Source organism: Dendrobates tinctorius, unplaced genomic scaffold (genome assembly GCF_039654945.1).
Source record: "Dendrobates tinctorius isolate UK_male_01 unplaced genomic scaffold, ASM3965494v1 ptg000046l, whole genome shotgun sequence".
Lineage (NCBI taxonomy): Eukaryota > Metazoa > Chordata > Amphibia > Anura > Dendrobatidae > Dendrobates > Dendrobates tinctorius.
Window position 1 is genome coordinate 72,898,600 of NW_027361714.1, and position 58,997 is coordinate 72,957,596.

General features: G+C 42.9%; 1 protein-coding gene across 4 annotated transcripts; it reads left to right on the plus strand.

The window, feature by feature from the left end:
- The first annotated feature begins 637 nt into the window (after nucleotides 1-637).
- On the plus strand, nucleotides 638-30,484 carry TUBE1 (tubulin epsilon 1). Of its 4 annotated transcripts, none has more exons than XM_073575990.1 (13): nucleotides 647-780; nucleotides 3,589-3,724; nucleotides 4,748-4,821; nucleotides 5,631-5,683; nucleotides 10,539-10,596; nucleotides 12,357-12,472; nucleotides 16,881-17,002; nucleotides 17,530-17,717; nucleotides 18,588-18,757; nucleotides 22,016-22,156; nucleotides 23,556-23,696; nucleotides 29,055-29,229; nucleotides 30,077-30,483. In XM_073575990.1, exons 6-13 carry the CDS (start codon nucleotides 12,372-12,374, stop codon nucleotides 30,233-30,235), a joined length of 1,197 nt encoding a protein of 398 aa, XP_073432091.1. In that variant the 5' UTR covers nucleotides 647-780; nucleotides 3,589-3,724; nucleotides 4,748-4,821; nucleotides 5,631-5,683; nucleotides 10,539-10,596; nucleotides 12,357-12,371; the 3' UTR covers nucleotides 30,236-30,483. The 4 variants fall into 4 exon arrangements, 3 of the variants coding, with proteins under 3 accessions (XP_073432089.1, XP_073432091.1, XP_073432090.1); XM_073575989.1 differs by having other exon boundaries at nucleotides 3,589-3,713; XR_012232315.1 differs by lacking the exon at nucleotides 3,589-3,724 and having other exon boundaries at nucleotides 638-780; nucleotides 29,092-29,229; nucleotides 30,077-30,213.
- The last annotated feature ends 28,513 nt before the right edge of the window (nucleotides 30,485-58,997 follow it).

Here is a 58,997-nt window from a genome sequence, read left to right on the forward strand (position 1 = left end):
CACGCACAGCCCTGCACTACAGACGCTACAGGAACAGCCCTGCGCCACTCATGCCACACGCACAGCCCTGCGCCACAGGAGAAATCCCTGCGCCACTCATGCCACACGCACAGCCCTGCACTACAGACGCTACAGGAGCAGCCCTGCGCCACTCATGCCACACGCACATCCCTGCGCCACTCATGCCACACGCACAGCCCTGCGCCACAGGAGCATCCCTGCGCCACACGCACAGCCCTGCACTACAGACGCTACAGGAACAGCCCTGCGCCACTCATGCTACACACACAGCCCTGCGCCACTCATGCTACACACACAGCCCTGCGCCACTCATGCTACACACACAGCCCTGCACTACAGACGCTACAGGAGCAGCCCTGCGCCACTCACGCCACACGCACAGCCCTGCACTACAGACGCTACAGGAGCAGCCCTGCACCACACGTCACACAAACTGCTCCATACACGCACGGTGCCCCCTGACGCTCTCGTTTACACAAGAAACTGAACGAATAAGAAACCAACTTCAGCTTCATCGTTTACACACATGCTATACAGCGCGTTAACAGGACTGGACTACACCACACAGCTCTGCCACACAGCGTTTCCCACCATGCACCACTGCCCGCACACTTCAGCCAATCACACCGCTTGGCTCCTCCCACACACGTGACTGATCACATGGTGATGACGTCGATGAGGTGTAAATGCGGTACAGCTGTGAGTAACGGCCGTTGTCAGGACGAGGACGCAGCATGACACAATCTATAGTGGTACAAGGTGAGTGTCCTTACCATGTTAACCCTCTAGAGACTACTTTATACTGTGCAGCGCTTAGAAGGGACACTGAGGCACATGGTACTGTGGAGACTGTTTCCATTCTGACTGGCAACATACAGTGGAGAAGAAATAGCAAAACTGTCCAGAAGTAAAACTGGTGTTCATAGCAACCAATTAAAACTGAGCTTTCATAAACTGCTGTGGGAAAATCAGTGCTGTGTTCTCTTGGCTTCCCGCTACTAATGTACCTATACCCGACATTGCCATTTCCTTGTGTGGTTCCACTATTACTCCCCAGCAACATGCCCGCTGTCTTGGGGTCATACTTGACTCCGAGCTTTCCTTTGTCCCCCACATTCGATCACTGGCTCGCTCTTGTCATCTGCACCTCAAAAACATTTCTAGAATTCGACCTTTTCTTACTTTTGACTCTGCAAAAACTCTTACTGTTTCTCTTATTCATTCTCGTCTCGACTATTGTAACTCTCTTCTAATCGGTCTCCCTCTTACCAAACTCTCCCCTCTCCAATCTGTCTTGAATGCTGCAGCCAGGATCATATTCCTCACCACTCGTTACACCGATGCCTCTACCTTGTGCCAGTCATTACACTGGCTACCCATCCACTCCAGAATTCAGTATAAACTTATTACCCTCACCCACAAAGCCCTCCATGGCTCAGCACCACCCTACATCTCCTCCCTTGTTTCAGTATACCACCCTACCTGCGCCCTCCGTTCTGCTGATGACCTGAGGTTAGTATCCTCAATAGTCAGAACCTCCCACTCCCGTCTCCAAGACTTTACACGTGCCGCGCCAATTCTTTGGAATGCACTTCCCAGGTCAATACGATTAGTCCCCAATCCCCACAATTTTAAGCGTGTCCTGAAAACGCATTTATTCAGACTGGCCTACCGCCTCAACACATTAACCTAATCTATCCCTGTGTGGCAGAGCCAAAAGTTTTACCATAACCAGGTTCCCCGCATCATGTTCCCACATGCTTTATGCATCCATTAGCCCTCTATGTCTGTACTGTTACACACTTAACATTATGGCTGGTCCATACAATCAGGGCAACTGTTGCCACCCACCTTTCGTGTCTACCTCTTTCCTCATAGACTGTAAGCTTGCGAGCAGGGCCCTCTTTCCTCTTGGTATTTGTTATAATCTATGTGATTATTGTTATGCTGTAATGTCTATTGTCTGTACAAATCCCCTCTGAAATGTAAAGTGCTGCGGAATATGTCGGCGCTATAAAAATAAAATTTATTATTTATTATGGTAACCAGGCCAGTTGTAATGTTATGCATGTACTTGGCTGCCCTCTGCTGGTGGCAGGAGGAGTCAGTCTCTCTGGCCCCCCTGGACACAGGCACTATGCTCAGTGTATTATGTGACTATGAATAAACCTCATTTACTGTAAGCCTATAGTACTGCTTTCCTGACAGAGAGGTGTGATCTGTCACTAGTCTGCTACCTGGATAGGAAAAAGGAGAAACCTGATTGTGTTATCGTAAATCAATGGAATCGGTACAGGTGATGCAAATGATATACTTTACCATGTTTCAGGAAAGCCCTGTCTCTCAGAAGCAGTTTGTTTTTAAATAAAAAATAAACCATATTATCCTTTACTCACCCTCCCCGGGTCCAGCACTGAGTATCCTCTGCTGCTCCCAATGTCGGTGGCTCTGCTGGAGCTGACGGCATGAGCCACCACTGATTAGCTGCGGACAATAAAAGGCACCAGGAGCAGCAGAGGAAACTCAGTGCTGGACCTGGGGAGGGTGAGTAAAGGATAGTATGGTTTATTTTATTTTTTTTAAACAGATTGCAGCCAAGGGGAAAGTATAACAGAATTCTGCCTGCGAATCGAGCAGCATGTATCCACTGTCAAATTCCCTTTAATCTATCCGTTGCTGGGTGTGAAGGGGCAGTCTAGCTAGTTTATTCTGTAGCTAACCCAGTGTGCGTATAGAGCTCGTTATTTTAAGCTTGTGTGTATATGGATTATACACCACCTTTTTTCTAATTAGGCCGGGGTCACACTTGTGAGAAACTCACACGAGTCTCGCATCTCAATACCCGGCACTGTCACCGGCACTCTGACCGGAGCGCTCAGCTGAATGTAATTCTATGCAGCCGCACACTCCGGTCCCAAGTGCCGGCTGCAGTGCCGGGTATTGAGATGAGAGTTTCTCACAAGTGTGACCCCGGCCTAAGAAACAGCCTAATATGGGCTGATAATGAGAAATAATCAATACTCTACAGCCACTCCCTCCTCGCTCCTCCGTAACACTGATTTAGACCGGGGTCACACTTGCGAGAAACTTGCACGAGTCTCACATCTCAATACTCGGGACCGGAGCACTCAGCTGCATAGAAATACATGCAGTCGCACACTCCGGTCCCGATTGCCGGCGGCAGTGCCAGGTATTGACGCGAGACTCGTGCGAGTTTATTGCAAGTGTGACCCCGGTCTAAGTCTTCCAGTATCTGAGCTTCCTCCTCAAGTATGGACAGTCATGTAAAGACGGGCAGCTTTTTAGGTTAAACAACATTTCTCTTATTGCTTTTAGGCTATATTCTCATTTTTCCTGTGCTCAACGCTGAGCTCTTAGGTTGGGGGTTTCTGTTTAAATCTGTAAAAAGCAGGATTGAAATAGAGCCCACAATAAATAGGCAGATGGACTCACGTTGGGCAAATGACAGCGTCTCAAACACTGGCTTTTCTGGCTCCCCCATTCAAGTGAGTTGGGTCCGGGTACTGTTCTGGTACCCAAACCCGAACTTTTTTTTTTTTTTAACAGTTTGGCAGAACACGCTAGACCCGAACATCCAGCGGTCCGTCCATCTCTGCTTGTGATGTAGGTTTTGAGTTCTGGCCAGTCACAAGATGTTGCTGCTGGAGTGGACCAGACCAGCAGCGAATAAGGTAAAGATATGGTAGGTTGAGCATATTACCGGCATCAGGGGACTTGCGTTTAAAGCACCACTCCCAGCTCTGAAAAAAACGCTGGAGTGGTGCTTTAATGAAGTATTCAAATGAATGTTTTTCTGCATTACGTGTGTGTGTTAATATACTCACCTATTGCTGCTCTCTCCAGGATCCAGCGCCGCTCTGCTCCTCTTCTCAGTGACATCATTGTTCTGCGTGACCCAGGAGTGGCTTTTACAGTGTAAGTCTAAGGCCTGTTTCACACATCCGTTTTTCAGCTCAGGCGAAATCCGCTAAAATGGCGGAAAACGGATCCGTAGGCGGATTGAAAGAAACGGGTGGCACTGGACCGTTGTGTTGACGGATCCGTGTAAGGTTGAATTTTAAAGGAACCCGTGCCGAGAGAGAGAGAATTTCTCAGCCGCCAGAACGGCTTAAATTTCTGGCAAAGGCAATTCTTCTGGGCAAATGCGGATCCAGCCAGCAAAAGAACATTTCAGTGTCCGTCCAGTCATGTCAACGGACGCCAAAATTTTGGCGGATCCGTGAAAAAACATCCTACGGATGACCATCCGTCAAGATCCGCCGATAATGCAAGTCAATGGGGAGAAAAACGGATCCGCCAAAGAAAAATGGCGGATCCGTTTTTCTTGCAAAACGGCGGATTTTGACTGATGGTGACAGACGGATGTGTGAAAAAGGCCTAAGAAGCGTCAGAAAAGTCTACATGCCTACATTGTAAAAGAGACTTCTGACTCCCGCATGGAGTGACCTGGATTATCTGAAGAGCGGTGGACGTAACTAAAAGGAGGAGCAGAACAGGGTTGGACAATGGAGAAAGTGATGGTAGGTGAGTATAGTAGTGCTTCTTTAATATACGCCATGTTAAGGTATAAGATGGTAATAGATTGGAGGGAATTGTTATGTTATTTCTCTAACATTGACACTTCAGCTCATTTTTCTCTGTAGTTGTTTATTTTTGCAGTATATTTCATTGCTTTTTCTTACTCTTGCCATTATTATATTTCCAGTTGGACAGTGTGGCAATCAGATTGGCTGTAGGTTCTGGGACCTTGCCTTGAGAGAACATGCAGCTGTTAATAAGGTAAAAAATATATAATAGAACTGGAGCATTATATCTTACTGCAAAATGTTAGGTCATCCACTCCTAATAACCAAAATGGCATAACAAATATATTGAAGAGATTGCCTTGTAGGAGTGATTAAGAAATACATCTAGATAAGTAGTTTTTCAGTGTATTCTGAAGGGGACCGTTCCCTACCCTTGGTGTTCAGTGAGCTATTGTTTGTTAGTCCCATGGGGTGCGTACCCCCAATGTGAAGCAAATATCAAGTTAATGCTGTTCAAATGAATGTAGCAATAGTTGTTAAAATACTCGAGGTTTTTGGCTTACACACTATGGCCCCAGGGCATGGTGGAGTTTGAGGCTTTGATTCATGAAGAGGAACACGCCTCGTAATAAATTGGGCAAGGTGCGGATTGTTGTGCACTTTGCCACAAATCATGCTTGAGTAAGGAACGCCGCCACCCCACATGACTTTGGCGATTTGCATTCACCATGCCCCCCGTACCTCCCAGCTCCGTCCTGTTTCTTGTAGCCAAAAGTCGTCGAATTTTTGCACAGCCTCTTGTTGAGAAAAACATTACAATTTAGCACTTTTCTGGCATACAAGCTTTTTCGAATCGTGGCCAAGTTTTTTTTTTTTTTTTTTTTAATAAAAAATGTATTGACACAGATGAAGCAACATGGGTTGATTTCAATAATTTTCCATAAACTCGTTTTTTTTTTTTAAATATTGAAAAGCATAAAATGTGTGTGTGTGTGGTTGTTGTACTTGATGATTTTACCTGTACACGTAACAACTAAGTAAAAAACTAACCTTCTCTTCCAGAAAGGAATATATGACGAAGCACTGTGCAGCTTTTTTAGAAATATTGATACTAGGTATGTTTCAGAAACTGTAATGACCAGTATAGGATTGTGTATATTACAATGACTGTTGTAGAATACAAGCATTAAAGGAGAAACCTCACCTCCACTATCCCATCCCAATATATAGTAGGTTTAATAATATTAATATTTGCAAATACCTCCAATTAGAAATGTAGTACAATTATTTACTATGTCGCTTACCCCTTGTGCAGGGCATTGTAGTAGCTTAGATATTCATGGTTATGACCAATAAAAGCTAACTGTCACTATATCAGTTGTCGTAACCATGGATACCTAAGCTACTGCAATGCCCTAAATGGGAAAAGCAACAGAGCGAATCACAAGAACTATACTACATTTCTAATTGGAATTATTTGGTCATTTTACCTTTCGCCGCGACAGCACCCACTGGAGGTACCGGATCCGCCCCAATTGGAACAGGAAACCCTACAGAAAGATAAAAGGGGGCGGTCCGCCTTTCCTCCTCAGTTTTGGTTTCCTGTTCCCAGGGAACCTCAGTATAATCCTTCAGGAAGACATACCTGAATTTGCACGCCGCCTGCGCGGTGTCCATGAGAACGGCAGGGGCTGCGATCCCGAGGCAGTAAGGGGGGAGACTCTGTTAGACGGCTCCCCCCTCGTCTGATGGCTAAGAGGTGATGACCGGTTCCGGGAGGGGCCGCCCGGTCTCACCTAGGAGCGCGCCAGGGGACACCAAGAGCGCAGGAGCCGCCGCTGCAGAGAGCAGTAAGTGCGCCAGTGGCGTGAAGAAGAGAACAAAAAAAAAAAAAGGGAGGCGGCGGTGGCGGCAGAGTGGGGAGAAGCGCGGGCCGCAAACAGGAGCGGTAGCCGGCCGGCGCAGAGGCTCCTGAGCCCCGGAAGTAATGAGTGAACTTCCGGGGCAGGATGGCTGAGGAGCGTGATGGCGCATATGCGGTGAACCCGGGGGAGGAGCGACTTCCGGGGAGGAAAAAAAAAAAAAGAGGAAATCTATTTAAACAAGCGCCGCAGCTTAGCGGCAGGAAGCCATGTCGTCCCCAACGGATGTGCACGCTCCAGCAGGAGACTCTGCGGGGGGCAGCTCCTCCAGGGACCGCACTACTAGGACAGACACCACCCGCAGGAGCGAGGTGGGGGGAATCAAGACCTAGGACAGGATCCCAGCCATCTGACCCGGTAATAAAAGATTCACTGGGTGAGTGTGCAATGTATATACTCTGCCTGTTAAGCTGACCTCTCCTCCTCCTCCTTTCACCATGTCTCCCCTCTCCAGGCGAAGAAAAAACAAAAGTCCAAGCATAAAGAATGCGCTTTATGCGCTGAACCTCTTCCTGACTCCTACCCCAAAAAGCTCTGTAAACAGTGCACCAGAGAGACTAGACAAGGGTCGGCAGTATCATCAAAGGACATTCGGGCCATAATTAGGGAGGAAATACAGGCTATCACCCATGCCAGTACTCCCTCAGAGGCTAGGAGCAAAAAACAGGTGACCCTCAGAGTCAGAGGAAGAACAGGGGTTAATCTCCGACTCTTCACTCACATCCTCATCATCAGATATTGAGGGACGGTCATGTTTTCCCCTGGATAGTGTGGATAACCTGGTAAAATCCGTGAGGAAAAACTATGGGGTGTGAGGAGACAAGGGGCGCCCAAACCGCACAAGAAACAATGTTTGTGGGTTTGGCGGAAAAGAAAAGGAGAGCGTTTCCAGTAATACCGGCATTTAAGGCCCTAATAAAGAGAGAGTGGGAAAAACACGATCAAAGAAGTTTTCTCCCATCGGCCTCAAAGAGGAAATACCCATTTAGCGATGACGAGCTGTTAAAATGGACCAAAGGTCGATGCTGTTGTAGCCTCTACCTCAAAACAATCTACTATTCCAGTAGAGGATGCAGACTTGTTGGCGGACCCGCTAGACCGTAAGGCGGAGTCATCATTAAAAAGGTCTTGGGAGTCTACCACAGGGATTTTTAAGCCAGCAGTAGCCAGCACATGCACTGCCAGGTCTATGCTCGTATGGTTGGACCAATTGGATCAACAAATCGAGCAGAAGGTGTCGAGAGAAAAACTACGGGCCGCTATTCCATTAATTAGAGGAGCGGCAGCCTTCATGGCCGATGCATCGGCAGACACTCTGCGGCTGGCAGCAAGGTCGGCGGCTCTTGTAAACAACGCCAGGCGGGCACTGTGGATGAAGAGCTGGAAGGGGGACGCGCAGTCAAAATCTAAAATTTGCGCAACCCCGTGCAAGGGTGAGTTTCTCTTTGGGAAAGCCCTAGATGACATACTCACCAAAGCAAAAGAAAGGAAGAAGGCCTTCCATGATTCTTCTATCCCTTTCTACAGGAGAACCTTTAAAAGGCGACCGTTTGGAAGAAGGAGACAAGCAGATAGGTCAAATAGATGGCCCTCGAAGGAGGAAAAGCAAAAGGGTAGCATGTTTAGGGGTTCAACATTCCGGAAGGAAAATAAATATTAAAAAATCAGACCCACCAGTAAGGGGGTAGGTTAAAAAATTTTTTTATTCAAAATGGGAACAAATAACTTCAAGCCCATGGATCCTAAGTATAATTAAAGAGGGAATGAAAATAGAATTCCTTCAAATCCCTTATGATTTCTTTATCATAACCCGCCTTAACTCTATAGTTCAACAAAAGGCCCTCGAAGAAGAAATTTGGAGCCTACTATCCAAGGGGGTTTTAGTAGAGGTCCCAGAAGGACAGGAAGGCAGAGGATTCTCTTCTCCTCCTTTATTTTTACTTTCCAAACCAGATGGTACGTTTAGGACAATTATAAATTTAAGGAAGCTTAATACGTTTAGAAAAAATTATAAGTTTAAGATTGAATCAATCAGATCCACCATAAAGCTTCTCTTTCCAAACTGTGTAATGGCGGGGATTGACTTGAAGGATGCTTACTATCATCTTCCTATTCATGATAGATACCAAAGGTACCTAAGGGTCGCGGTGGTATTCGAAGGCAAGATCTGTCATTTTCAGTATACGGCCATGCCTTTCGGCCTCTCTACGGTGCCAAGAATCTTCACCAAGGTGATGACAGAGGTGATGGCCTATCTTCGTCAGAAGGACACTCTAATCGTGCCTTACCTATGACTTCCTGATTATCGGGAACTCTGTCACCCAGTGTACCAGACGTGTGGCTGAAGCGATCTCATCATTGCAGGATCTAGGCTGGATCATCAACGTCCAGACTTGTTCCACTTTCCCTGCAGATGTTCTTAGGGTTCCAATTAGACTCCACAACCAGAGATGTCTACTCCCTCAGGTAAAAATTACACTCACAAAAGAGAAAGTGGAGGCAGCCATAAGTAGACCACGCATGTCTCTGAGAGGGGCAATGTCACTATTGGGGTCGCTCAATTCTTTTGTCCCGGCAGTCCGGTGGGCCCATTATCATATCCGCACGCTACAGCATCAGATCCTCCAAGAGGACAGGCGACATGGTGGTCACCTCGAGAGCAAGATAACCTTATCACAGGAGGTCTTGACTTCTCTAGAATGGTGGCTAGATGATAACCATCTATCCTCAGGAGTCCCATGGGTTATAGTACCATCTTGTATCCTAACCACCGACGCTAGCCCCCATGGCTGGGGAGCCCATATGGGGAATAGCTTTTGTCAAGGAAGGTGGAATAGAGATGAAGGGGGCTACTCGTCTAATTTAAAAGAGCTGATGGCGGTATATTATGCTCTACACCATTTTCTTCCACAGCTCCAACAGAAACATGTCAGGATCTTGTCGGACAACACCACTACAGTGGCCTACATAAACAGACAGGGAGGTACTCTATCAGACTCTGATGTCTTCTGCGGCAAGAATCTTATACTTAGCCGAAAGTTATTTGTTGTCCCTCTCGGCCCTTCATATCAGGGGAGAGAACAACCAAGAGGCAGATTCTTAAGCCGACACACACTTCGGCAGGGGGAGTGGTGCCTCAATCGCCGAGTCTTCAAGGACATAGTAGCTTTATGGGGGCAACCTCATGTGGACCTCTTTTGCCACGAAAGAAAACAGACAGATAAAAGTATTTGCTTCCCTGTCTCCGTCAGAGCACCCAGACATACTGGATGCCCTCCAGGCCTCATGGAAATTCAACCTGGCATACGCCTTCCCTCCGATAGTTCTCCTGCCACAGGTCATCTTTTACCAACCCTGATGCAACAACGAGGCTGTCATAGAGATGTATTGAAAAATGATCTCCACGTATCTCTAAGAACTGGAGCTACCGGCAGGTCACTTTTCGACAGAGACCGACGGTAGCAATGCTGGAAAAGGATAAAGGTGGCAGCAGGTGAATGTGAAGCTGGGCAGATGAATTGCATTTAAAGTGCCACTCTAGTGGTGCAATAAATAAAAAAATGCTGGAGTAGTGCTTTCAAATGGCAATTCGCCTTTCTGAAGGGGAACGTTGCCAAGTTTAGGACATTTAGGATTGCTTAATGTCTTATAGAAGCCCGATGCAGAAACATACACACAGGTGCATACAGTATATACACACAGACTAGTGGAGTTTTTTTGGTTGTTGTATTATTTATATTTTTGCAAGCTGTACTATGCCGCTTGGGCTGGAGCACTACTGAGTGGGGTATGGAGGTGCAACAAAATCAGCAATTTCTAATTTCACTTTCTAGTGGTGAACCAGTAGACATCATCCACCCTAGGTCAACTCCATGAAATCGAATGTATATTTTTTTAGTCTACTTTAAACTTCAAGTTCTTCCGTTGCGATCTCGGCAATACATTTGAAGCTATAAGATGCTTATTGCTGAATGACAGGCAAAAGAAAATTGTGTTGTTCTGCATGAAAAGGCATTTTTTAACTTGAAATATTGCTTTTATCTTTCAGAGCTGACGCTGGTGGAGCAGATGTTCAGAGAGGAAAGATTTGTTCACTTAAAGCACGTGTAAGACAAGTGATGCTGATTACATCCCGAACCGCTAGTCCTGAAAGTATTTCACTCGTACATGGAATATAATGTCACTGTTTAAACACAAAGCACAATCACATGCTACAGAAATGAGCACTTCTTAGTTTCTACACCTTAGTTTTCCTGCTGTAAACATTGTATGGTTTTAAGTCATTATTACTTTATTTAAAATGGAACTTTCAACAAACTTTGCATACCGGTAAATCAATAATACAGGCAAATATAAGGAACTTTTATAATTATCTTATAAATCAGCTGCTAGTGATGAGCGTTCGTGTTCGCCACTCGATCGTGCATTGGGGTTACTCGGGTATGCATGGAGTATCGCGGTTACCCGAGTGCCTTGTGGAGTCCCCGCACCACATGTTCCGTGGCTTAGAGAGCCAATAAACATACGGGTGATTGCCTGCCATACACGTTAATGCTGTAGCCAAGCTCACTCTTCACTATCAGCTATCTTTCCTACTTATCAGTCACGTCTTCCTCTCGCCCTACCTCCTGAACTTGTCAGCCACTCTGAAAAAAAAACCTGAATATAATCAGGCTTGCTTTAGATAAGACAACTGCTAATTCCATGCAGTGTTATGTGACACAGCCCATTACACCCTATAGAGAGGAGCAGGGAGAGGAAACAAGCAGAGAAATGGAAAGATCAAGGTGAGCTTTCTAATAAGTCATTTACCTCACCTCAGAGCTGATTCACATCCAGGCAGCTCAGGACTCATCTATAATTTCCTCTGTTTCAGAAGCTTGTCACTATATTCTAAAAAAATGAATGAGGAGCAGGAATCCATCCCTGCCATATGCTTTGTATGTGAAAAAAATCATTACAACTAGTTTTGCCCCCTCAGCTTCCTGCCGATTGCAAATTTTAGTTAGATCATGCTGAGGGAAAAATTCAGGGTACAAGTCATGTAATGGCCAGAAATGGTGTTATTCCTAATGTACACATTCAGAACAGGCTTATTTTGAAAAGATACTTGAAAGTACCGTTACCCTTAATGGGGTTCAGGCATGTATCCATGTTGCCGCAAATCTTTTCTGTAGCCTGTATTAAAATAATATCAGTTTGTTTGGCAATGGCTTCTAGCACAATTCCCTAATTCAATCACCCATAAAGTGTGTCTCACGTTTCAGAGGAAAAACTGGCATGTCTTAGTGGTATGTGAGCGGTTTTGACTTTATAGGGTCAGTCTCTGATTGCTGAGACAAAGAAGCAGAACTGTACACAAGCTGATAGTCCTTACCCCATTAACCTCTCCTCCAACTGATTACAACCAAAGGGGCACCGCGTTGAACGTTGTTCAGCAATCTTTGAGAACCTTAGCATACGTGACATTGATAGTTAAAATTTCTGACATGACTTTTGTTGGGGTTAGCAATTTATCATAAATGTGATTTAACTCTTTTTAAATGTTCCTCTTTGAACTGGATATTACATTCAAATACTTTCCCAGTGCTGAGGTGTCCAGAGATCGGGATCCAGTCCTTTGTCTGCTCTTATTCGCACTGAGTTCAATTCTGACACATGGTAAGGTTTTAATATTAGACAGTGTAGGACCGTCCTGAATAAGGGTCACCTTGTCGCTGGTGGGATGGCTTTCATGCTTTGTTTTTGATTAAAAAATTTACTAAGAAACCTATGTTATTTAAATGCACTTTTTCCAGTGTGAACATGCGTTTGTGTTTTTTTTTTTCTTTACATAAAGTGCAAAACTGATCTTCTTTGTCTTTAGGCGGTGTTAATAGATATGGAAGAAGGAGTGGTTAATGAAATATTGCAAGGGCCACTTCGGGACTTGTTTGATAGCACACAGCTCATTACTGATGTGTCAGGATCAGGAAATAATTGGTACGTATACTTTTAGTTTTCATATGACTCTTTTATTGGCTGCTCAGACAGAGCGTTTGGTTCCGAATTCTGCTGGTTTCCTGCACATTAACACTGAAGCTGTCTGTGATCAGGAGCTAACGATGATCTCAAGCAATCCACACCGCTTCAGTGCAATGCATGCAGGAGCTCAGATGACTTTTAGGCTCTGTTCACACTTCACTTGAGCTATAGTTCTCAGTGTATATAATGTACATAATTATTAAGCTTTATTTACCTGGTAGGAGTGTAACTTATTACTGGATAGAAAACAGTAGTTGACTGCTGTTCTATACAGTGGCATCCCACAAGAACCTTTCTTTAACCCCTTACCAACCATATTGTTAGGAGTCAGGTTCCTGCGTCTGCTCTGCAGGAATCCAGACCCTTACATTCTGCGGTTTCTTGCTCTTTATCTACCGCAGAGGAGATTGCCTTGCAGCAAATCTCTCCAGGGGCTAAGTCTCTCTGTCCACCTACTGAGCATGCTCATGAGACGGTTTCCCATTGGAGATCAGGAGTCATGTGCTCAGGTCCTGCTCCAGACCTCATTGGTCCATCTCGGAGATCTGGAAGCTTCCGGAAGGTCCTGGCTGCTATAGAAAGCGCGCATGGCCGTTCCGCCATGCGCTAGTATAGACTATACTGCTATGTGTGAATGGTGACGGATGTATGATTCTGGTGACTGACTTATTATGAAACCCCTTCCCTCTGATATTACGCATGTGGTTAGGGAATTAGTTCAGTAGTCTGCGCCAGTCTGTGGCAAGACTTAGGCCACTGTATACACCACACTTCTGCGCTAGCGTCAGACATAGCGCCTGCTTTGTAGCTGTGTCGTCCAGCGGCAGTGTCCTGCGCCGCGCTGCAGTTGCAGCCCTTCTTGGGCCGCACACACGGTAGGTCTAGGCGGACGCAGCCCCTATGTCTTAGTTCCTGCTCATGTGATCTTATGCCGTGTGTGCATTTACTTGAAGCCTGTGACTCGGGTGAAGTTGAACCCGTGCACATTATATCGCCATATTGCTCGTCTGCCATTACTCAGCAGCGGTTGTAACACCTACTGCACGGTGGACCCCGAACGGCGAACGCACTTTATTATTTTTATTTAGTGCGTTCCGCCGTTCCTAACACATATGTGATGATATGGCCTGTGCTGACTACCTTACTTTGATGCGGGCTCGGCTTATGGGCTTTCATGGCAGATGATGGCTTAATTATTCAGCCATCTGCCTCTAACAGATGTTAGACTGTGAACCTGTTGGCTGTTGACCTGTTAAATTCCTTTGTCAGTCTCTGACAGTCATTTGACACGCACAGGCAGGGGACTGCGACATGGGTTGCTATAACAGGAGATCACCTCACAATCCCAATGGGTTGCCATCAATCTGCTGAAGACCCCCATGCCTGTCATTACCATTCTACTGTAAAAGACTGTATTTAGCTGACGTTCATAGGAGCTTGTGATTTTTTTTTTTTTTTTTTTTTTTTTTTTTTACACTATACATGACAATGCTGTGTATAGTACAAATGATCAGATCAACGCCGCTTCAAGTCCTCTAAAAGGACTGGTAAATAATTTTTAAAAATATGAAAAAAAAAAAATACAGAAGTTCAAATCTCCTCTCTTTTGCCGCATTAAAAATAAAACAATTAAAATACACATATAAGGCACCGCTGTGTTCGTTAAAGTCTGATCTATTAAAAAAAATTAATCCGACCAGTAAATGGCATAACAGAAAAAAAAAAAAATCAAACTGCCAAATTTCAATTTTTTGGTCAGTTGCAACATTCCAATAAAATGCAATGAGGCGATCAAAACATCATATCGACCCCAAAATGGTATCAGTAAAAACCATCAGGTCATGGCGCTAAAAATAGGCCCTCACCCAGCCCCATATCCCAAAGTTGAAAATGTTACAGGTCTAAGAAAATGGCGACACAAGCAAAAATTGTTAATTTTTTTTTTTTTTTTTTTTCACCACTTCAGTTAAAAACAAAGGAAAAACTCCATTTTTGGCATCTTCATAATTGTATTGACCTGTATAATCTTATTGTCAGGCCAGCTTTACCGCATAGTGAATATGGTAGAAAAAAAATAATTGTGGCCTTGCCTTTTTTTTTTTTTTTCAACATCTGTGGAATTTATTTCCCTCTTTCCAGTGCACCACTTGATAAAATAAGTAAGCATTGTCACTCAAAATACAACCTGTCCCACAAAAAACGGTCTCTCATATGGCTGGCTATATAGACGAAAAAATAAAAAAAGGTATGGCTCTTGGAAGAAGAGAAGAAAAAAAAAAAAAATAGTCCCGACCGGAAGGGGATAAGCTGAAATCAATAGGTGACTGTGTGAACAGGGCTTTACCTTTTTAGAAACTGTCATTTTTTCCAAAATACAGATGTGCAATCCCCACATCTCTGTAATATTACACAAACCCATTTCTTCCCCTAGACCCTAATGCTGTAGATGGGTCATTTTGACAACTGTATTTAGTTTTTTTTTGTTTTGTTTTTTTTTATACTTAAGATGCAATGTTGAAGATAATTACTGTTCTGCTCACCTCATAATAGTATAATAATCACCAGTATAATGTATGCAGTGAATTTCCACCCTAGTAATGGAATAAAGACAACTGCTTAAAAGGCAGTTCCATACATTGAAGACAACTGCGTGAAGGCAGGCATCCAAATAAATTGCAAACAATAACTAAAAGTTAAGACGTACCTCAGGAAAACCATCGCTTTATCTCAGAAGGAATAATAATTAGAATACGGTTGCTGAATAGATCAATATATAAATTACCTACTATGGTGAAAAATAGGAAGTAAATTGGCCTCCCCATATGCATTCTAAGAGCTCGGCATGTTCCTTTCTACAAATTCTCTACCCCAATTAGATTTGATCAGGTCAAATTGTAAGGTTCAGCTTGTTAGGGCTCATTCACACTGTCATATAACATGGCCGAGTGCTATATTTTATCAGATGGCACTCGGACCAATGTTGTCACGTGGACCCGTCCTGTGTGACACGACCCACAGGTCGGTAACTGAAACAACAAGACAAGGCACGTGTAACTGTCCTGTTTGACACGACCCGCAGGCCTGTAACTGAAACAGCAAGACATGGGGAAAGGGGCAACAGTTACAACGGTGGGCCCTGCAATAGGGAACGGGGATGTGGAGACCTCCTGCACTCCCCTGAGTCAGTGTCCCTCCACTCCTAACGATCCCTAGGCCGGTTCCGCACCAGGTGCCGATCAGGATACCGGTCACCCTAGCACACCCTACACCTATCCCTTGCTAGGGAGCTGGGTGGTGCAGGCACTGGCCCCGCCGCTGTATTAATACACACCAGGGGAAACACCAAAAAGACTTATCTTGCTCTGCTGCCGCACCAGTCAGCAGAGTGCATCACCGGATTAACTTTTCGCAGTGGCTCGACACCTCAGAGCCAGCTGCCACCTTCACCATCTCACTCTGCTGCGGACACCGGGCAGCCAGAGTTCAACACCAGTTTCAGCAGTGGCTCCAACCTTCAAGCCAGCTGCTAACTTCACCAGGTTTCTGCAGTGGCTTCACACCTCAGCCAGCTGCTCCCTTCACCATGGTTGGAATCCCAAAAAGACGCTATCACCAACACCTGCTCATAGACCATGTGACCCTATATAGGAAAATGGAATGGTCAAATGATCAGGGGCCAAAAACTGCTATAACCCCAGTGACCACCGGGGGCAAAAGGCAAAGAAAGCATCAAGGGCAATGACCCTAACGGCCACCGGGGGCAAAACTAGAACTGAAACCACACAGTGAGGTAAAAAAAGGTTACTAGTGCTTTTATCTGGCATGATCCAGTGCAGGTCTGCTTTTTTTTTTTTTTTTTTTTTTGTCATTCCAATTCGGCACAAGAAAAAATTCACAGCATGCTGCTGGTAGCTCTGGAATTCGGATCACGCGCATCCATGCAAGACTGTGTGTGTGTGTCTGTAAAACCGTTAGACTGCACTTGGCTGTGATCCGAGTGCAGTCTGACATCCTCAAGCTCGGACAATGGAGAAGGCTGGCATTCATAGGAGACCATGATTTTTGCTATATACAGCATCACTGTGGTATTGCTGTACATATGAGAAGCAATCAGATGATCGAAGTCCAAATATAATAAAAAGTAAAAAGGCATTTTAACTAAAATGTAAAATGAGTTCAAATCACTCCCCTTTTCTCCCATTGAAAATTAGCAAATAAAAACACAAAAAATACACGTTGGCTATCTCTGTGTTCATAAAAGTCCGATCTATCAAAATATACAATGAATTAACCTGATCAGTAAATAGTATCAATAAAATGTTGGCTTGCACACCCAGGATGCAAGATGTGATGTATATTTCTGCAGGGCTGTTGGCCATAACATGTATGGTTGCCAATATCGAGAGCAAATTGTGGAGAATCTAAGGAGGGCAGCCGAGCAGTGTGATTGTCTGCAGTGTTTCTTCGTGATTCACTCTATGGGAGGAGGTGAGAACTGGACTTTTAAACATTTATGAGAATGGTCTGTAATGTTAGCACTAACGATTTCCAAGACATAATAATAATAGAAACGACTGACAATGCTGTGAAAGTGTAAGACAACATGACTGTGACTGCAGGGTTATGAATCCCCCCCCCCCCCCCCAGCACATGCACTATGTGCTGCGAGGATGCATTAGTTCCTGAGCCGAGACCGGCGGGTGCGTATCTGTTATGCACACTCCCAGGAAGAGCCAGTCTAGTGGGTCTGTACTTGCCCTATGCAAGTGTAAGGGGCGAGGCCGTGCCCAGTAACAGGCTCTGCCTGGGAGTATGCATAACGGATACGTACCCGCCGGTCTCGGCTCAGAAACCAGCAAATCCTCACCGCACACAGTGCAGACGTTTCTTTTTAAACTGGACAGTCCCTTTAATGCAGCATGCTGTGGATTTCACTGTGTGTTTTCCCCTTTGCAATGCGTGTCATGTAGGGCATGGCTTTTATTCTATCCTGATATATTACTCTTTGGCTGCAGGCACAGGTTCAGGCTTGGGTACATTTGTACTGAACGTGCTAAAGGATGAATTCCCTGAAGTATATAGATTTGTCACATCAGTCTATCCATCAGCCGAGGACGACGTGATCACATCTCCCTACAACAGTGTCTTGGCTATGAGGGAACTTACAGAACATGCCGACTGCGTGCTGCCCATAGAAAATCAAGTAAGATTTTTTTTGTCATTTGTTTTGTCTTAAAATGTTAAGACCACTATTCATCAAAGGTATTACACTGTCATAAAATATGTGAAAAGTTGAAAAATGTTTGCGCAAGATGGAGTTGCACCAATTTAGCGACTGGGGAGGAACAGCGGCATGACAAACCATGGCATTTCTCACACCAGAAATCTCCCTCCAGTTACTGACTGGAGTAATATTTGTGGCGAGGTGCACAGGGGCATATACCACTTGGCAGATGCTCCTGATGGATGCAGAGGCATGCACCTCCTAATGAATCAAGCGTTTCTGACCCCATCACGCCTCCTCAGAAGAGAACATCACAGGTCTTGATGACTCGTGGCCAAAATATACATACTATGCAACAGCCTAGACTATCAAATTATCTTATTTGTTGTCTGAGATGTAAAAAAAAAAAGATGGTTTTCCATTCAGAATCCCAATTCATTGTTTACAAAAATATGAAGAATTTCAGTGTAGCCAATTTTTTTCTTTTGATTTTATTTTTTATTTGGGTTTAAAAGAGGGACTATGTTAGAAGTCAAGTTGTCTCTTGTACCCCAGTGTATGAGTGCTCTCACATAGACGGAAAGGACACTGGAGTGTGACTTTGGCAGCATCAATCTACAGGATTCACCAAAAGAAAACGGGAGAGTGATATTTGTACATGCCACAATCCTTGGCTTACTCTGGTTCTAGTGTTCTGTCCCAATTACTATGGAAAAACCTAGTGCAGGGTATAATATGTGTGTTTCATGTGTTTTAATTTTGGTTTGTTATGTGTTTTATACTTGTTATGACTTTGTGTTTTATACTTTTTAGCTTTTTTTTTTTTTCTTTTTTTTTTTTCTCGTTTAGTCGTTAGTTGACATTGTGAATAAAATTACCCAGATGGCAAATTCTGGAAAGCTTGGAGCTGTGAAACCAAATAGTCTTGTGACTTCCAATAAAGGTGGTGTTAAGAAAAGCGAGAAACCATTTGATGCCATGAACAACATAGTGGCTAACTTACTCCTCAATCTGACCAGGTAACACATTCAAGAAAACCTTCTTTCCTCATATTCTCCTCAGCTTCAGTCCCATTGCCCAAAGAAATACCTTGAATGAATGTGTAAAATGTGCTATTTTGGATATTTCACCAGGTGATATTGGGGAACCCTGGAGCAAACGTTAAAATGCTAGGGAGAAAGTAGAGCACATAGGGTCTTATCCGATTTCTTATTACGGTATTAGTTATTTATATAGCACAATTGATTCTATGGTGCTGCACATCCGATAAACAATAAAGATATTTAGATCAGATTATGCTCACCTGATTCATGATATTATGTGCTTCATGTTGCCATTCAGCTGCTCTGGATCCGCGGGTTTATCAAAATCCAAGGCAATGAAGATTTGTTGATTCCCCCCGCATTGACCATTTATTGAAAACATCAATTCACAGGATATTATTGAATTTGCCATTTTTATTCAATGCAGGGGCTATCCACAAGTCTTTTATAATCAGGGGATTTAAATACCTGTATATTATGTCCACTAGTAAGGTAACAGAGCTTTACGAGTGGAAACATTTTCTAGTTGTCTATAAAGACAACTATCCAACTAGCACAGTACCTAGTCAGACAGAGCTCTGCTGTACACACAGTATATATACAATTGCGGACCTCTTGCACACGCGCACACACACACAACTTGGCTACAGGCATCCTACACGCTGACTCTAATAATGACAATCCCCACACACATTATAAAGACCGTTCCTTTTTGTCGACCAAGTGACTGATCACAGGATCATCACATCATGGCAAGGCCTCTATTTAACTAGGAACTTTTCTCTCCTCATCTGCTGCATGAGTTTGACATATTCGGTTTGAAGACTTGCATCATAGGGAAATGTGTTTCTCACAAAATTCTTTGCATGTGATGAACACATTATAATTACCTTTTTTCCCTTGTCATATATAGTGTTGGAGAGAGAGAACTGCAGAGTTGCACAGTTTAGGTACGGTATCTTCTCAAGTAGCTTTTTTTTTTTTTTTTTTTTTTTTTTTTTTGTCTGCATGAAAAACCCAAGCTATGGCCAGAAAACTACTTGTGATTTGGTGCTTTTTTTTGCTGCTAGTTAGTGACAAGCGATGGTGCTCCGATAACATCTTATCCGAGCATCTGCAAGTGATATTATGTTTGAATCCCTGCGGCTGCATGATTTTTGGCTGTTTGACAGCCTGAACACATGTGGGGATTGCCTGTTTGTTAGGGAATCTGCACGTGTGTTCAGGCTGTCGGACAGCGGCAATCATGCAGCTGCAGGGACTCGAACATAATATACGAGCACTCCCAGATTCTCTGATAACACCTGAGCATGCTCGGATAAGACGTTATCTGAGCTTTTTGGCGCATCACTACTGCTAATCCATTTTGATCTCCATGGGGATAAATACAGTTAGAAAGCTGAAAGAATTGACATGCTGCTTTTTTTTTTTTTTTTTTTTTTTATAAATACACTACAGGTCACAAACACTGGGAGAACAAAAATGCACTATGTGAACGAGATTTTAGAAATGAAATCCTTAAGAAAAAAACATCAAAACCACATGGTGTGAACAGTACTTTCTCTTAATGATAATGCAGAGCACTATATCAGCAGAAGCTCTTTATTAGTTAGAAATCAGGATGGGACATCTGGCACTGCTGGGGCTCCCTGACTGAAGAATATAAAGATTTATTTGTTCTAAAAAATATGCTGCTATACACCAGGGGTGCACATACTGAACCCAAGGGCTGCAACTTTTAAAAAAAAAAAAGACTACTTACATGAATACATCACATGCACCACATTCTGTACATTAATACATCACCAGAACCAATTTTTCAGTATTTGAGAAGGATTTCGAGCGTTTCCCCCCCATAAAAAGTCAGTATGAACACACGTTAACTTAAACTAAGCTTTTTAGAGCAGAAACTCACCAAATCCTCCTCAATCTCAAATCTCTTAAGTTTTTCCACCTTTTAAGTTTTAACATAGCCATTAAACACATTTTGGATTGCTACGTGTACAAGATCAGAACCACTGTTGGCACATGAGTGCAGAACCGCCATGAGTACGTGAATGCAATGCCAGAACCACCGTCTACATAAATGCAGCAAAATAAACACTGTCCGTATGCAAATGCAGCTCAAGAAATACCTTCACTACATGAACGCTGCACCAGAAATACCATCAGTACATGAATGCAGTGAAGGAACCTCCATCAGTACATGAATGCAGCCCCAATCTTAGTACAGCAATCTATTGTATTGTCAGGTCAGACCCATTACATATACATTTGTATGGCATGAACCTACAATTCCCATTATGTCCTTAACAATGGTAAGGAGATGCTGGGAGTTGTTGTTACCAGCCATCATCAGACTGCAGAAATACTCCACCAACCTGCCCATCTATAAAATACCCTCACATACACTGCCCTTCTCCAAGTTATCCCCCCTCACTGCTTCTCTGTATAATATCTCCCCCCCACATAATATTCCCCACACAACTGCTCTCCATAATGCCCCTTTCCATATCTCCTCTAAACTGCCCCTTTCCAAGTACCAACCATCCCTCGCTATACTATGCCCCCTTTCACAATCCCCCCTGATTGCCCCCCAATGTCCCATATTGGCCCATAATGTTCTAAATTGCCACATTATGTACCCTTGTGGCAACACTACCTTTTTCTCCCCTAGTCCTTTATCAAAAACAATATGACTCTTAAGTTTTGTCTCCTTCATGGAGTGCTTACCAGGTCCAGACATCTCCTTTCCCTCTGCAGTCCCGGCGTTGGCAGCAGTGTGATGACATCAGCGGCGCACTGCCCTCGACACTCTGCTGCACTTCAGGGCTGGAACAGGCGAGCGGTTTTTCTGCCCCTGTCCCAGCACTACAGCGTTCAAATGTATTCACATCTGAATATGGGAAAAGGGAGAGGCATCTTCCGGGCAGCTCCGCGGACCACACAACATTGTTCGGCGAGCCGTATGCTTATGTTGTGCAGGCCTGCTATACATGCTGCATTGAATGTACATATCCGTATGCTGCTTGCTTTAGTTGAACCCTTCATCACTGCACAGGATGTTACTATGTTAAATGGAGATAAAATAGAAATGGTCACCTGCTTCCTATGTGCAAATATTACTATACTTAGTTAAAAAGAAATACAAATATTTACAATATAATGATAAAGGAAGCTTTTATCAGTTCGACATTCTAAATACCGGTACACCTGTGCTTTGTGATCACTCAGCTCTGCGAGGTTTGAAGGACCACTTAATATGGATCTGAATGAAATCACCATGAACCTGGTCCCATTTCCTCATCTCCATTACTTGACCTCAAGTTTGACACCTCTCTATACGCTGGCTGATGTCAATGTGCCAACCAGAAGGTAAGATCTGTGGTCAACTATAGATAGGCCTCATACTGTGCTAGTTCTTCACAAGTGACCGTGAAAAGAGCAGTGAGTGGTGGGTGTAGCTGCCCTGTTATTTACAGGAGAGGCGCTAAGGTAGTATATAGGTAGCTGGCATTATTTATTTTCAACACTGAAATTGCAGCACCAAGAAGTAAAAATTGTGGACTTATGGATAAACTTATTAAATAAATTCAAATTATGAAAAAAATGGATACATTTTCTAAAATATCTTTTTTTTTTTTTTTCTTTTATTCAGTAGTGCGTATTAGCGTGATGTGACTATATACCCGCACTTACACACCTTGGCATGTTATTAAAAGAAATCTGTTAGCAGGTTTTTGCTATGTAATCTGATGACCGCATGTATTTGTATTGTATTGTCGGGTGACATGAAGCCCAGGGGTTAGTAATGGACAGTCGTCTATAAGACGCCCCCATTACTAACCTCATAGTAAGTTTGTAAATAAGGGATTTATTCTTACTGTGTGTTTATCTGTCTCCGACTTGAAGATAATCCTCCGTTGCCCATGCCCCCTGTAAAAAAAAAAAAAAAAAAATATCCCTCACCTGTCTGACGTGAAAATTAGCGATACTGTCCCATGCTGTAATCCATATCTGTAATATCTAGTTTTCAACCTGAACGGTGCCAAGATGCGACTGTCCAGGCTGAAAAGCCTGAGACAATGAGGTTCTGCGAGCACAGGTTAAGCGATGTGCGGTGACGTTATAGAAGTCACCACCGATCACTGAAGCTGTGTTCCCATCAGAACTGTGGAGATGGTAAGCCAAACCTCTGACTCCATCTCCGACGCCTCAATTTACATGACACCGACCTCTCCTCCACCAAAATGGGCTCCGACTCCACAGCTCTGGTTCACATACTTCATTGTGAGCGGCCCGATGAACTGCAGTGACCTTAATGAAATCACGGCGAGCACCGTGAGAATTTTCATGGTCCAGTTATGTTTTTTGCCATCTAAATGGCTGTAAGCTGAAGAAATTTCTTTTTTACTGGGCTTATATACCAGTCCTTAATATGACTATTAAGCTGTTAGGATGTTCTTTATGGCATAGATGTGAAATATCAAACTGTATTCATCTGCAGACTATTTCTCTTCATTCAATCATTAGTTCCTAAATGCAGACCATGTTAGGTTGTCATCCTTGAGAAAGTGCTTTGTGTTTGTTGACATTTTGTGATGAGATGACCGAGGAATTTTTAGGTAATGACCAAATGTCTGGGACACAGTTTCTGATTAGGAATGCAACTCAGAATCTAAAGGCCTTTCAAATCCTGCATGATATAAAAGTGGTTGAATAATAGTACAGAGTTTATTAAAATCACTGTTACTTCCATATCCTCCATGTTTAGGTTGGATCAGATGTTTTCAGATGCCTTTAACAAAGATCATCAGTTAATTCGAGCAGACCCTAAACACAATCTCTACCTGGCTTGTGCTTTGATGGTGAGGGGAAATGTCCATATATCAGACCTGCGCAGAAATATTGAACGGTTAGTATAGGAATATACTTGTATAACACTTCAGTCCATTGTGAAAATGGTAAGGTAGGATTATATGTAATTTGATTAACCCCTTTCCTACATTGGACGTAATATTCCGTCCATGTGACCTGGGACCTAAGTCCCAAGGACGGAATATTACGTCACACGCGATCAGCGGCGCTCACGGGGTGGGGGGGGGGGCACAGCTGATCGCTGCCGGGTGTCAGCTGATTATCACAGCTGGCACCCGGCACTATGTGTCAGGGGCGGTCACGGACCGCCCGCGGTACATTAACCCCTGGCACACTGCGATCAAACATGATCGTAGTGCATCGGGGGCATAGGAGAGAAGCGCGCAGGGAGGGGGCTCCCTCAGTGCTTCCCTGTGACCCCCGGAGCGACGCGATGTGCTGCGTCGCTCCGAGAGTCCCCCTCCCTGCAGGCCCCCGGATCCAATATGGCCACGGGGGCCTTCGGAGTCCTGCAGCGGCGCCTGTCATATCGCCGATCGCCTGTCAGATCTGATGCCCCCCCCCCCCCCCCGGGACAATACAATAAAGTGTAAAAAAAAAAAAAAAAAAAAGTGTAAAAATTAAAAAAAAAATAACATTCCTTAATAAATTCTTTTTTTCTAAATAAAAAAAAACCAAACAAAAGTACACATATTTAGTATGGACGCGTCCGTAACGAAATGCCCTTTAAAACTATCCAACTAGTGAGCCCCTTAAAAAAAAAAAAAAAAAAAAAAAAAAAAAAAAAAGCAATGCTTTATTATCATACCGCCGAACAAAAAGTGCAATAACACGCGATAAAAAACACGGATATGAATAAACATGGTACCACTCAAAACGTCATCTTGTCCCGCAAAAAACTAGCCGCCATACAGCGTCATCAGCGAAAAAATAAAGTTATAGCTCGCAGAATAAAGCGATGCAAAAATAATTTTTTGATATAAAATTGTTTTTATTGCATAAAAGCGACAAAACGTAAAAAAAAACAACAAATGAGGTATCGCTGTAATCGTACTGACCCGAAGAATAAGACCCCTTTATCAATTTTACCACAGGTGGAACGGTGTAAACGCCCCTCAAAATAAATTCTCGAAATGCTGGTTTTTGTTCATTCTGTGGGTCAAAATATGGAAAAATTATAGCTCTCAAAATGTAGTGATGCAAAAACTATTTTTACAATAAAAAGCGTCTTTTAGCGTGTGGCAGCTGCCAAACTTAAAAACCCGTTATAAATAGTAAATCAAACTCCCCGTTATCACCCCCTTAGTTAGGGAAAAATAATACAATTAAAAAAAAATGTATTTATTTCCATTTTCCCGTTAGGGTTAGGGCTGAGATTAGGGCTAGGGGTGTGTTGGGGTTAGGGTTGGAGTTAGAATTGGGGGTTTCCACTGTTTGGGCACATCAGGGGCTCTCCAAATGCAACATGGCGTCTGATCTCGATTCCAGACAAAAAAAAGTCAAATGGCGCTGCTTCCCTTCCGAGCTTTGCCATGCACCCAAATAGTGGTTTACCCCCACATATGGGGTATCGGTGTACTCAGGACAAATTACACAATAACTTTTGGGGTCCTGTTTCCCTTAGGAAAATAAAAATTAGGGGTGAAAAGATCATTTTTGTGGAAAAAATATGATTTTTTAATTGTACGGCTGTACTTTATAAGCTTCTGTAAAGCCCCTGGGGGTTCAAAGTTCTCACCTAACATCTAGATAAGTTCCTTGGGGGGGTCTAGTTTCCAAAATGGGGTCACTTGTGGGGGGTTTCCACTTTTTAGGCACATCAGGGGCTCTCCAAACGTGACATGGCGCCTGATCTCAGTTCCAGCCAATTTTGCGTTGGAAAAAGCCAAACGGCGCTCGTTCCCTTCCGAGCTCTGCCAGTGGTTTACCCCCACATATCAGGTATCAGCGTACTCAGGACAAATTGCACAATAACTTTTGCAGTCCAGTGTCTCTTGTTACCCTTGGTAAAATAAAAAAAAATTGGACCTGAATTAATTTTTTTTGTGGAAAAAAGGTTAAATGTTAATTTTTTTTTTTTTTTAAACATTCAAAAAATTCCTGTGAAGCACCTGAAGGATTAATAAACTTCTTGAATGTGGTTTTGAGTGCAGTTTTTAGAATGGTGTCACTTTTGGGTATTTTCTAATATATATATATATATATATATATATATATATATATATATATATATATATATATATATATATATATATATATATATATATATATATATATATATAGACTCCTCAAAGTGACTTCAAATGTGATGTGGTCCTAAAAATGAAATGGTGTTGTAAAAATGAGAAATCGCTGGTCAACTTTTAACCCTTATAACTTCCTAACAAAAAAAATTGTGGTGCCAAAATTGAATGATGTAAAGTAAACATATGGGAAATGTTATTTATTAAGTTTTTTGTGTGCCGTATCTCTGTGATTTAAGGGCATAAAAATTCAAAGTTGGAAAATTGCGAAATTTTCAAAATTTTTGCCAAATTTCCGTTTGTGTTTTTTTTAAAAAATAAACGCAAGTTATATCAATGAAACTTTACCACTAACATGAAGTACAATATGTCACGAGAAAACAGTGTCAGAATCACCAGGATCCATGGAAGCGTTTCAGAGTTATTACCTCATAAAGGGACAGTGGTCAGAATTGTAAAAATTGGCCCGGGCATTAACGTGCAAACCACCCTTGGGAGTAAAAGGGTTAATAAACCAGGCCAATGCATTATTGCACATTTTCTTTTGACTGTATAGTATCACATGGTTCCTATTCAGATGAATGGCTGCTCCTATGATACATAGAGAGTGTGAGGCCACCAGAACAAGAACTGCATTTTGTCATTGTCTTTCCACTTTGGCATCTACAAATTTGTTCCAAACAGGAGATGTCCTCAATAATGTCCGTGTATACCGTGGTGTTGCACTGACAGAGATTGGCAGGAGAGGTCAACTTTTTTTTTTTTTTTTTTTTTTTTTTTTTTTTTTTTTATCTATTCTTCATTTCTTTATGTATCTCTGCAGCTTCGATTAGAACCAGTTGATTTAATAGCATTAGAATGAATTTACATGTATGTAATCTGGCTGCATCTCCATTTAACCCCTTCACACCCAGGCCATTTTCAACTTCTACGTTTCTTCCTCCCCTTCTTCCAAGAGCCATAAATTTATTTTTCTGTCAATATAGCCATATGAGGGCTTGTTTTCTGCAGGATGAGGTGGTTTTTTTCTGACTAACAACTTTGATTTTACCATATAGGGTACTGAAAAACGGTAAAAAAAATTGCAAAAAAAAAATAGTGCAATCCCACAGTTGTTTTTATTTTTTATTTTAATTTTTATTTACCCTGTTCACTATATGGTAAAACAGACCTAGCAATGTTATTCCTCAGGTCAGTACGAGTCTACAGATCTCAAACATGTGTAGGTACTTTTTTTATTTAAGTGGTGGAAAAAAATTTCTGAAATTTTTATGAAAAAAGTTTTTGCATTTGTCTCCATTATCCGAGACTCGTAGCGTTTCCAGTTTTTGGAATATGGGGCTCGGTGAGGTCTCATTTATTGAGCTCTGTGCTGACTTTTTTATTGGAACAATTTTGGGGCAGATCCGATGTTTTGATCGCCTCTTATTGCAAAAAAAACGTAATTCTGGCTTTTTTTTTTTTTCTCGTTACGCTGTTTACTGATCAGATTTTTTTTTGCTTTATATTTTGATCTGACACTTCTGAACACGGCGATACCAAATATGTGTAATATTTTTATTTGATGTTTGATTTTTTTAATGGGGCAAAAGGCTTTTTTTTTTTTTATAATTATTATTATTTCTTACTCTGTTTAATAGTCCCCTTAGGAGACTTGAAGCACTGCTATGTATAGCAAAAATCACAGCATTCACAGGTGTAGCCTGATGACCGGCACAGGGGTCTTCAGCAGACCCCTGGCTGTCATGACTACCCATCGGTGCCGATGGGCGAGATTTGTGACAAGCTTCCAGCCAGTGTGTATTAAATGTTAGTGTCAGTGATTGACACAGAGGAATTTAACTGGTTAACAGCCGCGGGTGGAACGCGGATCCACCCGCAGCTGTTAGAGGCACTTGATGGCTGATTAAATCAGCCATCAAGTGCGGGAAAAGATACAGGCTCAGCTTGTGAGCCCACATCAAAAGCAGGGATACGGCATCGGTTATAAAAGGGGCTAAACACTAATGGACTTGAACCTGCCATCATCTAATCACTTGTTCTATATACTATAATATCACAGAATATATTAAAAATCATTTTCTTTTATGAAGCCCAGGTACATGCTGGTCTTTTCATAAGTACTGTAATGGAAAGCATGGGGTCTATAGCCGGCTGCCACAGTAACCCATTGGCATCATACAATCGCTATGCGAGGGGGCCAGTGGGTGTGCGATGTCCAACATCTGCTGTTAGAGGCAGATGTTGGCTGAATAGCACAGTCCATGTCTGTCGGCAGTAATGCAAGCTCAAGTTTCTGAGCTTTCGTAGAAGGTGACCCAACGTATGACACAAATGTACTCGATATTTTGGAAAGGGATCAAAGAGGTTGTTTCATGTTCGATCTTCTAGACCACAACGCTAACTACCCTCACGTCTTCCTAATTGGCAGTTCGGACCAGTTCAGCCGCTGGCCAGAAATGTACATTCTCTGATATGGCAAGCAGAGGCTACGTTGTCTTTGCAGCTTTGAAGGCACATGGAGGTATTGAAGTTCATCCAGCAATCAGGCCTGTTTCAGAACAGTGTTTTCCAGTTGTATACCAAAGAGCTTTTAAGCACTGCACTCTTTGCCAAGGAGACTGGCGTCACTTATAGACTGCAGAGGTAGCTGGTAAGATGGGCAACAAGCGCAAGACTAGAACATTAAAAATCCATTTATTTGTGACAGTGGAGAGGATTTTTTTTTTTTTTATAATGAGGAAATTAAGTAACATTGTTCATAGGAGATCATGATTTCTGCTAAATAGATCAGTGCTGAAGCCCTGTATAGCACAAGTGATCAGACGATCGCAGCTTCAAATCTCCTAAGGGAACAAATAAGTAAAAAAAAAAAAAAAAATAGTTTTAAACATTTTGCAAAAGATTAAATATAAACATTAAAATGATCTTCCTTTTCTCCCATCCAAAATATAAAAAAATACTAAAGACTTTACTTTCAGAGATAATTTCTATAGTTTGTAACTTGAGAAATATGCTCAAAAAAAAAAAAAAAAATGGTAAAACTAAAAAAATTAGCATATGGGGAATGGCTGCGTCCATATAAGATGTCTTGCATCACTACTAATTTTGCATATTCAAGAAGAATAAATTGTATATGTGTGTTATTTTAGACTTAAGCCTTCACTGCACTTTGTCTCCTGGAACCAGGAAGGATGGAAGACAAGTCTGTGTTCTGTCCCTCCTGTTGGGCATACCCATTCCCTACTGGCACTAGCAAACAACACATGTGTGAAACCCACATTTATAGACCTCCGAGACCGATTTACTAGACTGTACAGAAAAAAGGTATGTATGTCAAGGCTGGCAGTAATTTCACCTACATATCCCAGGATATCAAGACATGTTTGCTTCATAATGGATGTTCATGTTTTAGATCTGATGCCATTAATTGTAAATTAAGAAAGGGTAGCTGTTTGTAACTGAGCACCTTCCACTAGCCGGACGGCAGACATTTGTAATAGTAGCATTCATGAAAGGCAATTAAGTTTCAATATTATATTTTACACACTGCATATTGTTAAGAAAAAGCAAGTTTTAGAGAAGTGTACCCAGGCTCTTAAAGCACCACTCCAGTGTTTGGTGTATTTTATGACCAGAGTGGTGTCATTAATGTCCCCTCCCCCTAGTAAAAATATTTACCAGCCGCTGTCTTCTGCTGTTCCCAAGCGCTGCTTCAATCCCGTTAGGCCATCTTGTGACCATGAGCTTTGACTTCCAATATAAGTCTATGGGGTGCCTCATTCTTGCTCTCATAGACGAACATTGAAAAGTGACTTCTGGCCCTCCCAGGAAAAACTGGAGCGGTCTGGCAGGTCACAACCTGTAGACGAGGACCGGAGTGGTGCCAGGAACAGCGGATGAATTATACCACTTCGGTAGTAAAATAAAAAAAAAACAAAACCTCCAGATTTGTGCTTTTACTAGAGTAACACAAAAATATTCGCACGACCTTGGCCCAGCAGCCATGGACTACAACCAAGGTCATATCTTTTTGTTGAATTCTGAAAGTGAAAATTAGAATTACCCACCTTCTAGGTTTCAGTACAGTATTGATATAATTATATGCAGGATTGTTTAAATGTAATTGGTCACCCATATGAGTGATATAATGAGACCTTTTCCATCACTGTAGGCTCATCTGCACCATTATCTCCAAGTGGATGGCATGGAACAAAGCTTCTTCACGGATGCGCTCTCATCTTTATCCTCCCTAATTGACGAGTACAGCCAACTTGATCTATCTAAAGGGACAGCTGTTCCTGGCCCTTCTAGAATTAACGTAGCTGTCTAAAAGTGCTGTTCAGTATATTTTTGTTTGTAAAGTATAAATATGTTTTCTGTAAAGTGATTGGGTTAGATATGCTTTAAAAGTCATATCTTGCATTAATGTATATTTGGGCATTTTTTTTTTAACTGCTGCATATATACGTTATATACGTATATATAATGAGGCTTCTTTTTTAAGATTATCTGACAGAATTTATATTTTTTAAATCATATTTATTATATAGATTACTTTTTTTACTGGAATAAAAAATAATTATTTCAAAATTAACAAGATTTGTTGTGTATTATTATTTTAAGCATTCTTTCTATTATATATGAACTAAGATGTGATTATTAACCACAGTCTCCAATTAACATTCAACAACTATTCACTACAGTGTACATATTTCCCTCTTGAAAAAAGCTGGTATATAAGAATAAATGCATTCTCTGCACTTCAATTCAAAGTATAATCCGACTCTCTTGGACTGGAAGGGCACAGACGTCCAAAGAACCTCAAACATTGAAGGATCATTTGTGACCTGCAAGATCAGATCAGTGTTTAAAAAAAAAAAAAAAAATGTATGATTGGAGTTGATAGTCTATGGCCCCCAGACCTGAGATCTAGTAACCTCCTTCTACTTTTGTGCATCCACAGTGCCTCCTCTGATTAGTAGACCCAGCAAGATGTCGCTTCACCATAACGAAAACCCATGAAATTTTATTTATTTTTTTTAAATTCTACTACCTTAATAGACTGAATGTATATATAACCAAATATTTAACTAACACCACCTAAGAGAGGTCGAAAAAGCAATATATACTAACCCAACAGGAAAGTTTAGCACAATGTACCCTCTCCATTACATAAAAACAGTAATTTTATTTCATCATATAAAAATCCTGTGCCCCAGCAAGATGTCACCGTAGCCCTGGATTACACATCCTGCAAATGTTTTACTCAACTTTAGTATGAATAGTTACTTTAGGACAGCATATTGACAGGAAATAATGTCTTCTTCATTTAGAAATGCATACATCAAATAGAAAGGGAGTGGGATGCAGCTTCAGATTTATTCTGTGAGAGGGGAAGGATTTTTGATTGGTCAGAGCACACAGCACAGCTCTTACATTATAGCCTGAAGAGCCCATCAACTCTGATAGCATGCAGATAAAGAGTGGTAAGGGTGCTTTCACATTGTGCTTTTCTGCACATTTGTGGGTCCCGTCGGGGCTTGCATCCAAGACCGCCGCAAAATGTGATTCAGATGTATGCACCGACTGGACCATAGACTATGATGGTGCCGATACAGCATACCTCTAGTAGCCGTATGCCCATCTAGTAGGCGTATACGCCCAAGAATGGTGCACATCGGAGCGCACATTCATTTTTCCGGCACCCTTGTAGTCATTGACCCTTTTGGCACATACGCCTGAATCCTGTTTTGGGGTAGAGGGGGTTAACACACAAACCCCAATGGGACCCACAGATATTCAGCAAAGCGCAATATGCTAAGGTATATGCCCACATTTTGTATTTGCAGCAGGTTTTTCTGCTGCAAAAAAAAATTGTTGGCAGGGAAAAGGCAATGTGTAAAATACACACTTTTTTTTTTCGTGCATTTGTTGTTTTTTTTTCCTTGTCTTTTTTTTTTTTCTTCTATTCATTTGAATGGGTGAAAAACTGCCAAAACACTGAAATAACTAATATGCTGCAGATTTAATAAACACATATTGAAGGTTCAAATCTGTCAGGAAAAAAAAAATATATATATATATATATTGTGGTGCAGTGACCGCTGTGACAGGGGGCGCTGCATGGGTCATGCACACAGGCATATACATTGTGGTAATGGAGATAGGATGGTAAATGACCGTTATGTATCCCAGGATGGGTGGCCATGGGAAGCTTGAACGTGTTGATCAGCAGAGGTACTGCTGAGCTTTTTGTGTATATATGTGTGTGTGTGTATATAAATATATATGAGCGAGAGAGAATACAGCAGCACATGTACATGGGGAAAAAAAAATTCTATATAAAAATTTCTATATTGTGCAGTTTTTGCAGCTTGCACGTGTTCACACTAGGCGGTGCAGTTCGTTTTTTGTTTTTTTTTGTTTGTGTATATATATATATTTTATTTTTTTATTTACTTTCTAATTTTTATGGTTCATTTTTTTTATTGATTATCTTCTGCCAAAATATTCAATCAGAAATAGGCTGGTATCCTTGTATATATGAATGCACCTCAGTATGATGGTGTCCTCTGTTTGATATGTCTGGTATGTACCGCCTGGGTAGTGGTCGGGTGTTTTTCTCATCCCTACAGACATCGACATGTGAAATTTCCCTGCTTTTTTCATGCATGGGCACTTTATTAGGAAATTCTCTTGTTTTCCCGATATATGGGCGTTTCATGAGACTGCTCTATCCTTCCCTTTGTGCGGCTGCACATCGCACATGCGCTTATTAGTGTTTATTTGTTTCTTTTACATGCCCTGTATTTGGTTTGACTGTCCCGTATTATGTGAATCCAACATGATGTGGATAATCACCTCTGGGCATGTGCCAACTTACACCGTCTGCCTTTAGATTCACTGCTCTGCGCTTGCGCAGACCAGGCATGACATCGGCTGCTGCAACTGAGCATGCGCCGAGTTCATAGATTCATTAGTGTGCCTGGGTGGCACGCTGCTTCCGGGAGATGACGCCGGTTTCAGTGCTAGAATCCACACACCGGTACGCGACATTTGGTCTGGTTAACCCATTATTTAAGTATCACGTATTCAACACACCCACACTACCCCTGATGAAGCTGCATTGTGGCAGCGGGAGGCTCTCCTGTGCCCTGTTCCAAAGCCTCCCGCTTCCGTATGATCGGTGTTCCCTCTATGGCATCTCCTTTTGGAGTTTCAGTTCTGGGTACTTCATTATTTTGAAATGATCATTTCTGTGTTTTATGGAGTACGGTTTGGGCTGACTGATAATATTCTGTTCTATTCATATTGTCCCTGTGTGGACCTAGGACCTACAAATGCATGCAACAAATATTATCATAGTACCCCCCCCCCTTTTTTCTGTACCGTCTCTTCATTGTGCAGTAGAGGGTCAGAGAGGTGGACAACGCTGTGCATTCAATATACATGTTTTTCCTTCTAAATTTGTTGATTGCTGTAAATGGGGACGCCCTTGACAGCTATATTTTAGATTAAGAGGTGTGTGTGTGTGTGTGTATATGTGTGTGTGTGTGTGTGTGTGTGTGTGTATATATATATATATATATATATATATATATATCTCTATATCTCTATCTCTATAGGTTTGGGACTGTAATTCTTTGATATTAACCCCTTGATGGTTTCTTCCCCCAGTATTGGGGTTGATCATGCTTCAGATATTATTCCACATGAGGTTGGTGATACAGATCGGGATATATCACTGTGACTACCCTAGAAAAATATTCAGAATTGAGAGTCCTCAGTGGTTGATACCTTTTAATGGCTAACTGAAAAGATGGCAACACATTGCAAGCTTTCGAGACTACTCGGGTCTCTTCATCAGGCATAGACTAATACAAAATCTGAAGGGTCACATATTCACAATACAGCTGTGCCTACCCTATGTTTGTATAACTTCTTATGCACATAAGCAGGTTGAGGTTGTCCCCATTGGGACGTGGGTACGGATGGTTGGTTTTAATTGTTTTTAATCTCTTGTGTGTGTTTTTGTGACGTTAATAAAGCATTATTATTGTGGATACACAAGTGTGCATTAGTCATATGTCATGGTCTTTTTTCTGCATGAGATTTGTAGCTCTTTTCTAGACATGTAGTAGCACCTTTATAATACAAGTGATTTGTATAATCTTCATTTTAGTGCACCCTGCACTTTTGTTTCTCTGGAAAAAATAAACAGCATGAGAAATCAAAAATTTCATTCACTTTGTGGGTACACTAAAATACTGTTTTGTTTTGTTTTTTGGCAGCAAAAACGCAAGTTGCGAACAAGCCCTTATAGTCTTGGCAAATAGCAGCATGTCGGTAGAATATTCAACAACTTGCTGTTCAGTTGGGGTTTTGAATGCAGAAAGTCCCATTCCAATGATTTTAAGTAGGATTATAGTACATGCACTACTATAGAAATGGACATTGCACTGTGCAGGTAAAAGGGAATTCTAGCAAAGAGTGTAAAAAGCTCTGAGCTATATGATAAGGGTAGGATATTTTCTCTCCGTAACAGATTAAACATTTAAAACTAAACCCATGTCATTAAACCCCAAGTAAAACTGTTTAAATTTTTAAAGTTAAGAAAATAAGTAGAAGAAATGTCAGCAAATCTATTCCTCATTTATGGAGTTGGCATTATAAGTGATCATTACAATATAACACATAACGTCATATGCAGCAAGGGACATAGATTTAATATGATGAACTTTTGATTTACTACATGTTAAAATCTGGTCACAGACTAAATGGGGAGGTCTACTGATGTAGGGGGAAAAGCTGTATTTGGCCGTACATACAGCTTGTATGTATTCTATACACACTGTTGTCCAGATAGTTCTAAGTACATAAACCCATATTGATCAGTGGACCTCCAAGATCCATACTTTTGGAGAAAATATCAACTATTATACATGTTTGCCACTTATTGATTACCGTACTCTATTTTTAGAGCTTTATTAGCAAAAAACCTTTGACATAAACAATAAATTAACATGCAAAACTTCAGAATACTGTAATCTACGTACACTCCTCAAGATTGAAATTGCAAAACCAAGAAGGGAAAGTTGCAGTTATTGAAATCACCTTGTCCATATTAATGAAATGCAGATGATGAAAAAATAGAAACAAAATTTTGTAAACATCTTAATTTATTCATTATCTATTGTAATCGCCACATGCAGAAATACGGAGGCGACTTGTGCTATCAATAAGGTTATTAATGGTCTGAGGAATGTTCTGCATCACTGAATGCTTTTTGGTATGCCAAGCAGGAAGATCCGCTGCTTGTAGTCCCTGTGCATCTGCGGAACAATGGTATCCCAGATGTGCTCAAGGTGAGACAAGTCTGGAGACGTGGCAGGCATTGGTTGCACAATTAGGCCACAAAGGCTGGTCCCAGCATAAGCAACACGTGGCCTTGCATTGTGTTGAAAATGGCTCTTCAGACACTCTTCAGAAATGGCTGTACCAATTGTTCTGTGATTGATCTTGTCTGTTCTGCATACCAAGTCCAAGGAATTAACAGTGTCTAAATAATCAGAAGGCGTTTGCACGACATTGTGCTACGAGCCAGACGTCCAGCTATAGATAGACTTCACGCTCTGCACCATGATATCCTTCGAGAGTGGTGACAAGATGGAAATGATTTCTGGAATGGAGGTCAATCATCTTCAATGATGCATCCCATTTTTGTCTTATAACCCATGATTGCTGAAGATTGATCTGGAGACCAAGTGGGCTACACCATGAAGAGGCCATCATGAGGGAACATTACACCATCCTACATTCGGGATTATAGTGTGGGGTGACATAATATACTGTAGCCAGACCCCTCTACACTTCATTCCTGGTGCACTAATGGCTCAGCGTTACATTGATTTGGTCATGGAACCAGTGGTGCCAGGAGCCACTTTTCAACATAACACCTGCAACATGTTGCTCATGCTACTGTGAGCAGCCCGAGTGTCTTAAACGTGCTGCCATGGCCTGCTGCATCTCCACACTTGTCTCCCATCAAGCACATCTTGGACATCATTGATCAGCAATTACAAAGGGAGCTGCAAGTGCATTCAGCATAGCAGAGCAGTCTTCGGACAAACATTAACCCCTTTCTAATGTGGTCTGTAATAATATAACCCTGCGCACTGGTACATATTGATGCGGGACGAATTATTACGTCCACGCGATCGACGACGGGTGTCAGCTGATTCTGACAGCGGACACCTGGTACTAAGTGCCAGGAGCGGTCCTGTACCGCTCCAGCACTTTAACCCTCTAAATGCTGCAATCTAATTCGATTGGAATCCACAAAAAACTGAGTTCAAAAACACGCCCAACCAATACAAACTAAATATTCAGCATGAGGACAAAAGAGTTTTGTTTTAAACATGCAAAAATTCTTTTTATTCAATTTTAGTAAATACATGTATATTAAAAGGCGAATTATGCAAATTGTCTCTTCAGAGAGGAAGAGGGCCACCTATTGGAGGTAGCAATCCTAAAAGTCAATGTTGACCCTTTAACGAGCCTAGTTACATGACTTAGGATAAAAGCCAAACCAGAATCTCCATTTGCAGACACTGTGTTTCGGGGTACTGCCCCTCATCAGTGCAAAGTGGGAGATCTGGTTTGGCTGTGAGAGAGGCGTCTGACCGATATACTTATTGGATATTAAAAGGCGAACATACAAATGAGTATATGTAAGGTGCTAGAACCACGGCATGGAACACCCAACACATTAGTTGATCACATTGAGAAAAGTCTCCATTCAAATAAGGTGAACAGTGACAAAGGGGGGTGCATATGAAGTCAGTGCAACCCAAATATCAATAAATTAGTAATAAATTTCATATCATATCAATTCACCTTAATAAACGAGAGGGTACATATAATGGTTATGCCTCAATGCCTGCTATCTACTTCACGCACCCTCCCTCAAATCCATGGATAACTATCAATGAGACAACATAAACATCATCTTACCCATGTGGGTGGTCGGATGGTCCTGCCTTATTTGAATGGAGACTTTTCTCAATGTGATCAACTAATGTGTTGGGTGTTCCATGCTGTGGTTCTAGCACCTTACATATACTCATTTGTATGTTCGCCTTTTAATATACATGTATTTACTAAAATTGAATAAAAAGAATTTTGCATGTTTAAAACAAAACTCTTTTGTCCTCATGCTGAATATTTGGTTTGTATTGGTTGGGCGTGTTTTTGAACTCAGTTTTTTGTGGATTCCAATAATGTTTTGAGTTGCCCATTTTACATATCTTGACACTAATGATCAACTTTAGGTTTGATAACTTTAGTTAAAATCTAATTCGATTGCGGCATTCCGGGAGCAGACAGAGGGAAGACGGTTCCTCTGTCCTTGGATCGGAGAACCCGCGGCGTCATCATCGTTGCTATGGTGATCCGATGTCGTAACGACATCCGGGTCATCAGAGCTAGTAAAGTTGCTAGATCATGCTCAGAGCATGATCAGCAACTTTATCTGTCAGTGCAGAACTGACAGTTTGCATAGCATAGCGATGCTGCTGCTTTCACATGCTATATAAGGGATCAGCCAACAAAAAATGATAGTCCCATAGTGGGAAAAAGTTAACAAAATGTCTTTAAATAATTGTGCAAATATTTAAAAAAATATAAGATATTGTACCCATAAATTTATATGAAAAAAAAATTACAATAAAAGTACACATATAATATAAAATAATTATTTTTTCTGTAAAGTAGTTTTTATTGTGCAAAAGTGCCAAAACATAAACTATATAAATGAAGTATCACTGTAATAGTACTGACCCGAATAACAAAGCTGCCTTATCAATTTTACCACACTCGAAATTACATAAAAAAATACCTGAATTGCTGTTTTTTATTCTTTATACCTCACAAAAATCAGAACAGAGAGCGATCAAAAAATGTCATGTGTCTGAAAATGGTGGCAATAAAAACATCAGCTCGTCCCGCAAAAAACAAGCCTTCACATGACTCTGTGGGCCAAAATCTGGAAAACTTTTAGCCTTCAAAATATGATGGTACAAAAAACTAGTTTTTGCAACAAAAATCATCTTTTAGTGTGTGACAGCAGCCAAACCTAAAAACCCAATATAAATCTGGTATCGCTGTAACCGCACCGACCTGAAGAATAAAGTTGCCTAATCACTTTTACCGCACATGGAACGGCGTAAAAAAATTAAACCAATTCTTCACTTGCTGTTGATTTCTTTTCAAACAACAAGCCTTCACATGACTCTGTGGGCCAAAATCTGGAAAACTTATAGCTCTCAAAATATGATGGTACAAAAAACTAGTTTTTGCAACAAAAATCATCTTTTAATGTGTGACGGCAGCCAAACCTAAAAACCCAATATAAATCTGGTATCGCTGTAATCGCACCGACCTGAAGAATAAAGTTGCCTAATCACTTTTACCGCACATGGAACGGCGTAAAAAAAACGAAACCAATTCTTCACTTGCTGTTGACTTCTTTTCATTCTGCCTCCCAAAGATCGTAGTAAGGTTCGGTGTACATTTATTCTACACTGAGCGCTTACACCGGGGTTTCCGTGTAAATCTCTGAAATACATGATTCAGACTGAAACCTCGACAGAAGATTCCCTATAATAAGGCAGATGGAGGCACTGTGGACGTCGTCTGACTTGTGATCTGGCGGTGTCCGTCTTTTTAGGATTGCATAAAAGTGCAGTCGGCCACAGTTTTGTGCGCTTCTGAAAAGAAGGACACCACTGAACAGAGGCCAGACGGAGTCCAGAGTAACTCTGCTGCCTCAGTATAGTGAATGGATCCCTCGGGGGGGGGGGGGGGGGGTTCATCTGAATCACTCAGAAAATTAGATGGAAATCCCAAAGTAAGTTCTCAGCGTAGAGAGCTGGATAAATGTGATCCCAAACGTTATTGTTCTGCCTATTCTGAGCAGCAAGATATTTTTAAGTGCTGTTACAGCTATCGCCAGTAGGTGTCATAAGTTGCCCTTCTCTTTCTTGTTTATGTGTTTGGAATCTTCTGTTTTCCTAAATGGTTAACTGTTCAGAACCGCCCCTTCTTCCTGCCCTGGTCAGCAACATGTAACCATTTTCAGCCAGTCTTCTGAGTAGCTCACATCTGCTCAGCTGCCTGCAAAACCATTGCTTATAACAAGTGGATTCCGTTAAGGTTTAATGCATTTATGTAAACTATGCTATGCATCTGTGTTAGCAGCCATAATGTAACCCCCCATGATGTTTGCAATGCATGTTCAGCTTCTGTAATGTTATTTCACTGCATGTTTGTTATATGCATCCTCTGGATATGTATCCTCTGTTCAGTCAGTGCAAAGCTTGCAGCCATTATTTTTTTTAGACATCTTTCTCTTTTACTGCTGTGTATGTTGTATTGCTCAGCTTCTATTAAATGCATGCTGACAATATAACAGCATCCTGTATTAATTCTACTGTAGTGATAGTACCTTGTATTGCTATGATTACCTACCAGTATTTGTGTATTATATATTATCTACCAGTACTGACATGCTGCATTATCTGTCTCTTATAGTTTTTACCTGAATCATCCATAACTGTGTTCAACAGTCTCTGAATCATCCATAACTGTGTTCAACAATCTCTGAATCATCCACATTTTGTTCAACAACCCCTGATCTCATCTACTACTGTGTTCTACTATACCATCTGTTATCATCTCCCATTGTTGTCCATATCATACCAATAAATATAGACTTAAGCATCCATACAGTCTTGTTTCTGGGAGTGGATGAAAGGCTAAGCCGTATGCTGGAATCCACACAAGCTTCTCTTTGCGCCAACAATCCATAGACCAGCCGCCCGCAGATTCCTTTCAGTGAACAAACAGCTTTGGTGTCACACTAAGTCATGATGATGTTGAATGAGCAGGGTTGTGACGTGATGACGTCCAGGAATTATTACCGGGTGTTTCTCTGAAACTTCTACCTCGGCTTCTTGAAGACGGCCACCTACTCTCAGCAGCCCGTCTTGGTCAACAATTGGATCAATCTTCTTTAGCACACTGTCTCCAGGAATAGGTTGTCCCTTGTTGAGGTTGTCTCTTTCTCTGTGGTAGGTTTCCTTTTGTATAACACGAAGTATTGTAACCTTGGCTCTCTCCAGGTTGAGGGCGGTAAACGCATGCTTGAAGTGATGCCATCCTTTACAAGATCCCTTGCTTGCAGATGATGCTGACTTGTAGGACTGGGCCACATGAAGTAGACAGGCTATGACTTGAACAAGTGACTTCCAGGTTGAGAACCTGCTGAACCGATGATATTCTAGATGATGGCTTGAAATCCCTGTATGCAGAGCATTATTCAGAATTGAGAGTCCTCAGTGGTTGATACCTTTTAATGGCTAACTGAAAAGATGGTAACACATTGCAAGCTTTCAAGACTACTCAGGTCTCTTCTTCAGGCTAGACTAATACAAAATCTGAAGAGTCACATATTTATGCACAATACAACACAGAAAAAATGCAATGGATAAGACAATGTATGCAGAGCAGACACCTGAGGATGGAGCTCTTATTTGGCATTTGGATCCACTAGTTCGAACATATAGGGCCTGTCGATGTGGGGCACCGAACGGTACAAGGAAGCAGGGCCTGTGAACCATGTAGTGTCCTTAAGATGACTTGGAGCAACGGATCTAGTCGCATGGTCTGCAGGATTGAGGTGAGTAAGCACATAGTGCCACTAATTAGGGCAGGTGGATCTTCTTATCCTCAGTACCCAGTTGCTGACGTAGACAAAAGTGTCGAGTTTCGTTGCAGATGTATCCTAGTACCACCTTGCTGTCGGTGTAGAACTCTGCGTCTTTGATCTCCAGATTCATAGCATCGGCCAACTCGACTGCGAGGACAGCACCACAGAGTTCCAGTCTGGGTATTGTGAAGTCCTCCGAGTATTTTGGCGTGCTTGGAGATTTAGTTTTCGTGGTCTCATCTGCATGATTTGAGACTTGTAGACAGGGTGAATACATGTGGGAATTTCCTAACAAACAGGCATTCCACACATGTATTCAGCCTGTCTAGCAGTCGCAAATCATGCATGTGAGACAGACGACGAAAACTAAATCTCCGAGCACACCAAAATACTTGGAGGACACTTGAGCATGCTCGGAAAAACCTGAGCAACGAGTATACTCGCTCATCACTAGTCATGCACTCAGCGCATGTAAATTCAACCGAAATGCTTCTGTGTGATGTGCAATATGTTAGCATTTGGGGCCCCATTTTAAACTTTGCCTAGGGCCCCACTTTACCTAAAATCGGTCTTGCCAAAATGGGGGCACTTGTGGGAGTTTCCACTGTTTAGGCACATCAGCGGCTCTCGAAATGGGACATGAGGTCTGCTAATGATTCCAGGAAATTTTACATTCAAATGACGCTCCTTCCCTTCTGAGCCCTGCCATGCGCCCAAACAGTAGTGTTCTCCCTCATATTGGGTATCAGCGTACTCAGGTGAAATTGCACAACAAATTGTATGGTGCAGTTTCTCCTGTTACCCTTATGAAAATGCAACATTTGGGGCTAAAAACATTTGTGGGGTAAGGCTGGGTTCACATAGCGTTATGGCAGTAAGTTAAACACATGCGTTAAACGGACTGCGCTAACGCTACTCTTTGTTGTGATTGCGTTATGCGATCGCGCTAGCTCAGCTGCTACATCTGCGCTAGCCGTGACGGACCCTCGAATGCTGCAGACCGCATCCGAGGGTCCAACACAGCATGACAGCACATCGCTAACGCATGCCGATTATGACATGCGTTAGCGTTGCGCTACGTTATGGCAGTCTATGGGTGCGTTAATGGATGCGTTACATCGCATTAATGCCGCTTTGTAACGCAATCCGTTAAATGGACTACCATAACGTAATGTGAATCTAGCCTAAATGTGATTTTTTTTTTTTATTTTCACGGCTCAACGTTATAAACTTTTGTGAAGCACCTGAGGGTTCAATGTGCTCACCACACATCGAGATGATTTCCCTGAGGGGTCTTGTTTCCACAATGGTGTCACTTGTGGGGAATTTTCACTGTTTAAGCACATCAGAGGCTCTCCAAATGCAACATGGCGTCCGCCAATTCTTCCAGCAAATTTTGCATTCAAAAAGTAAAAAAGCGCTCCTTCCATTCCGAGCTCTGCCGTGCACCCAAACAGTGGTTTTCTCCCTCATTTGGGGTATTGTCATGCTCAGGAGAAATTACTCAACAAATTTTGAGGTTCATTTTTCCCTGTTAGCTTTTTGATGACAAATCATTTGAAAATCCCAGTCTATGCTGAGATACTCAAATGAAGTGTTATCAGGGGGCAGAGGCTGCTGTCACTGCCCTCTCCCTGAAGCAAGTAAGATTTTTTTAGCGTGCACTCTTGTCTAAAAGGCGAGGTGCAGGTGCAATGGACCAATCGGTCCCAATTCTAGAGCAATCTAATTCACCGCACACTCAAATGGATTACATGCAAGAAAGTGTCCATTTTATTATAAACAAAATATGGGAGCCAAACAAGAATATATAGTGAAGCGATATAAACAGACATTTCGGCTCTGCCAGAGCCTTTTTCACTTTATCGCTGTGAATAAAAGAAAAATAAATAAACAACAGATCAAAAATAAGATAATAGAAAGACCAGCATAAAAAAATTATGACAACTGTCCCGGTGTATAACAGTGATAAAAACATACATATATACATATATACACAAATGCTCTATTTTTATACAATAACAGCCTAGTGAGCAAGCACCATTTTGAAAATGAGAAAAAAGGGATTACCTTAATTCAGAGTCGGATAAGATGCAGAAGGAAGAGTAGAACTCCCCAAGAGAATGCCCAAAAAGGGTGGCTGAAAGGAATGGTCAGAATTATAGTTTAGCTTATATGTGCTATATGTACCATGGTTATATATCTCTATCCCATATGGATTATTATAAGATTGCAGCGCTATGTTGGGCTATATATTATACTATTGTTGTTGTCCAAAAATAGACATATAATAGAGTTGCCATAGTCATGTGTGTACATGTAGTCAAAATAGCACTGATAGGTGAAGCAAATGCAGTGCAAAGGAGCACTGCTTCCATTCAGTTTAGTGTTGCCTAATAAGATAACTGCCCAAAGTCTACCCAGTAGGGCGCTGTTGTGTATATCATGCATATGTGGAGCAGTCCTCTCCACTTTACCAGTCTAGCGCTGCCTAACAAGGTATCCGCCCACAGAATGCAAAGTACCTGATGCTTTATAGTGTAAAGTGGCGCTCTCGTGCCTGGCTGCAATGGCTGTATACATCTGTTCCTAGCGTTGGGCGATTTTTATATGTGCGTCAGTAGCAGTATCTGGCCGGAAGTGAGGTGTCCGGGCCGGAAGTGACGTCGCGCCAGTGTTATGTGCAGGCTAGCGCTGTGTCTCCACTGCGCAGACTCAGGGACTTAGTTGTTAAACTGTGTGAGTGTGTATAAACAGGGCAGCGTCTCCCTGGATTGAATAAGTACGTATGTTGTAAAAAACGAAGGTAGCGGCATGGTTATTGGACTGTCATGGCTCATGTGGGACAGTATGTATACAGATAATTGGGTTTAATAAAAGTAAGTTAGGCTAAACATATAGAAGAGTCCAGGGGGCGGAGCAACAACAATGGTTGTTGGAATGTCATGGCTCATATTGGACAGATAGATATACCGGGCAACCTATAAATAAGAGTATGTGTATGAACAGAATAGTTATTGGCACATATATAATTGGGTTTAATAAGGGTATGTTAGGCTTAACATATAGAAGAGTCCAGGGGGCGGAGCAAACTCACCTAAGGTGGTTGAGTGTTAACGAGTCTGTAAAGCAACAGAAGACAGGTTATTAATATTAACCAATCTATCTCTCTATTAAGCCCTTTAGGGGCTAGGGTGTCAAGTTTATATATCCAAAATGTTTCCCTTTCCCTCAGGAGTTTCACATGATCACCACCCCTTCTTGGACGGGGTACACGTTCAATTACTTGGTACTTCAGCTGTGCAACCGAGTGTCGGAATTTAGTAAAGTGTTCTGGTAAGGGTAGCCAGTTCTTCTTACATCGTATTGTAGACTTGTGGCTACCAATGCGATCCCTAATGTGTTGGGTTGTTTCCCCTACATAGAGGAGACCGCAAGGGCATTTAACTAAGTATACTACAAAATTGGAGTCACATGTATAGTAGCCACGTATTGAGAAAAATTTGCCTGTTCTAGGATGAGTAGCATTATCTGATCTAATTACATTTGAGCAAGCCGCACAATTTAAGCAGGGGAATGTACCCTGATGTCGGGTAGCGAGTAACCTTTGAGTGGTGGTAGGTAGCTTACTACCTATGTCGGCTCTCACTATTTTGTCTTGAATATTATTAGGTCGTTTCGTGCATATCAGTACAGGATAGTGTTGAGCTTTCCGATACCGCAAGTATCGGGTATCGGCCGATATTTGCCGTATCGGAATTCTGATACCGAGTACCGATACTTTTTTCGTATCAGATACCGGAATCGGAAGTCCAAAATGCAATGAGCCACTTTTGTGGCTCTGATTGGCTGCCGAAATGACGTCATCATGATGCGCTGTCTGTGCGCATCATGATGCGCCGTCAGTTCGGGCCTTTGGGGGGGCTGTGCCGACTGTCCGGGGGTCTGTACCGGCCTGCCGGTGGTCTGTGCAGGCTCCGGTGGTCTGTGCAGGCTCCGGTGGTCTGTGCCGGCCTGCCGGGGGGCTGTGCCGGCCTGCCGGTGGTCTGTGCAGGCTCCGGTGGTTGTGCCGGCCTGCCGGTGGTCTGTGCCGGCCTGCCGGTGGTCTGTGCAGGCTTCGGGGGTCTGTGCAGGCATCGTCCGATGGGACTACAAGTCCCATCCGGCGATGCCTGCTACCATGACAGTGATTGACACATTAGCCAATGATGGGACAGTAGTAGTCCCATCATCCGGCTAATGTGTTGAATGTAAAAAAAAATAAAAAATTACATGCTACATACAACATGCATACTACATATATACTACATGTAACATACATACTACATACATGCTACATACATACTACATACATAATACATATATACTACATGCATGCAACATACATACAACATATATACTACATGCATGCAACATGCATACTACATATATACTATATATACTACATGTAACATACATACTACATATATACTACATGCTACATACATGCAACATACACACTACATGCTACATACAGGCAACATGCTACATCATACTACATACATACATGCTACATACATACTACATACATGCTACATCCATACTACATACATGCTACATACATACTACATACATACACTACATGCATGCAACATACATACTACATATATACCACATGCATGCAACATGCATACTACATATATACTGCATATTGTGGTGTAATGACCACTGTGTCCACTAGGGGGCGCTGTGTGGATGTCCCAAGAGAGAGGATGAGTGGCCGTGGTGTGTCTCAAAGTGGGTGGCTTTGAGATGAAGGCTTGGTTATGTGCTGATCAGCAGAGCTGATCTGTCGTGCCTATGTGTTAGGGAGAAGCCTTCAGGCAGCTGGAGAGATGGGTGGGTTCTAGCTGCCCACAAACCCACCCAGGGGTGTGTCTGATAACACCTATAGTAAAAGGCTATGTGAGTAGGTGAAGGACCTGTGATGAGGTCATAGCCATGTGACCCAGTGGGCGTGGCTACGGACCATATAACGTAGCCAGGATAGGTCACAAGGGGTGAATGCTGGGACCAGGTTGGTCCAGTTTGGAAGGTCCCGTGAGGAGAAGGATCTCCTCACTATCAGCCTGTGGAGCGGCTGGGCGTGTGCAAGGGCGATGTGTGCCTGAGAGCTCCCTGGAGGGAACTAACATAAAACATCCTGATAAGCCGCATAAGGAACCCTGACGGGTGAGCTAACACTGGGGGCTGAACAGCCTGTTTAATGGACACTATGCTGGTGATATGAAGCTGTTGTACATTTCTGCTGTGGTTTATGAGGGTGAATAAACCGCATGGACTGCTATGTTTTTAAGGAAAACCTGCGGTGGGCGTGGCCTGGAAGCTCATGGTGCAGGCTGCATAGTCAGGGAGCTCCTGCAGACACGAGCTACCACTCGGCTTCAAGCGGCTCAAACAGCCTGATTTTGTCACCTTTGTCTACTAGAGGACCCAGGGAGCACATAGCATGCCGCGAGGACCCCCGAAACTGCGCAGTAACCCGGCAAAGCTTACAGATTTCTACAGCAGGGAAGGGCTGCAGCAATCCAAGATGGCACCGGCATCTCACTCGGGCTCTGCATCCTCCCATCCCTCCTCTAGGGACGGACATTAGAGAGACAGTGGCGATGGAAACAGAAGATATTCCTCTTACCCAGGCCACAATGCAGCGCCTCTTGTCCTCCCTCAGGAAGGCTCTCCATGACGATATGAAAGGTATGATTGGGGAGCTTAGGCAAGACATTGTTTCCCTGGGTGACCGCACAGACCATATTGAGCAGAAAATGGTGGAATATGCGACTGCTCGTAATGTCCTGGCTGATGATTACTCTGCCCTAGAGGAACGTTTTTCGACCCAGCAACTTAAACTATGGGATTTGGAGGACAGATCCCGCAGATGTAACATAAGACTTCGTGGTATTCCTGAGACTGTTAAAGATGCTGATCTGTCTGATCACTTTACGGCCTTTCTCAAAGAGGTTCTCCCTGATGCTCAATCCAGGCCCCTTGGAATAGAAAGGATTCATCAGGTGCCCAAACCCTCCCACATTAATCAATCTCTTCCCAGGGATGTGCTTGCCTGTCTCCACTCTTTTAGGGTAAAGGAAGATTTCTTGCATGCAATGAGAGATCAGAGAACCCTTCCGGAGCCCTTTTCAAAAATTGCTGTTTTTCCGGATCTCTCGGCAGGGACCTTAGCCAGAAGAAGAGAGTTTGCGCCCCTGTGTAAGGTGTTAAGAGAAAATAGCATTCCTTATAACTGGGGTTTTCCGGTGAAGATTCGATTTGTGCATATGGAGACAAGATACGTTTTTCACTCACCTAAAAAGCTGGAACAAGCGCTTCGTGATTGGAACCTATTGGTCTCCCCAGAGAGGGGTAGTCCACAACCTGGCCGAGTACAGCCTTCGAGAAGAGTAAGAGCGGACTGGGAGACGGCAGGTTGACCTTCCTAAAAACTACTCTAGGTGGCACACAGCCTTAAATTCTTCTTGTGGCCTCTGTCTGCAGATGGCTTTTTTTTTTTTTTTCCCTGATGCAGCATGGGAGAATGGTGTATTCAAAGGGACCTGGTTTTCCCTTTTTTCCCTCTCCTGATGCTGTTTACATGCCCCATTGCAGTATTCATACTGCCTGTTACGTTTACATAGATTTTTTTTTTTTTTGTCTGTTTACTTGTTCCCCTCTTTTTGATGTGTATCCCTTTTTGTCGTCCCTGGGTGTGTCTGGTGAGACGTGTTCACCACAGTTTTGAAACCTTTTTTACACATGACAGTGAAACTTGTTTCTTTAAATGTCAGGGGGCTTAACTCGCCGTTTAAACGCTCTATGTTGTGGGAGGAGGCTCGCCGTAATAAAGCAGATGTATTGTGTATACAGGAGTCCCATATGCTCGAAGGGGACAATCACCGGGTCCGTAGTCTCATGTATCCCACGGCCTTCTTTGCCAATAATACTTCAAAAAAAGCTGGTGTCTGTATCTTTGTTAAAAAGGTTCCCCCTTTTCAACTCCTCAATGAGATTGCGGACCCGGGAGGGAGATTTATTATTCTGAATTGTGTTATAGATGGTTCAGCATATTCTATTGTTAATGTGTATGCCCCTAACCTCTCCCCTGTGAAATTTATGAGAGAATTGTTAAAAGTTGTGGAGGTGGAGGCTAGAGGCGGAGTTATTATATGTGGTGACTTTAATGTTGTCCCTTTAAGGGCTTTAGACTGTTCACCGCGCTCAAAAGTGGGTCGAGGTGAACTGAGCTCTCTCTGTTTGGAAAAACATTAACATGATGTCTGGAGATACTTACATGCTGCAGAGAGGGATTTCTCTTTCTTTTCCCATAGACACAGCTCCTACTCCAGAATTGACTACTTCCTAGTTGACAGAGGAACTCTCCCGGCATGTGTTTCGGCGGAGGTGGGAACAATCTCCTGGTCAGACCATGCTCCTGTCAGTTTGGAAATATCTGTGGGGTTTCGGCCACGGACTCCCTGGCAATGGAAACTAAATCCTGCTCTTTTAACTAGGCAGGAGGTGGGGACGGATGTGGAGGCGCAGCTGGCGGAATACTTCTCCATCAATGATAATCAGTCAGTTTCTGATGAAACTATATGGGAAGCCCATAAGGCTTTTGTTAGAGGCCTTTTTATACAAAGAGCATCCCAACTTAAAAGAGAGCGCGAGCACACTAGAGTGACCTTAGTGGCTGATTTGCAACGGTTGGAACGCATTAACAAGCTTAACCTGTCCCCTTTGGTCTCTAAACAACTGGCCTTAACCCGTTCACAACTCAGGTCCTTTCTATTAGATCAGCATGAGAAGTATTTGAGGAAAATGAAAACTTCTTTTTATGCAAATGGGGACAGAGCGGGTTCATTACTTGCTAAACGCATCAAAAAGAGGGAAAGGTTAGCTCATATTGAGGCCTTGCGAGATCATTCCGGAACCCTTATACGTAACCCCATCGCTATAGCTGAGGTATTTGCACAATTTTATTCTAAATTATATAACTTAGAGGGAGATGTGAATACCCTGCTTCCATCACAGACAGATATCCAAACCTATCTAGATTCCATCTCTCTCCCAAAATTGTCGCAGACCCAACTTGAGGCCCTTAACTCTCCTTTCTCTTTATCTGAAATAAAGCAGGTTATAAAAACTACTAAACTTCATTCCGCCCCAGGTCCAGATGGACTTCCTAACGATTATTATAGACGTTTTTCTTCTGTTCTTGCCCCATACCTCCTCCGTACTTTCTCCTCGTGGCAAAGGTCTGGGTCGGTCTCTGCTATCTCCCTTCAGGCTACCATTGTCACTATACCCAAGCCAGGTAAATCTACAGAGGACCCGGGAAATTATCGTCCCATCTCATTACTGAACTGTGATGTAAAAATTTTTTCTAAATTATTGGCATCTAGATTGAATGTAATTACCCCGTCCCTGGTTCATCCAGACCAGGTGGGTTTTGTGGTCGGTAGGAGGGCTGGAGATGGCACTAGACGTATGATTGACGTTATTGACGTGGCTGAAAAGATGGGTGTCCCCAGTGTGCTTCTCTCATTGGACGCAGAGAAGGCTTTTGACAGGGTACATTGGGGATACCTTAGCTCTGTCCTTAAAAAGTTCGGTTTTGATGGCCCAATATTGTCGGCTATTCTGTCGTTATACTCTAACCCTAATGCTAGGGTGCTATCTTCAGGTTTTTTGTCCTCCCCCTTCCAGATCACTAACGGAACCCGTCAGGGTTGCCCCCTGTCACCGATTATATTTTCTTTGGCTATAGAACCCCTGGCTGAGTCCATAAGATCTAACAAAAATATTTCAGGTTATCATATAGGTTCACACCACCATTTGATTGGCTTATATGCAGATGACATTATTATCACTTGTACTGACTTGCATAAATCTTTACCGGCTGTTATGACTTCTCTGTCCTTATTCTCAGCAATTTCCTTTTATAAACTTAATGCGACTAAGTCTCCTATTTTTCCCATAGCAGTCCCTTCGCCGCTTCAAGAGAGACTGAAAACAGAACTCCCCTTTACATGGCGGGATGACGGAATTCCATACTTAGGAATAACCCTTACCCGCTCAAAATATATCGCCTCAACTAACATGGGAAACTTGGTCTCAGCTCTAAATTCCGAAATTTCTAGACACCCTTTACAGGGTTTTTCGTGGATAGCCCGCGTCCAAGCCTTTAAAATGTTTCTTCTCCCTAAAATTCTTTATTATTTTAGTTCCCTCCCTATTGTAATTCCTTCCAAATTCCTCACTAAACTCCAAAATATTACTAACCGATATATCTGGGCTAATAAAAAACCTAGAGTAGCGGGTAAAATTATGTATCTTCCATATACGGAAGGTGGCATGGGAGTTCCCTACATAGCCGGGTATTATAAGGCTGCTGTTTTAGAAGCGGTGAAAAAGTGGTGGTCAACCCCGCTTGAGAATTTGGGCTGGATACAGATAGAATCGAGCTTTGTCGAAGGGTCCTCATTACGGTGCCTACTAGAGGCAGAATTGCTCCGGCCGACGCCTTATTCCCCTCCGCTAATTACAATGCAGGCCACCCTTGTAGGTTGGAGGCGAGTGGTGGGGGATTGGATCTCACTGCCGCCGAGCCTGATAAATATCAAGGCCCTGTCCTTTCACATACCCTATATTGATCTCCTTCCCTGGATGAAGGCTGGTATCCACTCACTGGGAGATATGTTGTGGGAGGGTACCTTCTCGTCCTTTTCCAAATTATGCTCGAACTTCTCTGGTATAGAGAAAACGGTTTTCCAACACTTCCAAGTGAAACATTTATTATCCTCAATACACCGCCTCTCCTTCCCCTTATTACCTGTATGCCCCTCTTCTTTTCAAAAATTTCTCCTATCCAACCCTCATCAGTACAAGGGCTTATCTGCTATATATAAAGCTTGTAATAACCTTTTATTTCCTATAAGACCAACTTATATGTCGCGTTGGGAGGAGGATTTATCTTTTCACGCCTCGGATGAAGAGTGGAGAGCGGGAATAAAAGCAATACAGCGGGCATCTAAATGTATCAACCACCTTGAGACACTAAAAAAGATTCATCTTAGATGGTACTATCCCCCGATTACTTTATCTAAATTTGGAAAGAATTTCTCCCCTTTGTGCTGGAGACAGTGTGGAGGAAGAGGTACTTTGGCTCACATGTGGTGGAAATGTCCTAGTTTGACTCCCTTTTGGTTAGTTGTCTCAAACTTACTTAAATCTGTGACGGGTATTGATTTCCCTCTATCTCCTCAACTGGCAGTTCTAAACATTGGGATCGAAACACTTCCCCTAGAATTCGTACCCTTGGTCTCGAATATATTGATGGCTGCTAGGATTAGCCTCGCTGCTAAATGGAAGGCCCCGCTCCCGCCTACCCTCGCGGAGTTGGTGGTCAGACTTAACTCAACATTTCATCATGAGTACTTTCTTTCACTAGATGCAGGGGTCAGAGACAGGGTAATGAAGAACTGGGCGGGTTGGGTTTCCCACCCCTTGGCATCTCCCATAAAGTTTAGTACTTAGTCTATACATCGGATCGGATTAGGATTTCTTGAGTCTTACCGGACCCCCCCCCTCCCTTCCTTTTCCTACGGTCTCATTGTCTGAAATTGTTATTGTTATTGTTGTTTGCATTTTTGTCTGTCTATATTATGATCTTTGGTTTTCTTTCTGTAAGATCATTTCTGTCTTTGAAAATTTCAATAAAAATTTATTGGATTAAAAAAAAAGGAAAACCTGCTGCCGGATGTGTTTTGTTCGCTGCCAAGCGAGTGATCCCCACTTAGAGGACAGCGCTACCTCACAATTGGTGGAGAAGCTATAGGCAATGTTGTAGCCTTGTTGCTGGGAGCAACGGATAAGGACTGCAAAATTCGGTGGCAAAGAGCAACGCTGAGCCAGGAGGGCTGACGGTTGTGGATGCCGTGTGATGTGCTGCTGACTGGCCACTGTCCGGCTGTGGTTTTGGAAACCATGGGGCGGCCTAGTGAGTAAGGCACTGTCCGGATCGGTGAGCTCAGTGCGGCTGCTTCTCCAGGAGAAAGAGACTGGTGATTGCTAGGGTGCCTCTGCGGAGAAGAGGTACCCGAGGACCTGTGTGGGCGACACAGGAGAAACGGACTGGTGTTCGTGTGGTACTGACCTGGGTCAATGAGTAAAACGGTGACCCGTGTGGCCGACACAGGTATCAGACACACCCCTGGGTGGGTTTGTGGGCAGCTAGAACCCACCCATCTCTCCAGCTGCCTGAAGGCTTCTCCCTAACACATAGGCACGACAGATCAGCTCTGCTGATCAGCACATAACCAAGCCTTCATCTCAAAGCCACCCACTTTGAGACACACCACGGCCACTCATCCTCTCTCTTGGGACATCCACACAGCGCCCCCTAGTGGACACAGTGGTCATTACACCACAATATATACTACATGCATGCAACATACATATATACTACATACAATACATACATATAGACATACAGTACATATAACATAGAGTACATACTCACCGTCACTTGTCACTTTGATCCCCGAAGCCATTGTCGCCTGAGGAATAAATATCAAAATAAAAAAACACCAATATACTTACCCCGATCCGCAGAAGTCCACGAGGGTCCCACATCCATCTTGCGTGGAGAACAGCAGCATCAGCTGATGCTACCGTTCTCTACCAGCTCCAGGAATACAATGACGGAAGGTAGGTATCCTTCCGCACTGTATTCCCCCACCACTGTAAAAAAAAAAAGTCCCTAGTCTCACTTTATGCCATTGCTGCGTGGGAATTTCCCACTCAGCAATGGCATAAAGTGAGACTAGGGACTTCTTTTTTTTTTAAAGTGGTGGAGGAATACAGTGCGGAAGGATACCTACCTTCCGTCATTGTATTCCTGGAGCTGGTAGAGAACGGTAGCATCAGCTGATGCTCCTGTTCTCCACGCAAGATGGACATGGGACCCTCGTGGACTTCTGCGGATCGGGGTAAGTATATTGGTGTTTTTTTATTTTGATATTTATTCCTCAGGCGACAATGGCTTCGGGGATCAAAGTGACAAGTGACGGTGAGTATGTACTCTATGTTATATGTACTGTATGTCTATATGTATGTAGTATATATGTATGTTGCATGCATGTAGTATATATGCAGTATATATGTAGTATGCATGTTGCATGCATGTGGTATATATGTAGTATGTATGTTGCATGTATGTAGTATGTATGTAGCATGTATGTAGTATGCATGTAGTATATATGTAGTATGTATGTTACATGTATATATAGTATATATGTAGTATGCATGTAGTATATATGTTGTATGTAGGTTGCATGCATGTATTATGTATGTTGCATGCATGTATTATGTATGTAGTATGTATGTAGCATGTATGTAGTATGCATGTTGCATGTAGTATATATGTAGTATGTATGTTACATGTAGTATATATATAGTATGCATGTTGCATGCATGTAGTATATATGTTGTATGTATGTTGCATGCATGTAGTATATATGTATTATGTATGTAGCATGTATGTAGTATGTAGTAGGTAGCATGTATGTAGTATGTTACATGTAGTATATATGTTGTATGTATGTAGCATGTAATTTTTTTTTTTTTTTTTTTTTTTTTTTTACATTCAACACATAGGCCGGATGATGGGACTACTACTGTCCCATCATTGGCTAATGTGTCAATCACTGTCATGGTAGCAGGCATCGCCCGATGGGACTTGTAGTCCCATCGGACGATGCCTGCACAGACTACCGGAGCCGGCACAGACCCCCCGGCAGGCCGGCACAGCCCACCGGCAGGCCGGCACAGCCCCCCGGCAGGCCGGCACAGACCACCGGAGCCTGCACAGACCCCCCGGCAGGCCGGCACAGCCCCCCGGCAGGCCAGCACAGACCACCGGAGCCTGCACAGACCCCCCGGCAGGTCGGCACAGCCCCCCCGAAAGGCCCGTACAGACCCCAGAGAGGCTGTACAAGGCAAAAATAGGGTTTTTCTTATTCCGATACCGGAAGTCCCATAGACTTGAATGGGACTTCCGGTATCGGAATCGGCGATACCCGATATTTTTTTTAGATCGGCCGATACCATCCGATACGATACTTTTAAGTATCGGACGGTATCGCTCAACACTAGTACCAGAGCTTCAAAAGAGCTAATATCAGGGTAGGCCTTAGAGAGGAGAGGCCAATGTTTTTTGATAATAGAATAGACCTTAGGCATCAATGGGTGAAAGGTGTGGACGAATGGAACTCTTTCTCTAGGGTGCGTAGCGGGTGGAGGAGCTAAGACTCGCTTCTTTTCGTCCTCGAGTAGTCTCAACGGGTATTGTCTCTCCTTAAATTTATTGGCCATTGTATCCAGTCTCTCTTTTAATGTGTCATGATCCGATACAATACGTGCCACTCTATTGAATTGCGAGTGTGGCAAGCTATTCCTGGTAGCCCTAGGGTGACAACTTGAATAATGCAGAAGGCTATTGCTATCTGTTGGTTTGCAGTATAAGTCTGTTGAAAGATTACCCTCACTGTCTTGTAATACTCTTGTATCAAGGAAGGGAACTGATTCCGTACTAGAGTGTAATGTGAACTGTAACTCAGGAAAAATAGAGTTAAGGTATTGGTGAAAGTCGTGTAGAGAGGAGGTCGTGCCTGTCCAGATGAAGAAGATATCATCGATATATCGATGGTAACCTTCAACAAATTGTAGGAATAAATCATTAGAGAAAACATGGTTAATCTCAAAGTAATTCATATATGCATTCGCATAGGCTGGCGCTATATTCGCACCCGTCGCGGTGCCACACTTCTGTATATAGTAGGTGTCCTCATATAGAAAGTAATTCTCATGTAGCACTAAGTTGAGAAGATCCAAACAAAACTGGATGGAATCTGTGGACAGGTCCGATGAGCTCAATAAGAATTTTGCAACTTCAATCCCTTTGTCATGGGTAATCGAAGTGTATACGCTGTTAACGTCCAAGGTGGTGAGGATGCTACCTGGGGGTATTCTGCCTAACCGCTGAATAACGTTCAGGAAATCTCCTGTATCAAGGAGGAAAGATCTCGTCTGTTTGACCAAAGGTGTGAAGATTTTCTCAAGGAAAACAGATAGTGGAGACAAAACAGAATCCGTGGATGCAACAATTGGTCTGCCCAGTGGATTGTGTAGTGATTTATGTACTTTTGGCAAAATATGAAAAACAGGTGTAATCGGATGAGGGTTGACTAAAAAGCTCACTGTTTTTTGATCAATTGTATGGCGGTCTAGATACGTTTTTACAAGGTTATTGATCTTATGGGTAATAGTACATACAGGATCCCTGGGGATAATCCCATATGTGTTAGTATCTGATAATTGTCTGTTGACTTCCATATTGTAATCAATGTGATTCATGACCACAATAGCACCGCCTTTATCAGCCGGCTTGATTATAATATTCTTGTTGTTGTGAATAGAAATAAGAGCCTGTTTCTCAGCTGGTGATAGATTAGAGTGAGTAGGAAAAAGACCAAGTTGTGCTTGATGAGAAAGCATTTTGACCTCACGGTCTACTAGAGAAATGAACGTTTCTGTAGCATGATACGTACATGGAGGACAAAACTTACTTGGACTACGGAGACCAAGTAAGGAAACTGACAATTCAGGAACAGGCATATCACATGACATCGCAGTCACCCCACCCATAGGGTCGGGGGACAGACCAAAGTGGGTTTTTAATCTAATAGTTTGGTAAAACCGCTTTAAGTCTTTTTCCAGTTGGAACGCATCCCACCTGGGGGTGGGACAAAAGGATAGTCCCTTCTGCAGTACAGAGAGCTCGGAAGGGGAGAGGAGGTAATTCGAGATGTTAATCACTATGTTCGATGTCTCGCCTGATGTCTCACCTGAGAGCGGGTTGCCATCCTTTCTCCTGGATCGCCTGGTGGGTCTGTATTTCATTGATCTCCCCTGCGGCCCTTTGGTAAAAAACGGTATCTGCCAGAGTTTGCAGAGGAGTCGCTCCCCGAACTGAAGGACCCATTTCTTCGTTGGTATTGTGGTCGATGCCAGTGACCTACCGTAGTAGCAGAAGTATCGTTCCTATTCTGACTCATGGATATGTAGAACGTATGGTACCTGGATAGACCTCTCTTTCTGGGCCCCTTCCGTATCGACCTGTACTCACGTTCATACCGATTAATCAGACAGCTTAACTCAGCCACGATCTCGTGTAAGAAGACTCCAGGAAAAGAGGGATGCTTTAACTGAAATTCTTGTATTATGATGAAAGCAGCAGGTAAAAAGGAATATTCTTCAGAGGACATGTAACAGGATGCATACAGATGGAGAGACGATCACAAAATGGAGAATAAAGGAGGGAACAAACATACATCACAGGACTACAGGGAGAGTTGGAACAAAATACAGGGAAAGGCAAATTTCTGCCGAGCAACAGAGATGCAACACAAACAATGCAAATATTAAATGATTTCCCAAGTCGTGGGACATGACACTCCCCGTATGAAATACTTGGATTTCACGATGTCCGTAATTCTTCGAAGTCGTTCGAACCTGAAAAACAAGAGAAAAGAAAAAAAAACATGTATGCAATAATAAACATCAAACATTTTTAAAGTCCAACTCGTTGTTGACCCGTAGATCACACCGGAAGATAAGTCCAAGTCTATAAACCCATCTTCGGATTGGGGAAGCCGGAAACATGCCAACTCTTCCACCAACCCAGCAATCCAATGGAAAATGTCAATGTTCAATAAAAAACTGGGGAATGAGGAGGAATGCTCCCCGCCGTGAGCAACGTCCAGGAGCAATGTTCAGTTCATGTGACGTCCTCCTTTGGCAGTAGCAGCACGAGATCGGTGACCGGACGGAGGAAGGTTCGGGTAGAGCCCCCTTTTGTCACCTTAACTTCTGTCTTACGAGTCTTTCCGTCCTCGCTGGGCATGACCTTCGTGATAAGACCCATTGGCCAGTCGTTATGATGAGCCTCTTTGTCTTTTAAGAGAACAAGGTCTCCTTCTTGGAGATTGGGACTGGGTGTCTGCCATTTGTGACGGTTTTGAAGCAGGTGCAAGTATTCGGTCTTCCAACAGTGCCAAAACACGTTGGCTATGTGTTGTACTTGCTTCCACTGACGTTTGTAAATGTCCTTGTTATCGAAATTCCCGGGAGGAACTGTAGCAGCTCCAATCTTCTGTGTAAGAAGTGTAGCTGGGGTAAGAATCATTGGAGCATCAGGGTCAGATGATACTGGGACCAAAGGTCTAGCATTTATTATGGCTGACACTTCTGCGAGGAAAGTGACCAGAACTTCATGAGTAAGAGGAAGTTTATGGTCCAGCAACATGGAGTCAAGGATCCTTCGTGCAACTCCAATCATGCGTTCCTAGGATCCACCCATGTGTGAAGAGTGTGGAGGGTTGAATACCCAAGTGCATCCATTGTCGGACAAGAAATTGTCAAACTGCAATTCCTTTCAGGCTCCTACAAAGTTGGTGCCGCAGTAGGACCGGAGTTGCTTGGCAGGTCCCCGGATGGAAAAGAATCTTCTTAGCGCGTTGATGAAGCTAGAGGTATCCATGGATTCAATTACCTCGATGTGAACTGCACGGATACTGAGACAGGTGAATAGGACAGCCCACCGCTTACTGTTTGCGGCTCCTCCACGGGTTCTTCTGGCAACAACCGACCATGGGCCGAAGACGTCTACACCAACGTATGAGAATGGTTGGTCTGTGCTCAGTCGATCTGCTGGAAGGTTCGCCATTTGTTGTTGTTGGTGTCTTCCTCATAACCTTCGACACTTGACACATCTATGGAGAACTGAGGAGACGCACCTCTTCATCCCCATGATCCACAAGCCAGCAGACCTGATGGCACCTTCAGTAAGATGTCTGCCTTGGTGCTGTACTCATTCGTGATAGTGCCGAATCAACAGAGTAGTGACGTGATGCCGACCTGGAATGATGATAGGGTTCTGCTCCTTATCGTATTTGTCAGATTTATTTAAACGTCCACCCACTCTTAGTAACTGGCGATGATCGACTACTGGGTTCAAGTCAAGCAGAGTGCTGTTTCTAGACCTACCGACTCCCTTGGTAATACTGTCAATCTCGTGTGAATATTCTTCTTGTTGCACACACCTGATGATGACTTGTTCAGCATGGTCTATGTGGTCGGCAGTAAGACGACTCTTACACACATGCCAACCATGGCACCCTGAGGGCTTGTCCTTTGTAAAACAGCGAGCAATGTGGATGAGATGAGCTATAGTTCGTACAGCGGAGGACCAGCTAGAGAAGCGTTCGAAGCGGTGAGACTTCAACCCTTGCCTAGGTGTCGTTGAAGTATAGTGGACAGAGATAGTTTGTCTGATTTCCTTATCAGATTCTGGTTCCACCAGCTCATAAGCATTGTTGGTGTTGCTCGCACAGAAATCTTCGTACAGGAGAATGGGAGGCGTAAACCACATGTTGTCACCAAACTTAGAAGCAGATGTAAGTCTTGTACCTCGGTCAGCTGGGTTTAGATCGGTGGAGATGTGATGCCACTGCTCGGGGGTAGAAAAACTTCTGATGCGCTCTACTCTGTTGCTCACATATACATAGAACTGCTTTGTTTGGTTGTGTATGTACCCGAGTACCACTCTGCTGTCTGTGTAGAAGGTAAAGGAATCGATTGCAATGTCCATTTCGTCTCTTACAACTTCAGCAATTTCTTCTGCCAGTACTGCAGCGCAAAGTTCGAGTCTGAGTACAGAGTGTGCAGGCTTCGGAGTTAATTTGGCCTTACCCAGGATGAAACCACAATGCACCTTATCAGCTTCTAAGGTCTTCAGATAAGCTACTGCGGCTATGGCTTCTGTAGATGCATCACAGAAAATATGGACTTCTCTTCTGATTGCAGCCAAAGATGATCTTGGAGAATAACAACGTGGGACTTGGAGTTGCTCTAAGAACTTCAAGAACTTCTTCCATGTCTCCCACCTTTGCTGTTTCTGAGTCGGAAGCGGGGTGTCCCAATCAGTGTTCTCGGCAGTGAGCTGTCTTAACAGTATCTTGCCTTGAATAGTGATGGATGCTACAAACCCGAGAGGATCGTAGATGCTGTTTATCACAGATAGGACTCCTCGTTTGGTAAAGGGTTTGTCACAGGGCGACACTTGGAAGGTGAAGGTGTCCTGTTTGATATCCCACAGTAGACCAAGGCTGCGCTGTGTGGGAGGAACATCAGAACCTAGGTTGAGGTCCTTTAGGTTCGTGGCATGGTCCTC

What these genes read in the sequence shown, in the direction of transcription:
- TUBE1 (XM_073575988.1), top strand. Translation starts at nt 756, where the DNA reads ATGACACAATCTATAGTGGTACAAG. An exon ending in ACAATCTATAGTGGTACAAG is followed by an intron (nt 781 to 4,747) that starts GTGAGTGTCCTT and finishes TTATATTTCCAG; the next exon opens with TTGGACAGTGTGGCAATCAG. An exon ending in GTCAATGTGCCAACCAGAAG is followed by an intron (nt 22,157 to 23,555) that starts GTAAGATCTGTG and finishes CTCCATGTTTAG; the next exon opens with GTTGGATCAGATGTTTTCAG.